Genomic DNA, 71,871 nt, shown 5'->3' on the forward strand with positions numbered 1-71,871 from the left:
CGGCAGAGGAAATCTCCCTCCTTGGGTGATTTATGATCACTTGCTTTTTGGAGCTTTGACTAACTCATCTTAGATAACAACCCAAAGCTGCTGTGCCAAGCAGAAGTGCTTCCACACATCTTCACCCAGCACTGGCATGGCAGGGTCAATTGGAAAGATGTACACAAGTGTGTCAATCATGTGTAGAAAGAGGTCATCATAATGTTTTATTTAACCTTTAACTAGGCAAGTCAGTTAAGAACAAATTCTTATTTACAATGACGGCCAAACTCTAACCCGGAAGATGCTGGACCAATTGTGTGCCACCCTATGGGACTCCCAATCACAGCCAGTTGTGATAGCCTGAAATTTAACCAGGGTCTGTAGTGATGCCTCTAGCACTGACATGCAGTGCCTTAGACCGCTGCTCCACATTATGGTCCAGTAGTTGTTCCAGTTTTGTGCTCATCTTCTCTGCAGTGCTCTCCACAGTCACCAGGTCTCACAGGGTATCTTCCAGAGTAACCACTGGGATGGCGCTTCATCGTGGCTCTCACAATCAGACAGGTGATATCTCTTTCAACTTCTGGTTTCAAGTATAAGTTGACCTCTTTTCCACTGGCCACTGACATTCCAAGGATGTCAGACAGGTGCTTCTCCAGATCATCCAGTAAGGGCCAGTCCCTCAGGACGAGTGTGGAATCCTCTGGTGCACCACATTAGATTAGGTTCAGAAGTTTGGTCACAATGGTGTATATGGTTGGAAAACCAATCCCAAGAAGTTCTCCATGGACAAGAGGGGACTCCGATAAAGCAGAAGTTTATACCGGAGGAGGGTCCAGTCTTGCAGTCAAATGTGATCGGCTGACGGACACTTCGAGTGACCACTGTCATGACAGTCCCAGAAGCCTCACCATATCCAGCAGCCAGGGCAGCCATACTCAGCAGGTCATCAAGTATGGAGTGCACATTCCTGACCCCACAGGCCTGAAGAATACGACCTGCATCTGCTTTGTATAATTTAAAACATCTGTGAAGTGCAGAGTACCCAGCCTGGGTTGGGTTTCCCAAAAGCATCTTAGCACTAAGATCATCTTATATCCATTTAATTGGAATTAAGATGACCTTAATGCTATGATGCTTTTGGGAAACCCAGCCCTGGTCTCATAGACTATGCATAACATAGTAAACATACATCTGGGACACTTAAATTAGTATGATATGTTAAGTTTGGTATGGTTACATAGAATCCGGGACACTTAAATTAGTGGGCCATAACTAAAGTTGGGTGATTGGTTGGGGTGGGCGTATAACGCAAACATCTAGCAACCCAAAGGTTGCATTTTAGCTAATTAGTAACTTTGCTACTACTTACTACTTTTTAGCTACTTTTCATGTCAACTAACTCTAACCTTAACCCTTCTACCTAACTCATAACCCTAACCCCTAGCCTAGCTAATGTTAGCCACCTAGCTAACATTAGCATTAGCCACCTAACTAATGTTAGCCACAATATCATATCATTTTTCAAATTCGTAACATATTGTATGATTTGCAGTTAGTAACATATCTTACAAATTGGAATTTGTAACATACAAAATGGATGATGGACATCCACAAAATAAATACATAGCATATGAAACTTAACATATACTAATTTGGGTATACCGGATTTACATTTACTATGTTTCGTCTACCCCTGAGTCCAGGTTGGAGTACCATCAAGGTCCTGCAGAACAGATATCGCCACCCACATCATCAGGTCGACAAGTGCCATCAATGCTGGTGATCCCTCTCCCTCAGGGGGGTCTGCAGGGTTGGCTCCAACGCTGAGAATCACTGGTGACAATTTCCACCACCTTCCAAGATGCACTCTGTAGATGGGAGGCTGGGAAGTAGGTCAAGTCACTGTTGTTGTCCTCAGTGGCCTTGGAAGAAGCTTCTGGATGAAAAACCAATTGGTTCGCTTTGAGTCACAGTCTGCTCTCTGCTTGTAGTATTTATGCTACAGCAAGACAGAAAATAAAGGCCACAAGTTCAGAGACCATGATACTACAGGAAATAATGGAACTGATAGCCAATAAACATCTGTATCAAGTGAAGTGACATACTCACAGGTTAAGAGAGGAAAGGGAGAAACACTGACCCTTCAAGGCTATTAGACTGGGAGTTCCTCAGTGAGTAGGCCCGAAGAGAGAGATCCAGATAGGATGAGTTTTAGATTTCTTGTGCTTATTGCTATGATTACCAACTGTACTGCACTGATTGGGTGTAAGAGATTTTAGTGCAGAAGATCTACAGGGAGTTTTGAGAGGAGTGGTTCCATCCTTCCAGGCCTGGAGTAGGATATTTTTTGGGGGGGTGTACTGAATATGTGTAGCACAGGCAGCCGATGGTACCTTAATTGGGGAGGATGGGCTCTTAGTAATGGCTGGAACGGAATTACTGAAATAGTATTGAACACAAACACATGGTTTCCATGTGTTTGATACCATTCCATTTACTCCATGCCAGACATTATTATGAGCCATCCTCCACTCAGCAGCCTGCTGTGATGTGTAGGGGTTTCTTTTCTTCTCCTTTTCCATTTTGTTTTGTGACAAAAATGTTCAATTCACACTCCGACCTGTAAAAGGCAGCAATACGTAAGTAAGTCTGCGTCGGGGAAGAGATTGCTGAGGGTGTGAATGAGAGTGCGAGTCATGAACCAGAGGCGGAAGAATGGGAAGAAAAGCTCCAGGCTCAAACCTGTCTTCTGAATAAATACCTAATGGTGTTAAAGAGTACAAAACAACTACTGAGTGTGAGTTCCTGTCTCCTGTTACAGGTGACCATGGAGGGAGTGACATCCCACTGGGCACACACTGTTTGAATCAACGTTGTTTCCACATAATTTTAATGAAATTACATTGAACCAATGTGGAATAGACTCTGAATTGACATCTATGCCCAGTGGGTTGGAGTTTTGAAGTTTTGAAGTGAGCTTGACCAGGGTGAAGTAGAGACTTCCAATATTTTCCCTGAGTTGAGTTTGAGTTTATTTTTTATTTTTACAGGGACAGTGCACATTAATCAACGTTTCAGTAAAAGTGCCGGTTTTAGCCAGCCGGCTAATTTTCAACCGCAGTCCCTGGGCAGGTTATTAAAAACAATTACAATATAGACAATAGCAGCATAGAACAAGCAAGACATAGCAACATAGGACAAGCAAGACATAGCATACAGACAGAGCAACATAAAACAAAAAGCAGCAAGACAAAATTCATAAAAGCAACAAAGTGTTTCCACACCTCACAAGCTACAGACAACAGACAACATGGAAAGTGGCAACACACAGCTAGGGACCATGTTCACAAATCTGATTGACCTTTAGCCATGTCTTCAAGCATTTTGTGAAAGTGTGATATGTGGTGCAGTTATGTGTGTCTGATGGCAGTGTATTCCAGACATGGGAAGCTCTCACAGAGAATGCAGATTTACTAAAGGTGCTTTTCCTTAGGGGAACTATACAGTCACCTCTCATGGCAGACCTTGTGGATCTGCTGCCATATGTCTGGGTTTTCTGTTTAACAAAAATATTGAGTGAGGAGCCTGAGATGATTTTGGACTGGTAGGAGTGAATTTTTTTTTTTTAATGTGGATTCCTGCTTTTTGGCCGACCCATACATTGTTTAAAACTGGGTAAAGGACAAACTGGGAACGGTTACATCTGTGAAAGTTTTTGTATAAATGTTTTTTGCATCCTCCGCCCAGAGGGAGCAGGGCACCGCTCAAAGGAGTGATCAGTGGGGTGGCATTGAGTGTAAAGGTGGTTAAGATGAGAAATAATATTCCTGGTGTTTGTGATGCCTGCCGTTTAGTGAGACACAGACCCGGTGAAAATAGTGAGACAGAGAATACGCTGTCTGTCTTTTTAAGCTTTGATATGGACTTTCTATCTGATAAGGTCAGGCTAGGGTATATTAGCTATTCGGTGATGGTGTTTATTCCGAACCCACTACGATGCTCTGGATTTGGACATGTGGCAGCAGTATGTAGAAGGGAGATTCCACAATGTGGAAAGTGTGCAGGAGGGCATAGTCAGAGGGAGTGTGAAGTATAGGTCTTCTCGGGTCAAAACAATTGGACCCGGACCCGAGGACAATCAGACCAGAACTCAATATTTTTTTTAAAAGGGGGACCCAGACTCGAACGGACCAGAGAACATTCAGACCCAAACCCTAATGGACCCGACGACAACCAGACCTAGGCCAAAACCGTACCCTAACGGGTCTAGACAAGAACCGAGTGACAAAAAAACGATGTCTATCATCCTAGTTGCTCTTCTGGTTAACTAATGTCTTTATTTGTTGGTTAGTTCTTCTATAAGTCAATAAATTCACCTTATTCACATAAAATAAATATGCTATAGACTATGCAGAGCTGTGGTCGGGTCCATTTGTGTCCACTCAGGACTATCAGCTAGTTTACATAGACCCGAGACCTGATGACAATCAAACAGGACCCGACCCGGACCCAAGGAAAAGGTTAGAGTTTTCGGGTCTCGGCATTCGGGTTTGGGTTGACCTTTAGTGTGAAGTTGGGGTTGAGAAATCAATGTGTGTAAACTGTGGGGGTGCCCATACAACTGAGGATCCGAAGTGCCCTGTATGAGAGAGACACATTGAGATTGCCAGAGTTTGAGTGGGGAAGAATATTTCATATGCTGAGGCAGTAAGGAGAGTAGAGGATAGCCCAAGGATGAGGGAGCCCAAGGATGAGGGATTCCCCCCCCCCCCCCCCAACCTTATTAAGGTTGGATTTCTTGTGTTTATAGCCATGGTGATCAACTGCACTGCACTGATGGAGCGGAAATTGATGTGGTAGTTGCAGCAGCATAAAAATATTGGTGTGTGAGAGATTTTAGTGCACAATATCTACATGGAGTTTTGAAAGAAGGGGTTCCAACCTGCAAAAGGCAGCAGCACTCAACACAGTGTCTAGTCGGCCTGAAATTCACACGAAGAAGAAGAAAGTCTGCGTCTCGTCATCCGGAAAGCCACACAAAAAAGGAAAACTTTGTTGGTCAATCAAACATGGACGTTGGTGGTAATGGTGGTGGATTGATTGTTAACAATAAACAGAGGGCTATGTTACCCAACAAAAGTAGGGGTGAATTTGTCCGTAATCAAAGAAAAGACTCGGAGGTAAGGACAAAAAATACTGGTTTACTGTATTACGTTCTGCATCATAAATGCATGTTTTGTGCTAGCAACAAGCCGGACAGTAGCTAGCAACTAGCGCGTTAGCCGATACATGATAACTAGATATTTATTTATCCCGTGGTCCGTTTTCACCCATTACAATTGTTCTGATGGCCAACAGTAAGCTAGTCAAGAATTGTGGCTCGCTTTCAGAATTGTTAACCCTGAACACGGAACTGCCACTTGTCCAACGCTACCTGTTAGCTAGCTAGGTAACGTTTGCTACAGTAGTTTGCTACTTGCTATAGCTATCCAGCTTCTGTTTAAATATAGCTCAAGCCTTCTGCTATTCAGAACTCGTTACTATAGTAGATATATTACACTATTATATATTACAATATTAGGGCACTTCGGATCCCCCCCCCCCCTTTTGATCCTACAGCCTACTATGGGTTCACTGTATTGAATACTGTCAAATCCAAATGCAATGGACTTGCTCCATCTGGCTGCAAACTTAAAACAATATTTCCCTAAATAAAAAGACTACGGACATTGGAATGTGCCCACATTTTCGTCTCTTTGTGGTCCGAAATAGCAATACAGTAGTGTATTTTTGTCTGTGTTCCGACATAGGGCTTCTCTGAGTCTCCAGACCTCGAGTTTGAGTATGCAGATACAGACAAGTGGTCTGCGGAACTGTCAGGTGAGGTATTTCTGGACAACCTCCTTTATTATTTTTTAAATAGTGACCTCTATGACATATTCTCTTGTGAATTTGGTACCAACTTTGCCTACTTATCTTCTCCAGAGCTATACAGTTACACTGAAGGACCAGAATTTCTTCTCAACAGAAAATGCTTTGAGGAGGAATTCCGAATTCATGGTACATACCTTATCGACTTGAATGCGTTGTCTTCCTCCAGTGTGCTTATATAATACCTCTGACTGAGTGTGTTTTGTTACTGCCCTATCTCAGTGTCTGATGATAAATGGACTGAGCTGGACGTGTCTCAACACAGAGCTTACGCCATGCGTCTACTGGACGGCCTGGAGGTGATCACCAGGGAGAAGAGGCTGAAGGTGGCCAGGGCCATCCTTTACATGGCTCAGGGTAGGTCATCAGCTCTCAAGGCTTTAGCAGCATAAGTTGACTAAGGAAGCCTGTGAAGAGGTAGCTGTTGCCATATGTTTTTATAGTGAGGCAGCCAGCAAACAATGTTTCAGCACTTAAGTCATGTTTCCTATCTGTGGCTCTACAGGGACATTTGCAGAGTGCAGCTCTGAGGCAGAAGTGCAGCACTGGATGAGGTACAACATCTTCCTGCTGCTGGATGTTGGCACCTTCACTGCTCTGGTGGAGCTGCTCAACATGGAGGTTGAGTAAGTTGGAACTACAAATCAGTGAGATGTCATTGTTTTTGGGATGAAATTCTTTGCTATACAAAATGTTGTCAAAATCAGGTAGCTGATTCTTCTTTCTCTCCTCTTCTCCCCTCTCTCTCCTCTGCTTCTTCGCTCTCAGTAACAGTGCTGCCTGTAGCAGTGCAGTCAGAAAGCCAGCAATCTCCTTGGCTGACAGCACAGACCTCAGGTAAGATTACACATGGACTTTCCTGCAGCTCTATATAGTTATACACAAGTGTATTGGAGTCCTCTGATGCTAGTGTTCCTCAGGGTGCTGCTCAACATCATGTATCTGATGGTGGAGACCATCCAGCAGGAGGACCCAGCTGACTCACCTGAGTGGAGGGCCACCAGGGAGACCTTTAAAACAGAGCTGGGTAAGAGTGTGTTTTTATTAGATAGAAGGGTTTTGTAGAGGAGTCATTTTGGACTATAGTCTTTGCTCTTTCCCCCTCTCTCTCCCAGGCTCTCCTCTGTACAACAACGAGCCCATCTCTGTCATGCTTTTTGGCATGGTGACCAAGTTCTGCAGTGGCCACGCACCCCACTTCCCCATGAAGAAGGTTCTTCTGCTGCTGTGGAAGAGCATACTGGTGAGAGAGGGATTTTATCTTATTTAGCTGATTTTGGCTATTGTGTTAGCCAGGTACTTTTGGCTGGTATATATATTAGCCTCTTACAACATGTCTTCTCATCTTCTCCAGTTCACCCTCGGGGGGTTTGAACAGCTCCAGAACATTAAGGTGCGTAAGCGAGAGCAGCTGCGCTTGCCCCCCCTCCCAGAGGACAGCATCCGGGTCATCAGGAGCATGAGGGCAGCATCGCCTCCAGCTTCTGCTTCTGACCTCATTGAACAGCAACAGAAACGGGCACGTCGTGAACACAAGGTAACCTCTACCGTGCCTGAATGAAATCTCAATGCAAGGCAACAAAGTGAAGGCAGCCCCCTGTTTGACACCTGCTCAATGTAACATTGTCAGGCTCATTTGAAAAGTACCCTTTCCTCTCCATTAGTCCCTGACAAAACAGGACAACCTGGATGCCTTCAATGAGAAGGACCCCTACAAGTCAGATGACCCTCGTGAAGATGAGGATGACAACGATGACAATGACAACTCCATGGAGGTGGAGCCTTTTCCCATGGAGCGGGATGAGGTCATGCCCCCGCCCATCCCACACCCCCCCTCAGAGAGGGTGAACTTCCCCAAGGGTCTGCCCTGGGCACCCAAAGTCAGGTACGGTGCGGGGCTGAGGGAGACCTCGAGAAGACCATTTGCTACAGATTAATGCTGTGTCTTTAGATGTACTTTGTGGTTTTATGTGTCTTGTATAATGTGCCTAATAGTGTATGACTATTTTTTTTGTTTTGTTTGCTTTTACAGGGAAAAGGACATAGAACATTTCCTGGAATCAAGTAGAAGCAAATTTATTGGCTATACACTTGGAAAGTAAGTTCAATTGGTGTTTTTTTTTTCTTCATTTAAAGATGCACTATGCAGAAATCGCTCCGCCATTTCCAGATTGCTAAAATTCTAATGGTTAACCTAATTTTTTTGTGACAAAACAAGCAAGTACAGTGTAGAATATTATTGTTCCCTCTAAAGCGCTGTGAAATATCTTTTCCAAAACCAAAAATATATTATTTTCAGCTGTTTGAAGCTGGTGTACAAAACCCAAAGTAAAAGATGCAAAACAAAACTTGAGAACGGGAAGTATAGAAATAGCTCACATAGAACAGATCTACAGCTTCTTAGACTTGCTTTCAATGCGAATAACATATCTATAACACACTTTTCTATGTGAATTTGGTTGGGTTGCCCAAGAGGATACTACGGGATTTTGGTAACGAGGCCCTTTATCTACTTACCCACGGTCAGATGAACTTGTGCATACCATTTTTATGTTTCTGTGTTTGAAGGAAGTTGCTAACTGGCGCTAGCGCAAACCATAGTCTTCCAGTCATTGCACTAATGCTAGTTAGCATTGGCTCGTGAAACTACCTCTTAACTTCCTACATACTGGACGCAGATAAATAAAAATGATATCCACAAGCTCATTGCCCAAATCTTGAAGTATCCCTTTAACAGAGATTTACTATTCGTCTTGAAAAGTAGTTTCCTGTCGAGGATCATTGACCTAGATTTCGTGGTTATTTGTATTGCAGTGACACAGATACAGTTGTCGGCCTACCCAGACCCATCCATGAAAGCATCAGAACATTGAAGCAGGTATTATGCAGTTCTCAATATGTCTCAAGCATTGTTAAACATGGATTGATGTTCTAGTTCTTGCTTAATAATCCTGCATTGTGCCTGAAAGAGAGCGGCTCAAGTTGGGCTGGTCTGTGACTCACTGACACGTTATTATTCAGAAGAATGGTGCAACCTCAGAGTGTCACACAATTGAGAACTTAATTTCCAGAGGATATGAGTTGGATGTGGTTCTGTACAAAGAGATGATATGAATGAATATATACAGATAGCAATACAATGAGTGGGTAATTGGATACAGTAGCACAAGCAATATAATTGTTATCCCGCTAAAGTCTATGCATTTGGTTGAGGGGGGTTATACTAAGCTAATGTGAAATTGTTTTAATATGTCGTACCAAGGATAATTTTGATATTTGATTTGATATAACGTTGAGTTTTGCCTCACTCCGTTTAGCCCATAAAAACACGTTGAATAACATTCATACATGGAAAAACTGTCAAAAAAGGAAGTATATTGTAAAGTGGGACCCATATTTAGTCCCTTTTCCTTGCTCAACACTACTTCCATACTTCCATTCATTAAAAAAAATTATAATAATAACAGTTCCGGGTTACGTTTTGATGAGTCTTGTGAAGCTTTTGGGCGTCGTAGAACAAATCAACATGTTGGTGAGAATCTAGGCTTGAGATGATGGCGTCATTAGTTTGTAGCTCAAAACGTTTGGATTCTACAGACAGAAGTTGGCACATTGGTGGGACCAACTTCAGATGAGTCCCGTGACACTTGTGGGAAGTTGAAAGAAACATTGATTTTGGGAGAGTCTCAGCTTTCCATAGTGGGGTCATATAGTGCCTTCAGAAGGTATTCACACACTCCATATTTTGTTGTTACAACCTTGATTTAAAATATATTAAATAGAGATTTTTTATCACTGGCCTACACACAATACCCTATCATTTCAAAGTGGCATTATGTTTTTTCTAAATTGTCTTGGGGGGGGGGAAAAAATCTCTTGAATCAATAAGTATTCAGCCTCTGTTGGCAAGCCTAAATAACTTCAGGAGTAAATATTTGCTTAACTCACAAGTTGCATGGACTCAATCTGTGTACAATAATGGTGTTTAACATGATTGTTGATTGACTACCTTATCTCTGTACCCCACACACACAATTATCTGTAAGGTCCCTTAGTCGATAAATGAATTTCAAACACAGGTTCAACCACAAAGATCAGGGCGGTTTTCCAGTGCCTAGCAAAGAAGGGCACCTATTGGTAGATGGGTAAAAAAGCAGACATTGAATATCCCTTTGATCATGGTGAAGTTATTAGTTACACGTTGTATGGTCTATCAATACACCCAGTCACTGGGTGTATTGATACAGGTGTCTTTCCTAACTCAGTTACCGGAGGAAGGAAACTGCTCTGGGATTTCACCATGAGGCCAATAGTAACTTTAAAACAGAGTTTAATGGCTGTGAAAGGAGAACCGTGGCTGGATCAACAACATTTGAGTTACTCCACAATACTAACCTAAATGACAGAGTGAAAAGGAAGCCTGTAGAGAATAGACATATTCCAAAACATGCATCCTATTTGCAATAAGGCACTAAAGTAATACAAAAAAAATGTGGCAAAGCAATTCACTTTTGGTCCTGAATACAAAGTGTTATGTTTGGGGCAAATCCAATACAACACACTACTGAGTCCCACTCTCCATATTTTCAGGCATAGAAGTGGCTGCATCATGTAATGGGTATGCTTGTAATCGTTAAGGACAGGGGAGTTTTTCAGATTTAAAAAAATAAATGGAGCTAAGCACAGGCAAAATCCTTGAGGAAAACCTGGTTGTCTGCTTTCCACCAGACACTGGGAGATTAATTCACCTTTCAGCGGGACAGTAACCTTAAACACAAGGCCGAGTCTTCACTGGAATTGCTTGCTAAGAAGATGGTGAATGTTCATGAGTGGCAGAGTTACAGTTTTGACCTAAATCTACTTTAAAATCTATGGCAAAACCTGAAAAAATTTTTTCTAGCAATGGTCAACAACAATTTGACAGAGCTTGGAGAATTTAGAAAATAATTATGGGCAAATGTTGCACAATCCAGGTGTGGATAGCTCTTAGAGACTTACCTAGAAAGACTCACAGCTGTAATCGCTGCCAAAGGTGATTCTAACATATTGACTCGGGTGTGAATACCAATGGCTGTGCACCTGCCCAGTCATGTGAATTGGAAATAAGATGCTAATATATTTCATTTTCAATAAATTTGCAAAAATGTCTAAACATTTTTTCACATTGTCATTATCGGGTAGATTGGTGAGAGAAAAATATATATTTAACCCATTTTGAATTCAGGCTGTAATGCAACAAAATGTGGTAAAGTCTACACTTGTTGTATTCGGCACATGTGGCAAATAAAGTTTGAGGGGCATGAATCATTTCTGAAGGCACTGTCTTACACTGAACAAAAATATAAACGCAACATGCAACAATTTCAAAGATTTGACTGAGTTACAGTTCATATAAGGAAATCAGTCAATTGAAATAAATTCATTAGGCCCTAATCTATGGATTTCAGTTAACTGGGCAGGTGAGCAGCCATTGGTGGGACTGGGGGGGGCATAGGCCCACCCACTTGAGAGCCAGGCCCACCCACTGGAGAGCCTGGGCCAGCCAAACAAAATGTTTTTCCCCACAAAAGGGCTTTATTACAGACCAAAATACTCCTCAGTATAATCATCTGTCTGGATGGTTGGTCTCAGATGATCGCGCAGGTGAAGAAGACATGTGAAGGTCCTGGGCTGGCGAGGTTACACATGGTTTGAGGCGGCTCATGGTACAGAATTAAACATTAAATTCTCTGGCAACAGCTCTGGTGGACATTGCTGCAGCCAGCATGCCAATTGCCCACTCTCTCAACTTGATGTAACCTTTATTTAACTGGGCAAGTCATTTATTTTTGATACATCTGTGGCGTTGTGTGACCCAACTCCACATTTTAGTGGCTTTTATTGTCCCCAGCACAAGGTGCACCTGTGTAATGATCATGCTGTTTAATCAGCTTCTTGAAATTCATCCACCTGACAGGTGTGACATAATCTTGGCAAATGAGAAATGCTCACTAATAGGGATGTGAACCAAATTTGAGAAGGTTTTTGTGTGTATGGAGCATTTCTGGAATCTTTTATTTCAGTTCAAGAAACATGGGTCCAACACTTTACATGTTGCTTTTGTATTTTTGTTCAGTATAGTTAGTAGCCCAAACCGTTCGGATGCTACAGACGTTTTTGTCCTGGTCTGAGAAACACCACTGTTGCTCTGCCACCTTCCACAGCAGATGCGGAAGGCCTACATTGGCGGATTGAGATGCAGCCCATGCAGAAAACCATATCTATAACTTAAATAGACAGCTTTTTATGGAAGATTTTTTTATTTTTATTATGGTCATTCGATTTCTGGGTGGACATCGATTCTAGGGGGATAGGGATGTACGAAAAGGACTGTATAACACCTAGCACAACTACTATGAACAACTAACAATACAGATTGGAACCGTAAACAGCGAACACAAGTTACAATAGTTACACCAACTCAACTTTGTCCACTCACTCCATTACACATGTCCACTTGGAGAGAAACTGAGGATTCTCTGACCTTTGAAGGGCTGTCAGGTTTCTGGCCCTCTAGCAACCTGACCCTAGCACCCTATCAATGGCCTGGTCACTGGGATTGAGGGGCAGGTTTATCATCCCCCAGTCTCTCTGGCACTGTTGCGGGATGGGTGGCGTGAGGTGATGAGAGAGGGACCTCACCACTGGTAGTGGGAAGACCGTGACAGTGTTCTCCATTTCCTTGCAGCATAAGTACATCTCTATAGCTGAGATTCAGATTGCCAAGGAGGATGAGTTTCAGAAAACTCCATTGTCAGGGGTGAGTGCCAATGCATATCACTGACCTATCACTGCAGGAATATTACTGTGCAAGAGAAAGGGCAACAAGTGTTTATTTAAAAAAAAATGTATTGTGTTTGTTTATAGGGGGAAGAGGATGTGGAGATGTGCTCCACTGAGCTGCTATACCAGGGCATTCTTCCCAGCTTGCCTCAGTACATGGTGAGTGTTCTGCTCCCCTTGTATGCTGATGAACATAGATCTCCAGTCCATTTCTATCACCTCTAAGCCCTTGGCAAAATTAACCTGTGACTCTTCTCCCTATCAGATTGCCCTGCTGAAGATCCTGCTGGCGGCAGCCCCCACCTCCAAGGCCAAGACAGACTCCATCAACATCCTGGCAGATGTGCTGCCTGAGGAGATGCCGTGAGTCAACTGTTCGTTTTGAAAGGGAGCTGTATTCAGTTGAGCTCCAATTGAAAGGGTTTGATTTGATACTGTATCTGCAGGACCACGGTGCTCCAGAGCATGAAGCTTGGTGTAGATGTTAACCGCCACAAGGAGATCATTGTTAAGGCCATCTCTGCCATCCTGCTGCTGCTTCTCAAACACTTCAAACTCAATCACATCTACCAGGTACTGGCAACCCACACTCAACCACTGTCACCAAATACAGTCAAACTCTGACTTAGCCTCATCTACCAAGTATTGACAACCACTTAATAGGAGTGGTAATTTCTCACAAGCACCTCAAACTTGTGAATGGTCTTACCTTGCCTTACCCTTCAGTTTCTTGTGGGATTTTTTTCAACAGTTTGAGTACATGGCTCAGCACCTGGTGTTTGCCAACTGTATTCCTCTCATTCTCAAGTTCTTCAACCAGAACATCATGTCTTACATCACAGCCAAGAACAGGTACGTTGGTTGATTTGAGCCATTTCAAGACTCAGATGATCAAGAAGTTCTGTGACCTTTTTTTAGTAATCATCTCTCTCACCACCTTTCTCATTCTATCTCCTGCAGTATTTCTGTGCTGGACTTCCCTTACTGTGTGGTGCATGACCTTCCGGAACTTACTGCAGAGAGTTTGGTAAGTTGCACACTCCATCCCTCACATAATTGAAATACTTATTGTAATATGAGCTGCTGAACTTAAACAAACACCTAGGAAATGTTGTTGTAGAAGAGGTGAGGAAAACACCAGGGTACCTAATGGAAGTGTTACAGTAGTCAAACATTGGAGGTGAGGTGTTGGTACCAATTGGTTGGTTTGTCTGTGTTCTTCAGGAGGCTGGAGACATTAACCAGTTCTGCTGGAGGAACCTGTTCTCCTGTATCAACCTGTTGAGGATTCTGAACAAGCTGACCAAGTGGAAGCACTCCAGAACCATGGTGAGGGAGAGACCCACCCACCCAAAACAATGCAGAGTTATTCTTATTCACTAGGAGAGACATCAGTCTGCGATTCTTTTAGATCAGAATTTCATACCTTGCACCTCTCTCTGTCAGATGCTGGTGGTGTTCAAGTCTGCACCTATCCTGAAGAGGGCGCTGAAGGTCAAACAGGCCATGATGCAGCTGTATGTCCTCAAGCTGCTCAAAGTGCAAACCAAGTACTTGGGCCGCCAGTGGAGGAAGAGCAACATGAAGACCATGTCTGCCATCTACCAGAAGGTCCGCCATCGCCTCAATGACGATTGGGCCTACGGTAACGGTGAGTTGCTGTCAACACAAATCGACCCAGAAAAAGTCCATTGAGTTTTTCAGTCAGTGATTGACATGATATGATTGGGAGCCTCATAGCTGCTATCATAGACGTAACCGTGAAACATTTCCCCACAATGACTGTGAACTGCTAAATGTAAGCACCCCTACGTTTATCAAGTTACCCCATTACCCTAAGTAATGAGCTTCCATGTTTCTTTGACAGCAGACCTGGATGCGCGGCCCTGGGATTTCCAGGCAGAGGAGTGTGCTCTGCGCGCCAACATTGAGCGCTTCAACAGCCGCCGCTACGACAACAACCAGAGCAACCCTGACTTCCTGCCCGTGGACAACTGCCTGCAGAGCGTTCTGGGACAGCGTGTCGACCTGCCGGAGGACTTCCAGATGAACTATGACCTCTGGCTGGAGCGAGAGGTCTTCTCCAAGCCAATATCCTGGGAAGAGCTACTGCAATGAGACAGGGCTGGGGTTGGGTGGTGGTGCTATAAGGAGGTTTTCATTACACCTCCCCAAGGTGGTAACAATGGTCTATATCCCCACCTCTTTAAGTGTACCTCCTATAAGTGCAAATGTTGCTGAACAAGCATATCTGTTACTTAAAGACAGCATTCATAGAGCACTGCATTTGTTTGTGAAAACGATGCAGACATGAGTCCCAATAACAAACCTTATCCTTGCATTGTTGTCACCTCATGCAGAGAGGAGTAACAAGTCAGTAAGTTATATTTAGGAGATAAAGGGTCAACAGCAAAGCCACCTAATTGTGGACCTTCTGCATTTCCCCTGCACAGTTGGACCAATCATTTATAATCCCTGAATCCAGGCACTAGACCAGGGTTTCCCAAACTTGGTCCTGGGGCCCCCCCTGGGTACATGTTTTGGTTTTTGCCCTAGCACTACACAGCTGATTCAAATAATCAAAGCTTGATGATGAGTTGTGTAGTAATAGGGCAATAACCAAAACGTCCAGAATCAAGTTTGGGGAAACCTTGGGGTAGATTTATCCCATGTAGAACCCTTTTTCGTTTTGAACTGGACCTTTTTACAGAGTGCTATAGGTCTTATCAGCCTTGTCAAACCTCCCAGGGTGGGGATGTTAACCCTTTGTATTCCGGACTTCTTACACACTTAACCCCACTTCTGGGTGGCGGCCCAGTACTTTGCCCTTCAAGCACTACAGTATAGTATGATAACCCTTAGGAACAAGTTCAAAATAAAAAGTGTTCTGTTTGTAAGGGAGGAGTTGCTTGAGTGTGTACAGTATGTGTCTGACTTATGGTTACTGCTTTAACCTCCTGTTGATCAGGCTTTTGAGTCCTTTTTTGATGTTCCACTGTTACTCTACGCACTGAGTGTCCATTGGCTTGTATGAATCACATACCTGTATGCAACCCAGGCGGAGACCATTTGGTTTGGTATTAAGACATTTTAATTAAATTTACAGACTAACGTTTTAACCTAAAGCAACAGAAAAACGTGCTGGCGCACTCCACAACCTGGTTGAATAAGAACTTGGAAAATGTACTTTATTGTGTGTGTGTATACAGTATTTTTGAGAGAGTGAAGAAAGAAACAAAATGAGCCCTATGTTATTATTTGTGGTTCTCACTTAAGCTAACAGGTGTTTGTTTTTTTTACTCAAGGGAACAATTTTGCCCACCTGATAACTCCTCAGATTTAAGAATTTTATAGTTGCATTGTGCTTATACCTATTTGCTGCTTCAATTTTTTTTTTTGGTCTTATGGTTATTAAATCTAAGATGGAGAAATGAAAACAGATGTTGGGGAAAAAAACTTATTTATCATGGCTTTTGTCAATCTGTTTTACATTGTATGACTAAAAATACTGGATAAAAAGAATGCTCCCTCTTGCTCTGTCATTCTTGTTTTTGCTTTATTTATATAATGGAATAAGACATATTTCTGTCAAACATCTTGATTTTTTTTCCCCTTTTAAACTCAGCAAACAAAGAAATGTCCCTTTTCCAGGATCCTGTCTTTCAAAGGTAATTTGTAAAAATCCAAATAACTTCACAGATCTTCTTTGTAAATGGTTTAAACACTGTTTCCCATGCTTGTTCAATGAACCATAAATAATTAATGAACGTGAACCTGTGGAACGGTCCCTAAGACACTAACAGCTTACTGACGGGAGGCAATAAGGTCACAGTTATGAAAACTTAGGACACTAAAGAGGCCTTTCTACTGACTGAAAAACACCAAAAGAAAGATCCCCAGGGTCCCTGCTCATCTGTGTGAACGAGCCTTAGGCATGCTGCAAGGAGGCATGAGGACTGCAGATGTGGCCATGGCAATAAATTGCAATGTCTACTGTGAGACGCCTAAGACAGCGCTACAGGGAGACAGGACAGACAGCTGATCGTCCTCGCAGTGGTAACAACACCGGCACAGGATCGGTACATCCAAACATCACACCTGCAGGACAGGTACAGGATGGCAACAACTGCCCAAGTTACACCAGGAACGCACAATCCCTCATCAGTGCTCAAGACTATTCGCAATAGGCTCAGAGACGCTGGACTGAGGGCTTGTAGGCCTGTTGTGAGGCAGGTCTTCACCAGACATCACCGGCAACAATGTCACCTATGGGCACAAACCCACCGTCGCTGGACCAGACAGGACTGGCAAAAAGTGCTCTTCACTGATGAGTTGCGGTTTTGTCTCACCAGAGGTGATGGTCGAATTTGCGCTTATCATCGAAGGAATGAGCGTTACACCGAGGCCTGTACTCTATAGCGGGATCGATTTGGAGGTGGAGGGTCCGTCATTGTCTGGGGCGGTGTGTCACAGCATCATCGGACTGAGCTTGTTGTCATTGCAGGCAATCTCAACGCTGTGCGTTACAGGGAAGACATCCTCCCTCGTGGTACCCTTCCTGCAAGCTCATCCTGACATGACTCTCCAACATGACAATGCCACCAGCCATACTGCTCGTTCCGTGCGTGATTTCCTGCAAGACAGGAATGTCAGTGTTCTGCCATGGCCAGCGAAGAGCCCGGATCTCAATCCCATTGAGCACGTCTGGGACCTGTTGGATCGGAGAGTGAGGGCTAGGGCCATCCCCCCCCAGAAATGTCCGGGAACTTGCAGGTGCCTTGGTGGAAGAGTGTGGTGACATCTCACAGCAAGAACTGGCAAATCTGGTGCAGTCCATGAGGAGGAGATGCACTGCAGCACCTAATGCAGCTGGTGGCCACACCAGATACTGACTGTTACTTTTGATTTTGAACCACCCCCCTCCCCCCCTTTGTTCAGGGACACATTATTCAATTTATGTTAGTCACGTGTCTGAGGAACTTGTTCAGTTTATGTCTCAGTTGTTGAATCTTGTTATGTTCATACAAATATTTACACATGTAAAGTTTGCTGGAAAATAAACGCAGTTGACAGTGAGAGATCGTTTCTTTTTTTTTACTGAGTTTAGTGAACTTTTGCTAACAACTACTGCTTTCACAGACTATCCACATTGACTCAATGCTCATCCATAGGTCTCTAACCACTCAACCTATGCTACTGCTAAAATTATTATTGATTTGATTTATTACTCCGTTATGCTGCTATCCATTGATTATTGATTGCCATTAGTATTTATCTACTTATCCTACTACTGGTCACTATTACTCCTGTTTACATGTATATATTACCATAAGTATCTACATATTCCTACTACCAGTCACTTTTCAGCTCTGTTTACATGTACATTACCATTCAAAAGTTTGGACACACCTACTCATTCCAGGGTTTTTCTTTTTTTTACTATTTTCTACATTGTAGAATAATTGTGAAGACATCAAAACTATGAAAGAACAATCATGTAGTAACCAAAAAATGTGAAACAAATCAAAATATATTTTAAATTATTTGAAGTAGCCAGCCTTTACCTTGAATACAGCTTTGCACACTCTTGGCATTCTCTCAACCAGCTTCATGAGGTAGTCACCTGGAATGCATTTCAATTAACAGCCGTGCCTTGTTAAAAGTACATTTGTGGGATTTCTTACCTTTATGCTTTTGAGCCAATCACTTGTGTTGTGACAAGGTAGGGGTGGTATACAGAAGATAGCCCTATTTGGTAAAAGACCAAGTCCATATTATGGCAAGAACAGCTCAAATAAGCAAAGAGAAATGACAGTCCATCATTACTTGTAAGACATGAAGGTCAGTCAATCTGGAAAATTTCAAGAACTTTTAAGTTTCTTCAAGTGCAGTGGCAAAAACCATCAAGCGCTATGATGAAACTGGCTCTCATGAGGACCGCCACAGGAAAGGAAGACCCAGAGTTAACTCTGCTGCAGAGGATTAGTTCATTAGAGTTAACTGCACCTCAGATTGCAGCCCAAATAAATGCTTCACAGAGTTCAAGTAACAGACACATCTCAACATCAAGTGTTCAGAGGAGACTGTGTGAATCAGGCCTTTTTTAGCTTAACATCTCCACCTGCCCTGAATGATGGGTCGCCACTCGTGCACATGTAACCTATAGCCTGTTTGAGAGAAATGTAATTATTAAATATTGTAAGAGCTTTCATTGGCTGCTTATGCCCCCTTTATGTATCCTATGGTTCTGACTTGGTGTACAGGGAGAATACTGTAAGAACGGCCCATGTTCTGAATTCTGTCACTGTGCATTTCAAAAGTGCTGAACAAATAGTCATATTCACTACGTCCGTCCTAGCTCGCTCATTAATGTCTTTATCGAAATTACAGATTGCCTCTTATCCGCTTGTCATCCCGTTATGCCATAGTTTGTACATCTGAATTATCAGTAGAAACCATATTTGTTTAAGCAAGTCAGACATATCAGATATGTATTTTTAAAAGGCAGTAAATTTGTCTGAATGAACTGTTTCGCTGCCAAGGATTCATGGCGCTGAAAAGAAAGCTCTGATGTTGGGACAGCTTTATGTAGGCCCCAGTGGTGTGAAGTACTTAAGTAAAATACTTTAAAGTCCTACTTAAGTAGTTTTGGGGGGGTATTTGTACATTACTTTACCATTTATATTTTTGACAAACGTTTTTTTTTCTTCTCTACATTCCTAAAGAAAATGATGTACTTTTTACTCCATACATTTTCCCTGACACCCAAAAGTACTTGTTACATTTTGAATAGAGAAATTGTCTAATTCACCAATTATCAAGAGAACATCCCTAGTCATCTCTACTTCCACTGATCTGACAGACTCACTAAACACAAATGCTTTATTTCTGAATGATGTCTGAGTGTTGGTGTGCCCCTAGCTGTCCGTAAATTTATTTAAAAAAACAGATTGTGCCATCTGGTTTGTTTAATATAAGGAATTTGAAATGATTTATACTTTTACTTTTGATACTTACGTAAGTGCATTTTAACAATTACATTTACTTTTGATACTTAAGTATATTTAAAGCAAATACTTTAAGATTTTTACTCAAGTAGTATTTTACTGGGTGACTTTCACTTTTACTGGAGTCATTTCCTTTTAAGATATCTTTACTTTCACTCAAGTATGACAGTTGGGTGCTTTTCCAACCAGGCCATAACAGTTTGTGGACACCGTTTGTCACCGTTATAGTGCAATTAATTCATTGTTAAGTGTTGTGTAGGGGCTTTGCTGGCATGCATATAACATTTTGGGGGGGAGTTTGCCCCACAAAGATTTACATGCTATAATCGCCACAACTGGAGAGACCAGACAATAAATGTGTAGCGACGCTCCCCATCCAACCTGACAGAGCTTGAGAGGATCTGCAGAGAAGAATGGGAGAAACTCCCCAAATACAGATGTGCCAAGCTTGTGGCATCATAACCAAGAAGACTCCAGGCTGTAATCGCTGCCAAAGGTGCTTCCACAAAGTACTGAGTAAAAGGTCTGAATACTTATGTAATGCACTGTACTTGCATACTCGTGTTTCTTTAACTCAATTCGTAGTTATGTGTTTTTTTGTATATTGTTTTTATTATACTATATATATTATTAGCACTGCATTGTTGGGAATGAGCTGTCAAGTAAAGAACAAGAAGGCCGAAATATACACATTTCACCTGACATGACCATTACGCACATTACACATGATGGGTGTGGAAACAATTAAATTCACTTTGGTACACAATCTATCATAATTAATCAGAGGTACATATGGTCACAAAGGATTATACACATACAAATGGGTTCAAGTTAAAACCTAGGCAACAGTAAAAATATTATGTTGGAAACTGTTGGAATAACCGCCCATGTGAACATTACACCCAGGATGCGTGGTGGCCGTAAATATAATTCCAGTGGCCTATTTAAAAAACAACCTGTGTATCTCTAATAATTTGATATCAATGAGATCGGAACATGTAGTAGTTACATAATCTGATATATATGTAGAAAATGACCAAGTAGGAGACCTGGAAGGCAAGACCATTAAAGTGACATTCATGTATGAAATGGTCTGATATCAAACTCCTGGATCAGACCTTTTGGAGACATGGTGCACAAAAAAATTGTATCCAATACAATTCTCTTCTCAGTAATAGATTATCAGTATCTTCCCCCTCCTATGAGTCTTAACATGTTCGATGCCAATGTATCTCAAAGAGCTGTTGTGACGAGCCTCTATGAAATGCGCAGCCACAGGGTTTATCTGGTCAATAGTCTTGATATTTCACCTGTGTTCCGCTATCCCTGTTTTCAGAGCTCGTTTCGTTGGTCCAACATAGCCTATCATAGACCACAAATACATTTGATCAGATACATCATTTTTTTGTGGAATACGTAATGATGCCCTTAATCTTGATGACCTTGCCCATAACAGGCTGATTGAACATTTGTCCGTAAAGTTACACTGGGTACATCGGCCACCTCTGTAATTAACGTCTGGCACAATTTCATGGCACCGGTGGAAGTTCAGCGTTTGACTGATGTTGGAGGCGTGTCTTAAGACCACCCGCAGTGTTTATTTAAATATTGTTTTTATTCTATTAATTATATTATTATTATTATTATTATCACTGCATTGTTAGGAAAGAGCTCTCAATGTCAGAACTATTTTCTACATGTTGTATCCCTCAGCATCTCTCTGATTCAACCACTTCCCCTCAGCTCTCACGAACATACCAAGAAATGACAAGGAGTGCCACCTCACTTTACAGAATCGAAACTCTTGTCTTTCTGGCGGAAATGAAACTTGTTCCAGTCAGTGGTATCAGTTTGTTCTCAGATATGGCAGTGTCTGGTGTATCAGTCAGGATGGACCACCTCAGCTGTCCACTCTGTCAGGAGGTGCTCAGGACTCCTGCTGCTATTCCATGTGGGCACACCTTCTGCAGTCTCTGCATCCAGGACTTCTGGGACAATGAAGAAAAGCATGGTCGTTTCTGCAGCTGCCCTGAATGCCAATATACCTTTCACCCGAGGCCTAACCTGATCAAGAACATTGCTCTGGCTGAAATGGTGGAAGCCATGGAGAAGTCCAGGCGTAGAAATAATGTGGGTTCCGTAGGTAAGCACAGACCTGCTGCAGCCTGCCATCAGGCAGGGCCATCGTCCAGTCAGACTCAGGAAAAGGCCAGACCCATGAAGAGTCCCCAAACCCCTACAGTCTCAGAGGCACTGAAGAGCAGAGTATGTCCCACACATGACAGACTGCTGGAGGTTTACTGCTGTGATGATGATCAATGCATCTGCCTTCTGTGCGCCCTGGTTGAGCACAAAGCACACTCCACTTTGTTCGTGAATGAGGGATGGAGCAGGAAACAGGTACTGACCTATAAACTTAAATCTGTTGCTGCAAGTATCCCAAGGATTATGTGTAGAATGCACATTTGATCACTTATTGCTTCAATTCAAATAAGTAAGTAAATTGAACTTATTTCCCTTGTGCGTTCCAGGATTTATGAGATCATTTTTGGTTTAACCTTTTAAATATTTAATCTGTAGATGTATTTTCCTTCCACAGAAACAGCTCCAGGACCTTAAGAAGGAATCAAAAAGAAGGATCAAAAAGAGAGAAAAGGAGCAGAAGGACCTGACAGAGAGCATACAGAGGATTAAGGTGGGTATATAGTAGGTCAGAGAAGGAAGTGAAAATAGTTATTTACGGTGCTCTCAGGACTAAACCAACTAATGGCAATGTCTATGTCTCCTTCCTACCTTATGGGTGTACATTGCCCCAGCTGCCCAGGGGGCCCCCACTGAAATGTGTTAAAATCAGCTTTATATGGCCTATATCTTTAAAAATGAAAAAGTCAAAGGTTCTGAAAAAAAAATTAAAAAATTGCCTCTAACTGTATGTGTAACAGGAAGGTAGTAGGGCTGCTGAAGAGCACTGCGAGGGCGTCCTCGCTGGGCTGATTGACTCCCTCCAGAGGCACTACTCCACCACAGTCAGAGAGCTGATCAGGGCCCAGGAGACAGCTGTAGTGGCTCAGGCTGAGAGCTCCCTGTGCAACCTGGAGACAGACATTGCTGAGCTGAAGAAGAAAGACACTGAGCTGGAGGAGCTGTCACAGACAGATGATGATATCCACTTCCTCCAGGTATGGTTAGTGTCATCACAGGCTGTACCCACTGGGCACACACTGGTTGAATCAATGTTTCCACTTAATTTCAATGAAATTATATTAAACCAACGTGGAATTGACATTGAATTGACGTCACCACATCATTTCAACATGGACATTTGGGTAATATTTGGTTGAGACATTGATCAATGAGATTTCAACCTTTGTTCACCCAATCAAAAAGACAGCGAGAAGTTTGTTAAATTACCAATGTGTTATCACTATGCTTTCAACCATCTAAAAGCACAATCAAATTCCAATGGAAAAAACATTTCTGATTTATGGTTTAGTTGCCATCTAAATGTGTTATCACTGCGCTTTCAACCATTTAAAGCACAACAAAATTCAAATGGGATACAATGTCAGATATTTTGTATTTACACAACAACTTAATGTGTCATCACTCTGCATAATCAAATATCACAACCAAATTACCTGGATTGCAGTTGAGATTGCATTAAAAGTACATAGTTCAAGTGTCCAATGGTGTTCGAGATTCTGCACAGATTATTCTAGCATGCTTTCTATGATTACGTAGGAAAATATTGATAGTTACAGTACCCTAACCTCAAAATGTGGCCATGGATGTGTTACTCATTTTAAGGTTAAATAAATCCTGTTACAGTAGTTTGTAAGATAGCCTTAACATTAGGCTATTTACTGTATTAAAAAAGTCATATTGAATTGTGTTTGGTTGACAACAACCAAATATCAACATTTAAAGGATATCTAATGCTTGGACAGTTTCATCTTAGCCACTGGCTTAATTCTTTTAGATTTGATATTATTTCACCTTTATTTAACCAGGTAGGCTAGTTGAGAACAAGTTCTCATTTACAACTGCGACCTGGACAAGATAAAGCAAAGCAGTGCGTCACAAACAACAACACAGAGTTACACATGGAATAAACAAACATACAGTCAATAATACAATAGAAAAAGTCTATATACCCAAATGAGGTAAGATTAGGGAGGTAAGGCAATAAATAGACCATAGTGGCAAAATGATTACAATATAACAATTAAACACTGGAGTGATAGATATGCAGAAGACACATGTGTAAGTAGAGATACTGGGGTGCAAAGGAGAAAAATAAATAACAGTATGGGGATGAGGTAGTTGGATGGGCTATTTAAGGATGGGCTATGTACAGGTGAAGTGATCTGTGAGCTGCTCTGACAGCTGGTGCTTAAAGTTAGTGAGGGAGATATGAGTCTCCAGCTTCAGTGATATTTCTGCAGTTCGTTTCAGTCATTGGCAGCAGAAAACTGTAAGGAAAGGCGGCCAAAGTAGGAATTGGCTTTGGGGGTGACCAGTGAAATATGATTAGGCACATATACATGTATGATTATGATAGAGGAACCCAAGTCTAGATTTAACCTTAGCCTGCAGCTTTGATATGTGCTGAGAGAAGGACAGTGTACTGTCTATCCATACTCTCAAATACTTATATGAGGTGACTACCTCAAGCTCTAAACCCTCAGCGGTAGTAATCACACCGGTGGGGAGAGGGCATTCTTCTTACCAAACCACATGACCTTTGTTTTGGAGGTGTTCAGAACAAGGTTAAGGGCAGAGAAAGCTTGTTGGACACTAAGAAAGCTTTGTTGTAGAGCGTTTAACACAAAATCCGGGAGGGGCCAGTTGAGTTTTTTGACCGTATCATCTGCATATAAATGGATGAGAGAGCTTCCTACTGCCTAAGCTATGTTGTAGATGTAAATTGAGAAGAGTGTGGGGCCTAGGATCGAGCCTTGGGGTACTCCCTTGGTGACAGGCAGTGGCTGAGACAGCAAATGTTCTGACTTTATACACTGCAATCTTTGAGAGAGGTAGTTAGCAAACCAGGCTAAAGACCCCTCAGAGACACCAATACTCATTAGCCGGCCCACAAGAATGGAATGGTCTACCATATCCAAGGCTTTGGCCAAGTCAATAAAAATAGCAGCACAACATTCCTTAGAATCAAGGGCAATGGTGACATAATTTAGCACCTTTAAGTTTGCGGTGACACATCCTTAACCTGAGCAGAAACCAGATTGCATACCAGAGAGAATACTATAGACATCAAGAAAGCCAGTCAGTTGATTATTGACAAGTTTTTCCAACACTTTTGATAAACAGGGCAAAATAGAAATTGGCCTATAACAGTTAGGATCAGCTTGATCTTCCCCTTTAAATAAAGGACACGAAGAGCCTGCCTTCCAAGCAATGAGAACCTCCCCAGAGAGGTCAGACAGGTTAAAAGGGTCAGAGACAGGCTTGGCGATGATCGGCCTGCAACCTTAAAGAAGAAAGGATCTAAACCATCTGACCCAGATGTTTATTGGGGTCAAGTTTAAGGAGCTCCTTTAGCACCTCAGACTCAGTGACTGCCTGCAGGGAGTAACTTTGTAGCGGGGCAGGGGACAAAGAGGGAGGAGCATCAATGCTAGTCGCATTAGAAGGGGTGGGAAATGAGGAAATGTTGGATGGGCAAGAAGGCATGGCTGAGTCAAATACGAATCCTGACTTAATGAAGTGGTGATTAAAGAGCTCAGCCATGTGCTCCTTGTCAGTAACAACCACATCATCAACATTAAGGGACATGGACAGCTGTGAGGAGGAGGGTTTATTCTCCAGGTATTTAAATGTTTTCCAGAACTTCTTGGGGTTAGACCCACAGATAGAGAACTGCTCCTTAACTCCTTAAAGTAACTAACTTTGTATTTCTCATTTGCCTGAACGAGAACCAGTCAGCCTGAGTATGCGTGTGCCGAGTGCGTGTGCCAATATGTTGGATTCACATCTCCATCTCAACCAAGAATCAAAGTCAAAGAATAGAACTGAATCAAATAAACTTTATTTACAGAGCATTTAAAGTTGGATTAGATTAGATTTATTCCTATTCTTTAAATTACATTTTTGGTTGAGATGGAGATTTGAATGCGACATCAATTATTTGTAGATCAACTGGAATAAATGCCAGACTAAGTCAGTGGCACAGATGTGTAACGGTTCTCTTGTTGTGAAGTAGAGGCGGACCAAAATGCAGCGTGGTGGTTATTCATGTTTTTAATAAAGACGACTATACATGAACAGACTAAACAAAACAAGAAAAGTGAAAAACCTAAACAGTCCTATCTGGTGCAAACACAGAGACAGGAACAATCACCCACAAACACACAGTGAAACCCAGGCTACCTAAATATGGTTCCCAATCAGAGACAATGACTAACACCTGCCTCTGATTGAGAACCATATCAGGCCAGACATAGAAATAGTCAAACAAGACATAGAATGCCCACTCAGATCACATCCTGACCAACCAAAACATAGAAACATACAAAGCAAACTATGGTCAGGGTGTGACAGTACCCCCCCCCCCCCCCCCCCCCCACTTCACCATTGTCTTAGTCCCCCACCTTGTCCGCTTCCGTGGCCTCCTAGCCACGGCGACCCTACTTAATGACCCCACTGGACAGAGGCGCCTCTGGGCTGAGGGGCTCCGGCGCCTCTGGGCTGAAACATAGAAACATACAAAGCAAACTATGGTCAGGGTGTGACAAGATGGAACACATCTCCTTCAAATGTTGATATTTGTTTGTGTTGACAATATCCAGTTTGTCTACAAATTAATAATTGACTAAATCTAATCTAATCAAACTTTAAATGTACTTGAAATCAAATTTGATTTAGTTCTATTCTTTAAAATAGATTTTAGGTTGAGATGGAGACGTGAATCCAACATATTAATGATTAACTTGAAGACTACATTTCAAATCAACCAAAGCTTGAAGCCCTGGGCCTATATGTATTGTCTATTTTTAGTTGAATCCTGGGTTGAATTGAAACAATAGTTGTTGATGCTTTATAGGCCTAAACCAGTGGATGCTGCTAAGGGGAGGACTGCTCATAATAATTGCTTGAACAGCGCTAATGGAATGTCATCAAACACATTGAAACCATGTGTTTGATGCCACTCCACTGATTCCGCTCCAGCCATTAACACGAGCCTGTCCTCCCCAATTAAGCTGCCACCAACCTCGGGGGCCTAAATAGCATCAGTGATGATACATGATTGATAAAGTATGGTTACTTTTCATTTGCATTGTTGAACCTACCCTTTGGAATAACTTCACTGGCAACAGTGAATATATTTAGTTATAAACAGATATATCAATAATCATTCTTATGATAGCACATTGGTAGTAGTCAGTTACACAGCTAAGCAGGACTGGGCTTGTTTAAAACCCTGGATGGGAGACCAAATTAATAGCTGTAAATACAACACATTCAGAAAGTATTCAGACCCCTTGACTGTTTCCAAATTTTGTTATGTTAAAACCTTATTTTAAAATGGATTAAATTGTTTTTTCCCCTCATCAATCTACAGACAATAATCCATAATGAAAATGCAAAAACAGGTTTTTAAAGTAATACAACTAAAATATAACATTCTCATAAGTATTCAGACACTTTACTCAGTACTTTGCTGAAGCACCTTGGGCAGCAATTACAGCCTTGAGTCTTCTTGGTAATGACGCTACAAGCTTGGCACACCTGTATTTGGGGAGTTTATCCCATCCTTCTCTGTAGATCCTCTCATGATCTGTCAGGTTGGATGGGGAGTGTCGCTGCACAGCTATATTCAGGTCTTTCCAGAGATGTTCGATCGGGTTCAAGTCCGGGCTCTGGCTGGGCCACTCAAGGACATTCAGAGACTTGTCCCAAAACCACTCCTGTGTTGTCTTGGCTGTGTGCTTTGGGTTATTGTCCTGTTGGAAGGTGAACCTTCATTCCAGTCTGAGGTCCTGAGTGCTCTGGAGCAGGTTTTCATCAAGGATATCTCTGTACTTTGCTCAATTCATCTTTCCCTCAATCCTGACTATTCTCCCAGTCCCTGCCACTTAAAAACATCCCCACAGCATGATGCTGCCACCATCATGCTTCATCATAGGTATGGTGCCAAGTTTCCTCCAGATGTGACGCTTGACACGCTTGGTATTCAGGCCAAAGAGTTGAATCTTGGTTTCATCAGACCACCAGACTACGTTTCTCATGGTCTGAGAGTCCTTTAGCTGCCTTTTGGCAAACTCCAAGTGGGCTGTCATGTGCCTTTTACTGAGGAGTGGCTTCCGTCTGGCCACGCTACCATAAAGGCCTGAATGGTGGAGTGCTGCAGAGATGGTTGTCCTACTGGAAGGTTCTCCCATCTCCACATAGGAGAGCTCTGTCTTAGTGACCATCAGGTTCTTGGTCATCTCCCTGCCCAAGGCCCTTCTCCCCCGATTGCTCTGTTTTGCCAATCGGCCAGCTCGAGGAAGAGTCTTGGTGGTTCCAAACTCGAGTCTCATAGCAAAGGGTCTGAATACCTATGTAAATAAGGTATTTCTGTTATATCTTTAATACATTTGCAAAATTTTCTAAAAACCTGAAAACAAAATTCCACAAAATTCCACAAAATGTGGAAAAGGGGAAGAGGTCTGAATACTTTCCATTAGGATGTGCTGCCCAGCCTTTCGTTTTTTTTCTGTATGTGGATATAAAGTTGAAGATCTGACTTTGTTTCAAGGTACAAATTCATCACATCTTATACAAGGTTTGTCTATGTTGAAAATTGCTTAAAAACATATCAAATCGAATGTATTTTCCACATACATTCCATGTCACAATAAGTTGACATTGAAATTATGTTGATTCAACCAGTTTGTGCCCAGTGGGTAGTAGATAGATGTAGGGTCTGGTTCTGAAGGTTTGCAACTGTGTGCATGATGATATGGTGAATTGTCACGATTAATAACAATAACTCTTTCAGTTTCATGTCTCTCTATCTCCCTCTCTCTTATTACCAAAGAGTTGGCCCTCTCTGTCAACCCTCTCAGAGCCCCAAAACTTGTCCAGTGTCTCGACAGATCCACACCTCCCCTTTGAGGCCATAAGAACTGCCGTTTCAGAGTTTGGGGATCGGCTGGAGTCATTCTGTGAGGAAGAAATCAATACAGTGTCTCAAATTGGTCAGTTGAAGAGAGGAATGCAGACAGACAGACAGACAGACAGACAGACAGACAGACAGACAGACAGACAGACAGACAGACAGACAGACAGACAGACAGACAGACAGACAGACAGACAGACAGACAGACAGACAGACAGACAGACAGACAGACAGACAGACAGAGACAAATATACAATACATTTATAAAGGATTTTATGATCTGTCTCAACAGTGGCTGGTAATGGAAGTTCCCAATCTCCAGTCAGCCCTGAGCAGCTTCCAGGTGACTGTTATCCTGAGTGTTTTAGAATATCAGTCACAGTTTACTTGACCTTAAGTAATGAGAGTTAGTTAGTAACTACAACCTTAACCACAACTGAGCATGATCAATGACATATTACGCCTTTTCTGCTTTTCTCCTGACCGACAGTTATCAGCGCTGCACAGACCCTAGAGCCTACGACCAGATCTGAGTTTCTACAGTGTGAGTCCTAAGTCCTTTAGTCACACACACAGACATGCAGCACATCTAAAATCCCCTCAACCTGTACAACACCAACTGTAAAGAAACATAATAATTAAGAGATTTTAGTTTTAAATGGGTCTGAACCAACCTCATGAGAATGCTGTTTGAACATGACTATGAACATCCTTTTACGATCCTCTGATCCTTCAGATGCCTGTGAACTCACTCTGGACCCCAACACTGCCCACAAGGACCTCTCCATCTCAATGGAGGACAGAATGGTGAGGTGGGACCCTAAAAAGCAGAAGGTCCCAGTCCAACCTCACCCTGAGAGGTTTACAAACCGTCACCAGGTGATGTGCAGGGAGGGGCTTGAGGCTGAGCGCTGCTACTGGGAGGTGGAGATGGTGGGGAACAAGGCTGAGATTGCCCTGGTCTACTGGGGCATAAACAGAAAATCACGCTCTAAGACATCCGCTTTTGGGGGCAGTGACCAATCCTGGAGCCTCGACTGTTCAAAAGGATATTCTGTGTCCCACAACAATAAAAGTATTCTACTCAGTGCAACCCCCAGCCAGCACAAAATAGGGGTTTACCTGAAATTCAAGGAGGGCACCATAGCATTTTATGAAGTCTCAGATAGGATGACGTTTCTCTACAGAACACAGAAATACACATTCACTGAACCCCTCTACCCAGGGTTCTGGCTTGGGGACGAGAGTCCCATCACACTATGTAATCTGAGGCATAAGAGATTCTAACCATGAGATAGAGAACAAAACACCCAGGAAGAGTAGGCTGTGGATAGAAGTTTAAAATAAAGCTATGCATTCGGAAAATGAATGCATGAAAATTCAAAACTGTTTTTGTTTTGTCATTATGTGGTATTGCGTGTAGATTGATGAGGAAAAAAACCATTTCATCCACTTTAGAATAAGCGTAGACAAAACGTGGAAATAGTGAAGGGGTCTGAATACATCCCGATGCACTGTACATCCCGATGCACTGTACATCCCCAATGCACTGTACATCCCCAATGCACTGTACATCCCCAATGCACTGTACATCCCCAATGCACTGTACATCCCCAATGCACTGTACATCCCCAATGCACTGTACATCCCCAATGCACTGTACATCCCCAATGCACTGTACATCCCCAATGCACTGTACATCCCGATGCACTGTACATCCCGATGCACTGTACATCCCCAATGCACTGTACATCCCCAATGCACTGTACATCCCCAATGCACTGTACATCCCCAATGCACTGTACATCCCCAATGCACTGTACATCCCCAATGCACTGTACATCCCCAATGCACTGTACATCCCCAATGCACTGTACATCCCCAATGCACTGTACATCCCCAATGCACTGTACATCCCGATGCACTGTACATCCCGATGCACTGTACATCCCCAATGCACTGTACATCCCCAATGCACTGTACATCCCCAATGCACTGTACATCCCCAATGCACTGTACATCCCGATGCACTGTACATCCCGATGCACTGTACATCCCCAATGCACTGTACATCCCCAATGCACTGTACATCCCCAATGCACTGTACATCCCCAATGCACTGTACATCCCCAATGCACTGTACATCCCCAATGCACTGTACATCCCGATGCACTGTACATCCCCAATGCACTGTACATCCCCAATGCACTGTACATCCCCAATGCACTGTACATCCCCAATGCACTGTACATCCCCAATGCACTGTACATCCCGATGCACTGTACATCCCGATGCACTGTACATCCCCAATGCACTGTACATCCCCAATGCACTGTACATCCCCAATGCACTGTACATCCCCAATGCACTGTACATCCCCAATGCACTGTACATCCCGATGCACTGTACATCCCCAATGCACTGTACATCCCGATGCACTGTACATCCCCAATGCACTGTACATCCCCAATGCACTGTACATCCCCAATGCACTGTACATCCCGATGCACTGTACATCCCCAATGCACTGTACATCCCCAATGCACTGTACATCCCGATGCACTGTACATCCCCAATGCACTGTACATCCCCAATGCACTGTACATCCCAATGCACTGTACATCCCGATGCACTGTACATCCCGATGCACTGTACATCCCCAATGCACTGTACATCCCCAATGCACTGTACATCCCCAATGCACTGTACATCCCAATGCACTGTACATCCCGATGCACTGTACATCCCCAATGCACTGTACATCCCCAATGCACTGTACATCCCCAATGCACTGTACATCCCCAATGCACTGTACATCCCCAATGCACTGTACATCCCCAATGCACTGTACATCCCCAATGCACTGTACATCCCCAATGCACTGTACATCCCGATGCACTGTACATCCCCAATGCACTGTACATCCCCAATGCACTGTACATCCCCAATGCACTGTACATCCCCAATGCACTGTACATCCCCAATGCACTGTACATCCCCAATGCACTGTACATCCCCAATGCACTGTACATCCCCAATGCACTGTACATCCCGATGCACTGTACATCCCGATGCACTGTACATCCCGGAGAACATTTGAAAGGTTTTAGATTGCTGTTAGGTTTTGGGGAATCTTATTGTCTAAATAGATTGTAAACCTCTAAATGTTTTCATGGTTACCCTCCTTACATTTGTAATATCTTTTTTTTTTATAAACAGTTTTATAAATATACATATAAAAGCAGCGAATAAAGAGCAAAAGTGTTGGTTATTATACAGCTTTTATGTCATTCTTTCTCTGACTATTTCTCTTGGAAACACACTAGAGGGCAGTGTCATGTCCCTTATACAGCAGGAGGACACGAGACGAGGTCATTAGCCCAATAGATACTGCTTTACGCTTTTAGTCAATGTTGAGGCTGTGAAAGAATGTGAAGAGTTTGTGAACCATTTGCACTTCAATGAATGACTTATTGGTTCATCCTTATAGTAAAGGTGACAGTGACAGCAGTTGTTCACTGATGGAGAAACTGTCTTAAAACTGTCTCACGTATTGTGAGGTTGCTCTTTTCCAGAGATTTATGTTTGCATGTTTTACCCATTTTGACATCTATTGATGTAAACTTTAAGATGTAAAGAAATGAAGCCGTACCCATAACCAGCCTGGTCTTATAGACTAGACATAACATACTAAATGTAAATCCGATGCACTCAAGATAGTATGATATGTTACGTTCGGTATGGCTACATAAGACAAATGGTTACTTAAAGCAAAAACAAAAGTAGGGTGGTTGGTCAGGGTGGGGGTATAACACGAACGTCTAGCAACTCAAAGGTTGTGAGTTCAAATCTCATAACGGATATATTCTCCTGACCATAACCCTAGCCAGCTAGTTAACTCTAGCCACCTAGTTGGAATTCGCAACATATCATACGTTTTGCAAATTCGGGAACATATTGTACGTTTTACCAATTCGTAACATAATACACCTTTTTCATTTGTAATACATCATATGAAATGGGTGTTGGACATCCACAAATGAATACATACCATACAAAATGTAACATAACATACTAAATGGAGTATCTCAGATTTACTTAAGGAATAATACGAAATGCTTAGAGACCAGGTTTCCCTAACTGACAGAAGTGGACAAAAACTTTGGAATGCAGAAAGGGGGCTGCCTACAGGGGCGGGACTACACTGTAATAGGCTCTGAAGAAATAAATAGGAAGGAAAGATCATTATTTCTTCCCAAACTTAACTACCAAAGGAGAGAGATGATAGCCTGCCGTAATGCTGTTTTTCTTTACCCCTGGGCCTGAGAAACCTTTTAAATCTCTTCAAAAATGTTGGCGAGGACCGTAGGCTAAACAACATTCCTGGACGTGCAATTCTCTCCCCTCCAGGTCATGATCAGCTCAATGTATGTGTCCTCTCAGGGCCATACTTCAGCCCATGGCCTCGACAGGACTTCATTGAAAACATATCTAAGGGAAGACTGGGACACAAAAGGGGATGTCATGAAAAAGGTTGTGATCAACGTTGGTGGCATGCGTCATGAAACTTACATGAGCACTCTCAAGAGCTTGCCTGGTACCCGATTGGCTAAACTGATGGATCATGACCCAAGTGGTGACCTTGAATTCTTCTTCGACAGACATCCAGGTGTTTTCTCCAATGTTCTGAATTATTACAGAACCGGTAAGCTTCACTGTCCAAAAGATGTCTGTGGTCCCCTTTTTGAAGAGGAGTTGGCTTTTTGGGAGGTCGACAAGGCGGACGTGGAACCTTGTTGCTGGATAACATTCTGCCAACATAGGGATGCCGAAGTGGCCCTTGCAGCGTTCGGGCCATCAGACTCAAAAGAGCACCACAATGAAGAGTTTCCAGAGTCATTCGATGTGGAGGACCACCCAGCTAATTCTCAGAGCTGCTGCAAAAGGTGGAAAGCAAAAATATGGGCTTTATTTGACGACCCGTTCTCGTCTAAGGCTGCCAAGGTCTGTATTCTTTATTCTCTCCCAATTAAAATAAAATGTAGTTTTGATAGGGACTGAATCAGGCTAGTCAGTGTGAGGCTGGGTAATTCCCTCTGGACATTCCTACCAAGCTGTGGAGAAGGTGGTGTGGTAGCAGGCAGGCTCTGTTTACTGCAGTTATAAACCATATGGCTTTTCCATAAACCAAACAGCTCTAATGACTGTGCAGAGCAGGCAGCAGGCATAGATACGGATCACAGCAGTGAAACAGAGTCACTCATTTTGAAGAACAATAAACACTTGCACTGGCTTGGAGATGCACGTGGAAGCAGCTCTGAAAGCCTGAAGCACATCTGATGAACCACACCTCTTTAAAGGCTGTGATTATGAATACTGAGTTTGTGCCCCTGCTCTGCCCCTCTGGAAACCTAATTCTCAAACCTATACATCCAGATTACCTTCTGTGCATGTGTTAATTTGCGTACCCATTTTTTCCTTTGTTAATGTAGTCTATATCACTACCTCATATTCTGAGCAGCTGAAATAAGAATCCTGCAGTGATTTGAACAAACATTCAAGGCCTTTATGAAGGCTACAACCTTCTCTGTCTGCTGTAATGGATATTGCAGTTGCACAAGCAGGACACAGTCCATACATGTTGCATTGGAGTAAAAACAATATGTGTTTTGTGGGATGCTGTAGGCCCATCTTCGTAGTTGCTGCCATTTCGTTGCCACTTGCCAGAGTTGCTGAAATAGAACATTACTACTTTGGCTGCCTGTCCGCCTCCTGTTTAGCCAATGTTTACAACTATGATTTTAAAAAATAACACTAAATTGCTAATTAGACTATATGTCTGTGTCCTGCTTGTGTTTGATATGCTGCCTAAATAGCTGCATGTAACTCCCCACTTGAGTTATGCCTTGGGGCAAAAAACTGCAAGTTTGTATGAACATGTTGATCATCTTTTGTGTACAACATGTAAATAGCTGCATGTAGCCTAATTCCCCCCCTGAAAAAAATTACATGAAATTGTGCATATGCTTAATAGCCTACTGAGGCATGGAATCCAATAAAAAGTTGGAACATGTCAACCATGCCCTTTGTGTACAACATAAGATTTGTGGGCTACACCTGGGGTGTAATCATTTGCCAAACAAGAGTTTTTATTGAACAAATTCAGGGAGATCACGCCCCGTTTTGTTTGCTTCCGTTTAGGAAAAGTTTTGCTTCACAAATACAATTTAAAACAAAAAATAATTAGATATAAATAAAAGTAGTCACAGACAAAAAGGGCAAAAAAACAACTACTACAAAAGGTAGTAGCATAAATCAAATGTAAAAAATAAGTAAAGGCACACCTGGGGTGTGCAAAAATAAAACAAAAAATCCACTGTTTCTACTACACTCAGATTCTCTTGTCGGCTGTTCCATAGGCTAGGACTGTAATAATAAAAGCAGCTTCACCAGAATTGAAGCTTCAGGGTGAATCTCAATTCTATGTTCTTCTTACATATGTTTTCCTTTCCTCCTTCTTAAAACAGAGAATATTAGTGTGCAGGAACTTCAGATCTTCTGCTCCAATGTGCTTTGAGAAGGAGATGGGGAGAGAAGATGTGAGGAATTAAAAAATGCAATTGAGATTCACCCTCAGAGTCCCTTGAATGGTTCAGTAATGTAACTCTCATTAGCTCATGTCACTCAAATGAAGGTACTGTGGCTCCATATGAAACAGCAACCATGGGATTGAGTCAGGTCAGGAGACAACAGCCTCATCTCACCAACCAATCAAACCTAGAAGACAAATAAATCAGTGTGTTGTTTGTGTCTTTAATCATTATGAGATGATCCACTCAGAGTCATATGATAACCCTTCTTGTCATTTGCAGGTCATTGCGTTTGTTTCCCTCTTCTTCGTCCTCCTTTCCATCACAGCTTTCTGTCTGGAGACACATGAGAGCTTCCACACGTTAGAGCAACGCACAGAGCTGGTCAATAATGGGAACCACACAGAAGAGGTGACGTACTATGAGATAGTGACCGAACCTACTCTGACTGTGGTGGAGGGCGTCTGTGTGGTGTGGTTCATATTTGAGTTCCTGGTCCGTTTTACCTGCTGCTCCAACATACTGGTGTTTGTGAAGAACATACTAAACATCATTGACTTTGTGGCCATCCTGCCCTTCTTCCTGGATGTGGGGCTGGGTGGGAATGCCCTGGGCTTCCTGCGTGTGCTGAACTTTGTTAGGATCCTGAGGATCTTTAAGCTGATGCGCCACATGGTGGGAGTACGTGTGTTAGTCTACACACTAAAGGCCAGCGTTCAAGAGTTCTGCCTCCTTGCTGTCTTCTTTGGAATTGGAATGCTAATTTTCAGCACCCTGGAATTCTACGCAGAGCGAGTACATGGTGACCCTGAAGACCCAACTTTGTCTGCGCACACCAATTTTAAGAACATCCCCATAGGCTTCTGGTGGGCGGTGGTTACCATGACAACCCTGGGCTATGGGGACATGTACCCGGAGACCTGTTCCGGCATGGTAATTGGAGCCCTGTGTGCTCTGGCAGGTATTCTGACCATCGCCATGCCTGTCCCAGTCATAGTCAATAACTTCCGCCTGTACTACTCCCTGGCCATGGCCCAACAAAAGCTCCCAAAGAAGAAGAAGAGGCAACACCTGCCCCTGTCTGGAACGCTTAGCCAGCCATCCCCAAGTGGGGAGCAGGTAGAATGATGCCTGTTATCAGGGGAGCACTCTTGTTCAGGTATTTTATAATATTTGTATATTCATATTTGATTATATTAATATCCCAATTTTTGTTGCTCAGAAAACAAGATCAACTTTTCTCTCTCTTTCCCTCTTAGAGTGAATCCCGGCGTTAGTCTGGCTATGAGACCCTGGATGTAGAGACTGGATCCTGATTGTACCATTACACCGGATTGGGACATTATAGCTATGTTATACCATCAATAACATTATAACATTTTACATTGTAATATCTTTATAGACCATTGCATGGGTAAAGGACAAACAATATTTGTTTGTGTGCGTTCAAGGTAGTATGTATTATTGGTTTATTCGGATCACCATTAGCTTTTGCAGAAGCAGCAGCTATTTTTCCTGGGGTCCAGACAAAAACATAAAACACAGCAAGTAACAAAACACTGATGTACTGGTAGACAAGAACAGTCACACAAATGTAAAATTATGCAATATACAGTTAGTATTCCAAACATCAAGAACACCTTCCTAACATTGAGTTGCACCCCCTTTTGCCCTCAGAACAGCCTCAATTCGTCGGGGCGTGGACTTTGTCGGGGAAAGGTGTCGGAAGTGTTCCACTGGGAAGCTGGCCCATGTTAACTTCAATGCTTCCCACAGTTGTGTCAAGTTGGCTGGATGGCCATTGGGTGGTGGATCATTCTTGATACACACGGGAAACTGTTAATTCACAGTTGAGAAACTGAGTGTAAAAAACCCAGCGTTGCAGTTCTTGACACAAACCGCTGCCCCTGGCACCTACTACCATACCCATTCAAAGACACTTAATTTTTTTGTCTTGCCCATTCACCCTCTGAATGGCACACATACACAATCCGTGTCTCAATTATCTCAAGGCTTAAAAATCCTTCTCTAACCTTATATACACTGCTTAAAGTGGATTTAACAAATTACATCAATAAGTGATCATAGCTATCACCTGTATTCACCTGGTCATGGAAAGACCAGGGGTTCTTAATGTTCTCTACACTCATTGTACAAACAACACAACTAAAGAATAATGTGTGTATAGATTGTTTGTGTTAGAGTGTGATAGAGTGTGTGGGGAGTGTGTGGGCATGTGTTTGTTTGTATGTGTGTCATTTCACAGTCCCTATTGTGCCATGAGATGTTGTTTTATCCATTTGTTTTATGTAATTTTGCTGTTTGCTTGAGTAATTGGAGATGGACGGGAGTTCCATGCGATCATAGCTCTGTATAATACTGTGCATTTCCGTGAATTGTTTTGGACATGGGGACTGTGAAGAGACCCCTGGTGGCATGGCTTGTGGGGTATGTATGGGTGTCTGAGCTGTATCTTATCTGATTATGCAACTTTTATACCAGACATAACCCTCCCCATCTTCACAACTTTGTCAAAATGACTTGACCATGATAATTGACCATTGAATGTTACCTAGGAGTTCAGCTTCCTCAACTTGCTCAATGGTCACACCCTTTATGCACAACTCCATTTGAGGTTTAGGTCTTAGAGAATGTTTTGAACCAAATACAATACTTTTGCTGACATGTAGAGTTTTTAATCATATTCAAGTTTCAGTCAAGTAATTTACACTGAACAAAAATATAAACACAACATATGAAGTGTTGGTCCCATGTTTCATGAGCTGAAATGAAAGAGCCCAGACATTTTCCATGAGCACAAAAAGCTTCTTCCTCTCAAATTCTGTAAACAAATTTGTTCACAGTTCGTCCGTGTAGTGAACATTTCTCCTTTGCCAAGATAATCCATTCACCTGACAGGTGTGGCATATCAAGAAACTGATTAAACAGCATGATCATTACATGAGTTAGAGACAATAATTGGGCACTCTAAAATGTGCAGTTTTGTCACACAACACAATGCCACAGATGTTTTGAGGGAGCATTAAATTGGCATGCTGACTGCCGGAATGTCCACTGCAGGAATAACCACGCCAGCCCAGGACCTCAACATTGGCTTCTTCACCTGCGGGATCGTCTGAGACGATATTCTGAGACTAAACAATATTCTGATTGGCTGGACCTGGTTACCAAATGGGTGGGCCTATGCCCTCCCAGGCCCACCCATGGCTTTGCCCCTGCCCAGTCATGTGAAATCCATAGATTAGGGCCTAATGTATTTATTTCAAGTGACTGATTTACTGTAAGAGTAAAATCGTTGAAATTGTTGCATGTGTTGATATTTTGGTTTAGTATAGCTATACTAATTCATTTTACATTAATTGAGCATTGATTTAGACATGTACTTTTCTATATGTGAAACAATGAGTTGAAACAATGCTATTTCTGTCATTTGATCAATACTTGCCTGGTTAATTCTTATTCATGATTTGTTTAGGTGAGAGTGTGAAATCACATTGATATTTGAAACAAAATGGATAATTTATCAGGGGAAATTGAAACACAGATGAAATGCATTATCTTTGATATAAAAACATTACAACCTCTAACAATATTAACACTACAAATTAAAACATTGCAATTATAGTTACTGTATATTCTATAGTTTCTACGTTTCTGTTAAGTAATTTTGTAATATGTCACAGTTGGGTGAGAGCGTAACATCACCACAATGTCTGTCTGTAATAATCATCCGAAATAAAAATGTCTACTGCCTGTGTTCTGATGGGTTAAGCCTGTGTTCTGATGGGTTAAGCCTGTGTTCACAGCTGTGTCCTCTTGTTGAAGGGTTGTACATTGGCTTCTGAGAAGCCCTTTAGTTCTCTGCCAAAACATCCATTATGAGGGAGGACAGCACCATTTCCTCTTCCAGAATAACAGCTGTGTACAGATATTTGTCATCTGTTGGCCTCCAAGGGATTGCTTCACAAATATGTACAAAGGGCGTATTTACATTGCATTGAAATGTAAATTAATTATGATCCTTGTGAACCATGACAATACTTTCCTCTGTGTACAGTATATATTACTTAATGAGAGTGAGGACGTGTGATTGTGTTCTGCTGGGAACATGGTTATGTCCCAATATGGGATATGTTGAGTGCCAAATGATTAAGTTTGCACAATGCTAGGGGACCTTATGTTCCAATTGTAAAGAGAACGGCAGTGGTTCAGGCCATCCAAACTACAAGTATCTTATCTACACATCTAGCTTGTCCTAAAAGTTCAATACAAATCACTTGACATGTTCTTTATGGTTTATTGATATTTTTGTTGATATCCCAAAAAACAATGTTACTCTTGTCACGTGTAGTTTCAATAACGTACAATCGTCATGAAGGAAGAGAGAGTTGGTTTTGGTTGGGCCTCCGATTCAATGTTCAACTTGTGCTTGGTAAGTCCCTGCACCCACTTATAAGAAGGAAACTCACTAACACACATTCATAGACACAAATACACATACCCACACTCACATTATGTTGAGAGTCACTAACACTTTAGCTACAAAGGGGCAGTTCCTAACAAGTCATTTTCCCTACAGAGGTTTTAGCCTCCAATCCCGTTGCTGTTACTGCAGCAGATATAATAAATAGTACAATGCTTTAACAAAGACTGTACCCACGCTAGGGCAAACACTGAGCATACCATCATGCAGAAAACAAAAACATAACACTACTCTTGAGATTCAAGTGAAAAAGTGCATTCATATTCACCACATCCAATAGTCATTTCCTCCACATTAACTCTCATCGAAACAGTTCAGTGTTAAGACATTTATATACTTCACAAGTTTTGCTCTATCTTTCGAATAATTGGATTATTATCGGGTGTAGAATCTTACAGACGTAAGAATATTTACAGACGTTTAAAGTGAGGGATTTTGACTCAAATAAAGCTTGACTAGAACTTCAAGCAAAGACTGGTTGTATATTAACCTACTGCATAGATATGCTTATCCATGTGTTCTTGTCTGGAGGGCCACGCCTCTCTACAAGCAGCTGAGAGAGGAACACATGAGAACCAGAGTGCTGCACATGTAGCTCCTCAGAGTTCGACAATACACGTTCTCAAAACGAGGCTACATTAGGATCACACAAGGTTAACATACTGTACCCACCCCCTCGTCGCACTCCTTTTACACTCCCATAGTCATAGATAAGGTATACCAACTACAAAATAGAGAAACTTCAAATATACACAGGATGAAAAAGTACACCCGGTCACGTTTGCAGGTAAAATCTTAATTAGTATTAAACATTATGCGCACCAACATACACAGATAGAATATTATGCAGTAATATAAATGTAGTCAATTTAATCATCAACACCATGGCTTTGAACATTGTGACAAAAATACAAATAAAGCAATCCTCTTCATAAAAGAAAGCTCTCTAAAATGGAATCATTGACTTCACAGCTATTTGTAATTCAAACGACGATAAGAGTGACAGGCCAAGTAGGCATTTTACTTTATGAAAGTGGGTCACATTTTTTTTTGGGGGGGGGGGGGGGGGGGGGGGGCATTTCCTTCCTTCCCTGCCATTTCAGATTGTCAAATGTACTTTTTTTTTGTTTGTTATGGCAAGAACGAATGGTAAAAGCTTTGCAATCTGTGTGATGAAACTGTGTAAATACTTGTGGGAAAAGGTCTTGGCAGATATTAAACTAACACTGTGTGCTTTTGTGAGTTCTCTATCTGGTTTTAATACTTCACTTCTGTAAGAGGGTTGAAATTGTCCAACGGAGAACTGTGCTCTTGGTTTAAATTAAGACACACTTACATACTAAGCATGAAGCACTGCCATTCTGCTCATGAGTATCAGTAAACAGAGATTTGAGGATCAACCATTGGAAGGTTTATATTCCTCAGTAAAATGGAGATTGCTTTACAGTCAGACTTCGATCAGATTTGGTCAAAGCTCCTTAATCATCACATCTGCTGTAATACATTCCAATTTGTGCCTATAAATACTAGTCTTTCTTGGATGCACCAGAGCTCAATTTTGAGTCTCATAGCAAAGGGTCTGTTTTTTGTATTTTTAATACCATTTCCAGACATTTATAAAAAACAGTTTTTCGCTTTGTCATTATGGGGTATTGTGCATAGAGTGATGAGGACCTTTGAATAAGGCTGTAACTTAAAATGTGGAAAAAGTCTGAATTCTTTCCGAATGCACTGTATAGATACTCACATTCAGTTTCACTTAATGCCAACGTAAATATGATTTTCTCTACATTCCCCTAAACTGTGTCTGCAATAAGCAGAGCAGAGCAGAATAAGAATACTGTTGCCTGGCCTCTAGACCAGAACAGACTGCGTGTCCAGCACTGAATACACTCCATTAGGGATAGATACACACCTGTAATATCTCAGACACCTGACCATGTGGTTCCTTGTCAAAGCAGCCCCTGCTGCGGTAAACTCTAACATCTGGGTCTGTTGGAGAGGGGGAGAGGGGTGTCTTGTGACTAGGGTCACTCATAGCGTGAGGGTGGAGGTGTTTTGGGCAGCGCTGCAGGTCCCTCTGGTGGTGAGACTCTGTAGGGTTAAATGTGAGTTGGCCTGTAGGAGGGTGATCGTTAGGGGTTTAGGGGCAGGAACATGAAGAGGAGTGATCATGAGTCGGACTCAGGGACAGTGGGGGTGACGGGGGTGGTGGGGGTTATGGGGCCGATGTTGTTCTGGTAGCCCGTCCGGTAGCAGCTGTTGGCGGACGAGGAGTTGGAGTTCTCCAGGGGTTTGGTGCCTGGGGGGACTAGGTTGGCTTGGGACGGGGGCTTGGGCAAAGGTGTCTCTCTTGGGTTCTTGCCCAGGATGAAGTGCATCTCGTCCACCTTCTCCAGGTTGGAGATGTCCTTCATCATGCCCTTGCGGTAGGAGACGGACAACTTGTTGGAGCCATCAGACATCAGGTTGAAGTGGCGGGCGATGAAGACGATGGGGAGAGGAAGCATGGCCATCACGATGAGGGAGAAGCACATGGCCAATGCCCAGGGAGGGTAGCTCTGGAAACGCTCCTGAGCCTATAGAGAGAGAAACAAGGGAAATAAGGAGAAAAATGAAATACTCCTGGTGCTGACTTCAAACTCTGTAACAAGGCTAGTACACAAAATGTCAAGTGTCTATATGAAACTCTTCACTGTTTTCCAACAGGTTGACTGACCAGTTCCTCCACCCATGCATTGTACCCTGGCGGGCTGATGGCCATCTCAATGACAGTAGCCATAATGAGAACGATGAGACAACGGGAGACGTACTTCCACATGTAGAAATAGAAGGCATGGGGCCGGAAACCCAACATATCCTCAAGGTCCTGCATAAACCTTACACACATACAGGTGGGTTTAAAATAGGTCCAGACAAATCCTTCAGTTTACAGTATTCACATGTTCCTTGACTCTTTCTCTTCACCCTCTTATCAAACAAACCTCTTATCAAACTTTCCTCTTATATCATATGAAAACACACATTGCAATATCAGTGAGTTCACTTTTAAAAGCTACCTCACACTATGCGGCTCTCTGGGGAGACGCCATCCGGTACCTCTTGGTGCCGTAGATCCAGGCCACTGACACATTCTCTAGGATGACCGCGACAGTGAGTGGCAGACCAGCAGAATAGTTATCAAACATGATGACAAAGTAGTTCCCAGAGCGCTGGACGAAGAGCAGGCCACAGATAAAGGCTATGATTACAGCAGCACACTGAAAACAGATAAAACTACACTTTATGGAACAACGCAGACTATGAAAGGACACACACAGATGCATACACACACACACGCTAACATGCACTCTACACACACGTACATTGTAATATTGTTGTATTGTGGTATTATACAGTGGTATAAAGTACTTACTGGAAGTAAAAATACATTAAAGTACCACTTAAGTCGTTTTTTGGGGGTATCTGTACTTTACTATTAATACTTATTTTACTTCACTACACTCCTACAGAAAATAATATTATTTTTTTACTCCATACATTTTCCCTGACACCCAAAAGTACTCGTTACCTTTTGAATGCTTATCAAGAGAACATCCCTGGTCATCCCTACTGTGATAAAGTGCGTCTCGGTGAGAGGTGTAGGAGTCAGGCCTAGGAGAGCTGGGATTTTTTGAGAAGCGTGTTTAATGTAGAGATCTGTACACATAGTTCACCAATACAAATTTGGCCCAGATGAATGTCCAAACAACGCTCTCGAAGGAATGCAAACTCGTGTCAGTACACGGAGGAACAACCACAGTTCCGACACTAGCATAGAATACTGAACGCTAATACTCACAAGCTTAATCCTGCACGAATTACAGCAGGTAACAAGTGCCCTATATACCCACAGAAATCAAAGCAATTGAAACCAGGTGTGTAAAGGAACACAGACAAAACAACCAGAAAAAGAAAAAGGGATCGTAGCGGCTAGTAAACCGGCGACGCCGAGTGCCGCCCGAACAGGGAGAGGAGTTACCTTCGGTAGAAGTCGTGACAATTATTTTTCAGTGTGGCCCTGGCTATCCGTAACTTTAAAAAACAAGAAAAAGGTGCCGTCTGGCTTGCTTAATATAAGGAATTTGAAATGATTTATACTTTTGATACTTAAGTATATTTGAGCAATTACATGTACTTTTGATACTTAAGAATATTTAAAACCAAATACTTTTAGACTTTTACTCAAGTAGTATGCACTTTTACTTGAGTCATTTTCTATTAATTAAAGTATCTTTACTTTTACTCAAGTATGACAATTGGTTACTTTTTCCACCACTGATGATACATTTTGTATTGTAGATATGTAGTGGTCGTGTAGTGTTGTAATAATTTGTTGTATGATGTACTGTTTTATCATTTAATTGTTTTGGGTAACTGCCTTAATCTTGTTTGGATCCAGGGTAGCTGCTGCCTTGGCAGGAACTAATGGGGATCCTTAATAAATACAAATACAGAGAAATAGACAGAGGGAATTGGAGCAAGATGAGGTAGCTAAAAGCATTAGTCTGAAAGTGTGCAGTGTCTGCAGCTTTTAAATAGCGTCTTCCTCACAGGTGAATTGGTAGTGGAGTTGAATAACCTTCACATTATGTAAAACCTTTTGTCTCCTTGGATGACAAAGTCTTGACTGTATGTATGTAACATTGCTGTTATTGCTATTACTTTGTAATCAGCCCTGAAAGGACTACAACAATAGAACAAAAAATGAGTCATCCTTAATAATCTCAGAATTTGTGAGTCTTACCTAGTTCCCCACTCTGTCTTGGTGAAAAGTGCTGAATTTGTGTATGAAACTATGATAGAGGAGAATGGGAGAGCCATAGTTGGTTTTAGGGCTGACCTGTGAAGAGCTCCTTCTGGATCTTGTAGGTGTCGAGGACGGGCGTGGTGATGCCTGTCATGGTGCCGATCATACTGCCCAGGCCCAGGTTGATGAGCATGAAGAAGAACATGACGGACCAGAAGGGAGAGGCCGGGAAGTGAGTCATGGCCTCTGTGAAGGCAATGAAGGCCAAGCCTGTACCCTGCACTGACTGCAGAGAGAGGGATGGATATAGAGAGAAAGAAAAGAGTGGAGCAGAGAGGGAGCAAAAGAGGACCAAGAGATTGTGATAGAGAGAGTTAGAGGGGACAGAAGAGACAAAAAGGAGTTTAATAAATACAGCATAAGGATGACGAGAAAAAGTCTAGTTGGTATGGTGTTGTGAAGATCATATTCAGACCCAGTTGATGATGGATGATGTAGAGCTCACAGCCCAGACAAACAGACCCACTGCACCTTGTTGAGCTCATCCTCCAGAACACAAGGGTCCAGGCCCAGTTTAGCGAAGCTGCCCTCCTTCACCGTCTTGATGACACCGTACATCTCAGTGTACTCTACGGTGGACAGCTGGGAGAAGTTCACGTGTGGCGGAATGAGGTAATGACTCAGCACGTTAGAGTTCAGGCAGCCAATGATCTTCTCTGCATTTCTGAAGGGACCACCGCGAATCATGTTAGTGCACAAGATGAAACGTACTGCAAAAGTCCTGACTCTGATCACAGAGAGGGCACAATAATAAATGTATGGTGTGAGCAAAGAGTGGTTTCATTCTGGATTAGACATCATACATTTCCTCCACTATGACTAGTGGAGAGTAGGGTAAGTTGAGCCATTTTTTACATTCAGCATCAGTCCGTCAAGGGAAATATAGTTTTCTTTCTAACAAAGATACCTATATATATTTTAGAATGTTGTGTATATTGTTTGGATGTGCCAATTCGTAGGTAAGTTCTGTGCATTTCAGGCTACTAAGCCCATGAAACTGGTCTGCGAGATTCTTGATATGTTTAGCAAGCTCAGACTCCATGTCATCAGATAAGACCTTGTGTGCCTCTGCTACTCTGTCACAGCCTCTCTTTTGCACAGGTATACTTTTTTGTTGTTGTCAATGTACCTCTTCAATGTCATTCAGTCAATTTTTTCATCCCTTGCCTCCTGCTCGAATGGACTTCTTCCTTTCTCTCACTTCCTTGGCTGCTCTCTCAAGAACCTCGGGGGGGGGGGGGGGGGGGGGGGGGGCGATACCCCTACCCTTTTTATGTCTGTATGCACAGGATATGATGTCTTCTCTGTAACAATAAAATGCACTTGAGTTCATATGCATGACACATTGCAAATACTATCAGTTTTAGGCATACAACTGACCAAATGTAATCATCGTTTGTATGGGGTATGGAGGCCATTGGCTCAACTTACCCCATGGCCATTGGCTCAACTTACCCCAAGGCAAACATTTTGACTATATTAACCCACACAGCTACAGGGATAAACTTTCATGCTAGGTTTAGGACCTCATATGGTAGCTTATAAAGACCCCAACTGATGTATAAAACAATCTTAAAAATATATACTTTGATTTAGATACAAGCATCATGACACAATAACTTAACACAATACACTCATTTGACTTTGTGAAAACCAGTTTTCAGTTTTTTGGACCTAACTTGCATACCACTTTTTCGATGTGGTTTCTTCATTCATACTCTATGAAATTATGACCTAGTCCTAAATATTTGGCCACATGATTCATTTTGTGTATGGTTTCCTAGAAACAACGGTGGCTCAACTTATCCCTTTGACTCAACTTACCCATCGACCGATAGGGCAGTTGATTTGAACTCACACTATGACACACTTCTCACTCATAAGGTTTGCCTTGAAGCCCAGCACGGCGAACACCACCAGAGTAGCCAGGATGGAGGTGACAAAGTTTATAAAGGAGACGAGCATGGCGTCAAAGTGGCAGTTGTTGTCTATCTTGTTGTAGCTGGAGAAGGTGATGACTCCACCGAAGCAGGCCAAGGGCAAAAAACACCTGTGTGGCTGCCTCCCTCCACACCTGGGGCTCCAGCATCTTCGCCAGCTTGAACACATTATAACACACTGATGGACTGGTTAGGGCCTGTAAGTAAGCATTTCACTGTAAGGTTGTATTCAGCGCACATGACAAATAAACTTAGATTTGATTTGGTTTTAATTATTAGAAATGTTTATAAATTATATAGGGGTAGTGTTAGATAATTTCCAGTCATCTGGTGATTTTCAGTACCTGTACTGTTCTCTTTGAAGTGGAAATCGATATAAGGTTAAATATTAGACATGTGTAAGCAGAATGAAGGCTGAGCCTATAGAATGTACAAAGCTGGATCAACATCAAGTTAACCATTAGACATGTAAAAAACAGAACGTAAGCAGAGTAGATGAGGCAAGGTAGACCAACACAAGACGTGACTGGTCTGGGCCATATCTGATCTTGTGCATGTCCAGTAGCCTTCACATGGGTTAATCATACACAGACAACATCGGCCTGAAGTTGTGAAGATCTTTGGACAGGAACAATAGATAATCAGTTATAGGCACCATTAGACCTGCATTAGGAGTGTGCATGTCTGTGTGTTACGCCACCAATAGAATCTATGCCCCAATGTCTGAGCCAATAAGAGAATGGAAACTAAGCAAGACAACAAGATTAATAAAGTGGAGTGACAATGTTATGTAAGGGTAAGACAGTATAAAATCAGAGTACTAAGAATGGAGAGTCAGTTCTTCCATGGAATTGCTCGGCTTTGTTACTTTTTGTAATAAAGTCCATTTGAATTCACAAGCTCCGGTATCTAAGAAATATTTGATTCAATATTTCCACAACAGTAGTAGCTGTCATACCACTGGCTTTTCCCATAAATGACAGCATGCAACTGCAATGGAAGCTTCTCTGAGTATGGGTGTAGGGGCCTTCTCTAAATCTCACCTTGGGAGTGAACATGTGTGCAATGCCATCGACGTCACCCTTAAACAGTAAACCTCTCACCAGGAAACAGAAGAGCACCACGTAGGGGAACAGAGAGCTGAAATACATCACCTGTCAGACCACAGGAAACATTCAGTCACACGTTCTGTATTATAACTACACCATCCATGCCAGAGGAAGGCAGGACACCAGTTCATTAGGACTCCAGTTCGATAGGACTCCAGTTCACTAGGACTCCAGTTCACTAGGACTCCAGTTCACTAGGACTCCAGTTCACTAGGACTCCAGTTTAGTAGGCTAATATTCCAGAGCAATTTTTTGTCATGTCATGTTCTTTAAAAGTATGACCTGTCATATATCTTCCCTACACTCTTTTGACTCTCCACAATGCCCCCAGCCCCTCTCCCCACGCACCCTGCCCCTCTCCCCATTGTCCCCTGCCACTCTTCCCGACGCCCCCTGCCACTCTTCCCACACCCAGTGCCCTTCTCCCCCACACCCCCTGCCCCTCTCCCCCATCCCACCTGCCCCTCTCCCCCACAAACCCTCCACTTCTCCTCACAGCGCTTCCTACCTTTCCGGAGGATGCGATACCTCTGATGACAGCCAGACAGACGATGATCCAGGCCACCAGCAGAGACAGGGTCATCTTGACGTTCAGGCCGCCGCTGTCTGCGATGGTGCTGGTAGTGTTCAGGGTCTGGCGGTACCAGAAGTAGGTGGTGGCCGAGCTTTTCTCACACTCAGGATCCACGACTGCAGAGGGGTGAGGGGGAGGGTCAGTGAGGGGGATGGAGAGAGAGGGGGGGGGGGTGAGAAGAGTGTTGGCGAAAAGGGAGGGAGGTCAGAGAGGATGAAAGAGGGAGAGAGGGGGAGTAGAAGGGTGAAGGATAGAGAGCAGAGAGAAATATAATAAGGGAGAGAATATTTACACAGGGACCAAATCCCCTCTGCCCTCTGGATTGGCTCTCCCAGACTGACATTAGTAAGGTAAACCAACCTGGAGTCAGGGGTAGACGTAACAGGGGTAGAAGTAAATGAAAATGACGGGACACTGAAATTAGTATGATATGTTACGTTTGGTATGGTATGTATTCAATTGTGGATGTCCATCATCCATTTCGTGTGATATGTTACAAAGTACAGTTAGTATGATATGTTCCGAATTTGCCATACGTATGGTATGTTATGAATTTCAATTTGTTGTGAGTAACGTTAGCTAGATGGCTAGGTGCTAATGCTAATGTTAGCTAGGTGGCTAACATTAGCTAGGCTAGGGGTTAAGGTTAGGGTTAAGGCTAAGAGTTAGGTTAAAGGGTTAGGGTTAGCTAACATAATAAGCAGTTGCAAAGTAGCTAAAAAGTAGTTAGTAATAGTCATTTCATTTTCGCCTTAAGTAACCTTCTGTCTTGTTTGGGTTTCCATTTACTATGTTTAGTCTATGAGACCAGCCTGGGTAAACAAGGTCATTCTTTTACTTGGTATGCACAGTGTGAGCACTCATTCAGGACTCTTTAAATGTATCTGTGCTCATATTTTCACCTTTTATAGTTAAACCATGGGGAAATGATACATGGATTTAAGTCTGGAAAAAGCAGTCTTGCAGATGTACTGCACAAATACACACACATGGACACACATGCATGCACGCACAGAAATGGCCTGCTCAACTAAGTGTACCAGTCTCTATTTATGTCAGGTAGATGGCAATGTTCTGCAGAGGAAATAAAGATAGCCTCCTCCATAATTATATTTTTATCCTCTCTTACTTCCTCTCTCTATGAATGATGGCATTCAATGTTATATTCAGTAACTCTGTCGATCTGCGCCCCTCTCTCTCTCTCCCTCCCTTATCTCGTGCATCTCCCTCCTTTCCTACATGTCGCTCCAGAAGCACCAAACTGTATTAATAGTGAAAGCTACAGTAGGTCTGAATGACCTTGGTCTGTGTTCTTTAGGTGATTTGACCCTGTCGGTGCCAATGTGAACCACAGTCTATCTGATGTGGTTAGTGCAGACATGTAACCCCGGGGCCAGCCCCAAAAGTTATTGGGGGGGCACACGGGGAGTGTGGCGAAGGCAGGTAGGAGACCTGCGCCAACTTCCCGTGCTTACTGGAGAGAGAGAGAGGGACCGGGCAGGCACCGTGTTATGCTGTGAGGCACCGTGTTATGCTGTGTGTCCCCGGTGCGTGTGCATAGCCCGGTGCGGTACATCCCAGCTCCTCGCTGCCAGAGTCTCCCGTCTGTCCTGAGCTGCCAAAGTCTCCCGTCTGTCCTGAGCTGCCAGAGTCTCCCGTCTGTTGGAACTGAGGGGCTCCTCACCACCAGTCCATCTCACTGCTAGTTGACGCCACACTTTCAGTGAAATGGCATAGTGTGTGTGAATGTTAATACATACAGTATACAGTACTAAGAGGCAATTTCAATATATTTTTCATTCAGATGGTCTATATAGGCAGGAGGAGTATGTTATTGTCTCATGTTCCTGACAATCTTCTGAGCCTCCATGTCAATGAGGACAGGCAGAAGCTAAATAAAACAAGGTCAGGAAATAAATTATTAAAGTGCACTCTTTCATACATTTTCACTGTGATCTCTTAAGAGGTAAAAGAGCCATCCCTTACCTCTCCCACGGCACTCTCAGCCACATGGAACTCCAACGGGGGGCTGTCTCCCCCCAACACACAGTCTCCGCCTCTCTTTCACGATCTAGTACATTATCCAGTTTACTCATCTTTATAGTCCTATTTTTTTTATCTGTTACTTACTCATACAAATGTTTGTCACATTCTATGGAATGAAAAATGTGAGATTGTGAGAAATGTGAGCTTTCTCCATCATGGTAACACAGAGAATCAGAATACTTGTTTTAAGTTGTGTGAGGTGATGCAGACAAGGGGAACAATGTTTAGACAGGCTTTGCTCAATTACAATTCAAGGCATATCTATTGTGTCCCCTGAAAGAGAGTTTGCCTCATTAGCAATTGCAAAATCCAGATCAACAGATTCACACAAAGTTTGTTTCCATTCCATAAAGCAACTGAGGAAAAACACAATTTCTACGGTGTGTACCACTTCAATGAAGAAGAAAAACACAATTTCTACGGTGTGTACCACTTCAATGAAGAAGAAAAACACAATTTCTACTGTGTGTACCACTTCAATGAAGAAGAAAAACACCATTTCTACTGTGTGTACCACTTCAATGAAGAAGAAAAATGCCATTTTTGACAACTCAGTAAAGCATCAACTCCGTCATTTTCTGTTAACGTCAACTCTGTCAGAGAGCTGAAAGTTGTAATAGAATGGTTGTTTTACTTGGCGTTTTCAAATTAATAATTTTACAGAGTTTAGAATTGTTTATATTGAACTTTTATTTTTAGGGGGGAAAATATGTTTGTTTTGAGAATACAGTGCATTCGAAAGTATTCAGACCCCTTGTGTTACCTATAAGCCTTATTCTAAAATTGATTAAATTGTTTTATTTAACCTTTGTTTAACTGGGAAAGTCAGTTAAGAACAAATTCTTATTTACAATGACGGCCTACCCCGGCCAAACCCGGATGACGTTGGGCCAATTGTGCACTGCCCTATGGGACTCCCAATCACGGCCGGATGTGATACAGCCTGGATTCAAACCAGGGACTGTAGTGATGCCTTAGACCGCTGTGCCACTCGGGAGTCTCTCCTACGCAATACCCCACGATGACAAAGCAAAAACAGGGTTTTAGAAATGTAGATATCACATGTACATACTTTTTTGGACCATTTACTCAATACTTTGTTGATTACAGCCTCAAGTCTTCTTGGGTATGATGCTACAAGCTTGGCATACCTGTATTTGGGGAGTTTCTACCATTCTTCTCTGCAGATCTTCTCAACCTCTGTCGGGTTTGATGGGGAGCATCGCTGCACAGCTATTTTCAGGTCTCTCCATAGATGTTTTATCGGGTTCAAGTCCGGGCTCTGGCTGGGCCACTCAAGAACATTCAGAGACTTGTCCCAAAACTACTCCTGCGTTGTCTTGGCTGTGTGCTTAGGGTCGTTGTCCTGTTGGAAGTTGAACCTTCGCAACAGTCAGAGGTCCTGAGCACTCTGGAGCAGGTTTTCATCAAGGATCTCTGTACATTGCTCCTTTCATCTTTCCCTCGATCCTGACTAGTCTCCCAGTCCCTGCCACTGAAAAACATCCCCAACGCCATACCACCACCATGCTTCACCTTAGGGATGGTGCCAGGTTCCCTCTAGACGTGATGCTTGGCTTTCAGGTCAACAAGTTCAATCTTTGTTTCATCAGATCAGAGAATTTAGTTTCTCATGGTCTGAGATTCCTTTAGGGGCCTGTTGGCCAACTTCAAGCAGAATGTAATGTGCCTTTTACTGAAGAGAGGTTTCCGTCTGGCCACTCTACCATAAAGGCTGATTGATGGAGTGCTGCAGAGACGGTTGTCCTTCTGGAAGGTTCTCCTATCTCCACAGGGGAACTCTGGAGCTCTGATCATCAGGTTCTTGGTCACCTCCCTGCCCAAGGCCCTTCTCTCCCGATTGCTCAGTTTGGTCGGGCGGCCAGCCCTAGGAAGAGTCTTGGTGGTTCCAAACTTCTTCCATTTAAGAATGATGGAGTCCATTGTGTTCTTGGGGACCTTCAATGCTGCAGACATTTTTTGGTTCCCTTCCCCAGATCTGTGCCTCGACACAATCCTGTCTTGGAGCTCTACGGATAATTCCTTCGACCTCATGGCTTGGCTTTTTCTCTGACATGCACTGTCAACTGTGGGACCTTATATAGACAGGTGTGTGCCTTTCCAAATCATGTCCAATCACTTGAATTTGCCACAGGTGTACTCCAGTCAAGTTGCAGAAATATCTCAAGGATGATCAATGGAAACAGAATGAACCTGAGCTCAATTTCGAGTCTCATAGCAAAGGGTCTAAATACTTAAGTATTTTTTTTACATTTTTTAAATTTGCAAACATTTCTAAAAACCTGTTTTCACTTTGTCATTATGGAGGATTGTGTGTAGATTAATGAGGAAAAACATTTATTTAATCCATTTTAGAATAAGGCTTTAACGTAACAAAATGTGGAAAAAGTCAAGGGGTCTGAATAGTTTCCAAAAGTTGTCAAATCTGTCAGTGGCTTGTCAACTCCGTCACTGATGGCTAACCCCCTTAAGATCAATTTTCTTGTCAATATTCTGAAAAAATGATTGAACTACTGTTCTGCAACATATGCGTAAACTATTGAAGGATTGTCTGTGCTCAGCTTGAGGGATAATGTTTGCTTTAAATAAAGAAATAAATGTTGTTTTATGTTTTAAATCTAGAAAAACATGCCAGAATGCTAACATAATTAGCCATGGAGCATTTAATAGTGCTATTAAAGAAAACACAAAAGTTTGGACGTGTGTTACATATTGAATAATCTAATGTTAGAATTAAACAATCAAGGCCTTTAAACACTTGTTGGACAATAATTATAAAAAATAAATGCTTTTTATGGTGTCTGACGGAGTTGACATAAGTCCATTTTAAGGTATTGTTTTTTCTCTTTATTCAACCCACCCGCCCTTCATCCACACAATATTTAATGACCCTAAACCCATCCGCGGACTGCAGGTTATGAGTCAACCTCACTAGCATGTAATTCAAACTTGTAGTGTATTTGAGGTTTAAAAAGGCTTCTAAAGTTTGTAATTTCCACTTTAAAATGTCAAACTTGATTTGCCCTAATGAAAAATGTATCAACCCCTACAAATGTATTCAATTATAATCCACATAATAATTCACATTTGTTGCTGCAGTATTATTTTCCTGCTGTAGCAAACTGCTCAAATGAAGACCCTACATCTGTAGAAACATACGTGTTTCACTGCACCTGTGAAAACATCTGTAAGTATGTTTACCGGACCAATAAACGTTGATTTGATCAAAATATGTATTTCAAATATTGTTCACATTAAGGAAAATATTTCTGAAAAAAAAGTTGAGATTGTCCAGTCTTTCAAGATTCTCCGAGCTGATGATTGGAAGGGGATCACTTAACAAACTGATTTCCAGCCTCCACATCAACCAAGAGATGATATAATAGGCAACCTAACGAAAGACACCCTTCTCACTGTCACTCACCATTAGACTGGACACCCCTATCCCGCCCAGGCGGGGGCACACATGCTCCCACGTCGGATCTTCTGGCCCACAGCCAGCTCCAGGAAGAAGAGCGGGATGCCGATGAGGATGAGGAGGATGAAGTATGGGACGAGGTAGGCACCTGAAAGAAAGTGGTCAAAGTGTTCCTGATATATTCCTTACAATCGACTATTAGGTACATGAGAGTATTACAGTAATAAGAATTGTGGAAAATGTGGAAAACCTTCCCTTCCCAAGTTTTGACTGGCTCCCCTGTTGAATCAATGAGAGACTTAATATTTACTGTTCTCTGAGCTGTTTCTAGAACACTAATTGCACTTAATTGTGTCTCATTACAAAGCCTGTGGGGAAGGGGAGAGGTAGACAGACTGGGTGACAGACAGACAAACCCAATAGTTGGTGGTCATGAAATATCAGGCCCACTCAGTGAGTCAGGGAGAGGCCAGAGTTCTGAGCCTCAGGAAACTATGGTGTCTGTCTGTTTGTACTTGACAGTTCTGCATCACTCCAATATGCAATAGCTTTTTGTTTGCCGACACCTTCGAAAATGTTATATATTACTCTCTCACCCTGGGGGGGGGGGGGTCTAAATTTGGTTCTTCCCAGCTTAATCCAGGAGAGGCTTAATCAGGATGCTACTGTGTTTGATGTGCAGTGGGTGAGTCATCAACAGCAAGAGATGCTAAGGCTTACGCTGGAGCACTATCACTAATACTCATCCTTCAGGAATGCCAGTTACATAGCCCAGATCTCATAATGGATTGAATATTACAGCACACAAAAAACAAGGTCCTAGAATGAAGGAAGACAGAAAGAAGTACAATCAATCATGTACATAGAATGTAGTTCAGGAAAGGAAATGTAAATCCTGCATGCTGCTCTTGGCCCCGAGCAAAAGTGTCCTCAGATCAGTTGACACACACTGTCCTCATTTAGCCAGATCCAATCAATCACAGCCTATCTGAACTTGGGTCAACTCACAGCCCTGATATACTGTATAGCATGCTCACTGAGGTAAAGATGTGTGCAATCCGAGAGAGAGGTAGAGGGAAATAAGGAGAGAGAGGAAAAGGGCAGGAGGCCCAGGCGTTAACCACTCAACACCATTTAATGTGGCTGTAAATGGCTGTCAGGAGGCAAATTAGGGGTTGAAAGATGGCTGTCCTTCTGGGCACACAACCAGGCTGCTTGGTTATAGGAGTCTTTAAATCCTGCCTATTAGCAATATATCCGGAAGAGAGGGCATGTGAAAGACAACCCAGTGAGCACTATCCATGCCAATGTCAATGGATGTTTTCTTTTGGACCAGACTAGATTTAGCCCAGACATAGACGTCTATGATGGTTCAGATTTGGTCCGGACCGGAAGTGATTTGGCTGAACATAGAAGTCTTCCACTGGGCACAGGCATCAGTTCAACATTTAGTTTTGATTTACATTTGGTTGAGTTGTCAGCCTCCCATGAATTCAACATGAAATCAACAAAACATTCCCCCATTGATTACTTTTTGCAAATTCAATCAGTTTTTCAAGTTGACTCAACATCACTCACATAGATTTTTATTGTTAAAATCACATGGAAACAACGTTGACTCAATTTTTACCCAGTAGGCTATGATATTCTATGATTGAACCAATGTTTCACAAGTTTGGACAGTACAGTACAGTTCAGTACAGTAAAGTAGAGTATAGTTCAGTACAGTAGAGTACAGTGAAGTATAGTACAGTAAAGTAGAGTATAGTTCAGTACAGTAGAGTACAGTGAAGTATAGTACAGTAAAGTATATTTCAGTACAATACAGTAGAGTACAGTGCAGCAGAGTATAGTACAGTAGAGCACAGAAGAGTACAGTACAGTTGTAGAGTAATGTAAAGTAGAGTATAGTATAATTCAGTACAGTACAATACAGTACAGTGGGGCACAGAAGAGTAAAGAACCGTAAAATGTACTATATTGTACTGTACCCTACTGGACTTTACTCTTATCTATTGTCCTGTACTGTACTGTAGTCTACTGTACTAAACTCTACTGTGCTTTAATGTACTGTGCTGTACTGTGCTGCCCAAACTTGGGAGACATTGACTTCCGGTTTGGACCGACCAAATTTGGTATTGTTTGGTGGCGGAGCTCATTAGAGTAATACCCAGGATGCTTCGCAAGTGTTCCTTTTTACATTTACATTTTAGGGTTTTAGCAGACATTCTTATCCAGAGAAATTTACATTCAGTGCATTCAACTAAGGTAGATAAACCACATTTAAAAATATATTATTTAACCTATATTTAACCTATATTTGACTAGGCAAGTCAGTTAAGAACAAATTCGTATTGACAACGACGGCCTACCAAAAGGCAAAAGACGTCCTGCGGGGACGAGGGCTGGGATTAAAAATACATTTAATAAAAATATAGGACAAAACACACATCACGACAAGACAGACAACACAACACTACGTAAAGAGAGAACTAAGACAACAACATAGTATTGCAGCAACACATGACAACACACCATGGTAGCAACACAACACGGCAGCAGCACAACGTGGTAGCAGCACAAAACAGGGCACAAATATTATTGGGCACAAACAGCACAAAGCTCAAAGAAGGTAGAAACAACAATACATCACACATTAGCAGCCACAACTGTCAGTAAAAGTGTCCATGATTAAGTCTTTGAATGAAGAAATTGAGTTAAAACTGTCCAGTTTGAGTGTTTGTTGCAGCTCGTTCCAGTCGCTAACTGCAACAAACTGAAAAGAGGAGCGACCCAGGGATGTGTGTGCTTTGGGGACCTTTAACAGAATGTGACTGGCAGAACGGGTGTAACATGTGGAGGATGAGGGCTGCAGTTGATATCTCAGATAGGGCGGAGTGAGGCCTAAGAGGGTTTTATAAATAAGCATCAACCAGTGGGTCTTGCGACGGGTGTACAGAGATAACCAGTTTACAGAAGAATATAGAGTGCAGTGATGTGTCTTATAAGAAGAAACTTTGTGACGGGGCAGGGGAAACAACTCACGGTTGGGATGGTGTTCTTCGGCTTGCAAGCCTCCCCTTTTTTTCTCCAAACATAACGATGGTCATTATGGTCAAACAATTCTATTTTTGTTTCCTCAGACGAGAGGACATTGCTCCAAAAAGTACAATCTTTGTCCCCATGTGCAGTTGCAAACCGTAGTATGGCTTTTTTATGACGGATTTGGAGTAGTGACTTCTTCCTCGCTGTGCGGCCTTTCAGGTTATGTTGATATAGGACTCGTTTTACTGTGGCTATAGATACTTTTGTACTTGTTTCCTCCAGCATCTTCATAAGGAAGCTGTTGTTCTGGGATTGATTTGCACTTTTCGCACCAAAGTACATTCATCTCCAGGAGATGTTTGTACAGATGAACATAGTTCCTTCAGACATTTGGAAATTGCTCCCAAGGATGAACCAGACTTGTGGGGGTCTACCATTTTTCCTGAGGTCTTGGCTGATTTTTTTTGATTTTCCCATGATGTCAAGCAAAGAAGCACTGAGTTTGAAGGTAGGCCTTAAAATACACCCACAGGTACATCTCCAATTGACTCAAATTATGTCAATTAGCCTATCAGAAGCTTCTAAAACCATGACATCATTATCTGGAATTTTCCAAGCAGTTTTAAAGGCACAGACAACTAAGTGTATGCAAACTTCTGACCCACTCGAATTGTGATTCAGTGAAATAATAATAAATAATCTGTTTGTAAACAATTGTTAGAAAAAGTACCTTTGTCATGCACACAGTAGATGTCCTAACCGACTTGTCAAAACTATAGTTCATTAACAAGACATTTGTGGACCAGTTGCAAAACGAGTTTTAATGACTCCAACCTACCGTAATTTCCGGACTATAAGCCGCTACTTTTTTCCCACGCGTTGAACCTCGCGGTTTAAACAATGACGCGGCTAATTTATGGATTTTTCCCGCTTTCACAAGATTCATGCGCCAAAAAACTGAGCACCGTCACATAATGTGACGTAAATCGAACACGCTCAAACTTCCCATCGTTCTTATAACGGTAGTCATTTTGTCAACCTCATCATGACAAAGACACGAAGGAATGCATATGATGCAGCTTTCAAGTTGAAGGCGATCGATGTGGCTGTTGGAAAGGGAAATAGAGCTGCTGACAGCGTGGAGCATTGTCAAAAAATCAACTATCATCAACGGGTTTCGAAAGGCTGGACTGCTGCGTGTTGAAGACGGCAGCGATCCAACATCGGATGAAGGAATTCTGAAGCTATTCAACTCCGACACCGAAGGAGATGACTTCAGTGGTTTCAGTGCACAGGAGGAGGGAGATAGGGACCAATGACTTTCTTGGTAGGCTACTGTTTAAAGGCTGTGTAAAGTTAATTTGTTTCGATGTACCGGTAGGCACCTGCGGCTTACATGTGCGGCTTATTTATGTACAAAATACATATTTTTTAATAATTCAGTGTGTGCGGTTTATATTCAGGTGCGCTTAATAGTCCAGCAATTACGGTAAGTGTCTGAATATTTATGAAAATGTGATATTTCATTTTTTTTATTTTAAAAACCCGCTATTGCTTTGTCATTAGGGGGTATTGTGTGTATATTGAGGAGAAAAAAACATAATTGAATCAATTTTAGAATAAGGCTGTAACGTAACAAAATGTGTAAAAAGTCAAGGGGTCTGAATACTTTCTGAATGCACTGTATATTTAGAGTGGTGTTTGTGGAGCTGTGCTCCCCTCTTGGCAGCCCAGTCTGACTTTGATGGCTGGCCAGTGTAGCTGTCATGTTGTTCTTTCAGTCTGGGTCACTGAGTAGCCAGGTGAGTAAACACTGAGCACAGGTAAAATCCTAGAGGAAAACTTGGCTCAGTCTGATTTCCACCAGACACTGGGAGATGATTTCACCTTTCAGCAGGCCAATAACCGAAAATATGATTTATATTTGTTCTTCTACAGTTCTACTTAGAAGCACTTCATGTACTTGTACAGCGTAGAGCCCTGAACTATAATAACAAGTAAGCCATATCACTCAGCATTTTGTGGCAGGGCACGCACTTTGTTGATTCTTGATGTTCAGTTGTAGAACTGTTAATCTGTTTTTACTATTGGATATACATAGTTTTGTCATGACTTTGCCCTGTTGGGTGAAGTTCATAAAAAAAACCTTTCCCTCTTTCCCCCCACAGGTTTATGATGCCCCCCCCCCCCCCATAAATACCTTTCCCCTTTCTCTCTCCACTCTACAAAAATGGACTTATGAAAATCTATTGTTACCAGAGAGAGAGACTTTGCAATACAGCAACATCAAAAGGTTGGGTATGGAACAATATTTCTGTAATCCAACCAGTTGAAAGTATCCGTTGGTACTTAAAACATGAATATTAAAGAATATTTGTCACGTTCTGACCTTTATTTCCTTTGTTTTGTCTTTATTTAGTATGGTCAGGGCGTGAGTTGGGGTGGGCACTCTATGTTCGTGTTTCTATGTTTTTTCTATTTCTGTGTTTGGCCTGATATGGTTCTCAATCAGAGGCAGCTGTTTATCGTTGTCCCTGATTGAGAACCATATTTAGGTAGCCTGGGTTTCACTGTTGGTTTGTGGGTGTTTGTTTCCTGTGTCAGTGCCACACCGTTCCGTTCCGTTCCGTTCCGTTCCGTTCCGTTCCGTTCCGTTCCGTTCCGTTCCGTTCCGTTCCGTTCCGTTCCGTTCCGTTCCGTTCCGTTCCGGTGATCGTTTATTGTTTTGTATTTCATAGTGTTCAGGCTTTTCTTATTAAAATCGTCATGGACACTTACCACGCTGCGTATTGGTCCGATCCTTGCTACACCTCTTCAGGCAAGGAGGAGGAAATCTGCCGTTACAATATTAACTAAGACAAAATAATTTAGAACTGAATTTTTCCAGTATAATATAGGTTCAGCAAATCCCCTTCATGTTTGGGATACCTTTAAATGTATCTTCAGGGGTCATTCAATTCAATATTCATAAATAATTTTAAAAAAGCAGTTTCTGGCTAAAGAAACAAGGGAAATCCATGAACTAAAAGTACAGGTAGCTAGCAATAAAAACGATACTCCAAAATAAGTTAGAGGAAAAACAACAAACTTGAGGAACTTATTCAAGAACGATCTAATGTAATCTACTACAAAAATCAAGCAAACTGGATGGAATATGGAGAAAAATGCACAAAATTCTTCCTGAATCGTCAATACAAGAACGTAAACAAAAATAATTTGCAGAAACTTGTTACTGAAGACTGAGTCATCTATGATTCTCTGAATGATATTTTAAAAGAGGAAGCTAATTATTTTAGGCAGATGTTCTCTTTTTCGTCTCATCCTCTTCCACTGAATGAAGATTACAGTAAGGAATTCTTTCCAAATAATATAAGAAATGGAAAATTAGGAAGATCAGTACGAAGGCCAAATTAGAGGGAGAACTTTTGAGGCTATTAAATCCTTTCAGTCTGGAAAAACCCCAGGGCTTGATGGCATACCGTTAGAGGTATATTATATTATATAATTTTTTTATATACTAAAAGCTCCATTGTTAGATTGTTTTAACTACTCCTATAGAAATGGTAGTCTGTCAGGAATTCAGCAGGAAGGTCTGATTTCTCTATTATTAAAACAAGACCCAGATGGCAAATATAAAGACCCGGTCTATCTAAAAAAAACTGGAGACTCCTTACACTTCAATGTTGTGATGCAAAAATACTAGCGAAATGCATAGCACTCAGAATTAAAAGGGTTTCACCAGGTATTGTTCATCCTGATCAGACAGGTTTTTTACATGGACAATACATTGGAGATAAAATACGACAACTACTAGAAATAAAACATCAAGAAACATATAAAAAGCCAGGAACGGTATTTATAGGGGATTTTGAAAAGGCATTTGATAAAGTAATACATGTAATAGTGCCAGACATGCACACAAACATAAAGGAGGCATTGCTGTTATGATTTCAGTTGTCCTTGATGTCCTTTGTTTTAAATGTATTCTTTTGTAGTATTGTTTTTTCATTGTTGTTTGCTGTTTTCTTCTGTCTTTTCCTTTTTTCTCTGTAGTTCATTCTCTTGGTTATTGGTGTGTTGGGGGTTCTTGGGGGTGGGGAATGGAATTAATTGTATTTTTTATTTATTTTTCTTCGGGGGGGGGGACTGTGGGAGGGCTCTCGAATGGTTGAGGGGCAGCTATTGGGGAACTGTGGGGGGGATCTTGGAGGGTTCGGGTTTCACAAGATTGTGATCATGAAAAAGGAAACTATGACATATATTTTATGTCACTATCATGCACACGCACCCTCACACATAAGGATGGCTCTGTTGTGGAAAGACTGATACATGTTTGATAGTGTCTTGATGCTGTATTGTTTGCCCTTCATGTTCTAATACTTTAATGTTACCCCTTCCTTGTGTTTTTGAAATAAATAATTACAAAAAATAAAAAATTCTATATATTTTTTAAAGAATATGATGTCAGATCAGTTGACTCAGACATTATTACTGATGACAGGACAACATAAATTGTATCTTGGAAAGTCTACACATTCTAGTTATCAGATTCACATGGAATTGTTGTGCAATTTAAATGTTTAAATATGAAACTATTTGTGAAAAATTTCAATTTAATTTTAGCCTTCTAAATGAGAGAATTATTTGCATAAGTAAACTATGCTCACTCAGTGGCCACGCCCAAGTGAACAGACAGACATTGGTTGGAGAGGGATGAAACAAGCCCTTTTCTTCTCCAGTATTGTAACGATTGTCTTCCTCTTCTGATGAGGAATACGATGGACCGGACCAATGCACAGCGTGGTAAATGTTCATGTTAATTTATTAGAACAAAAAGAAAATAACAAAGAGAGTGAAACGAAAACGAAACAGGTGTAGCAACACAAAACAGGAAACAACTACCTACAACCCATAGTGGGAAAACAGGCTGCCTAAGTACAGTGGGGCAAAAAAGTATTTAGTCAGCCACCAATTGTGCAAGTTCTCCCACTTAAAAAGATGAGAGAGGCCTGTAATGTTCATCATAGGTACACTTCAACTATGGCAGACAAAATGAGAAAAAAAATCCAGAAAATCACATTGTAGGATTTTTAATTAATTTATTTGCAAATTATGGTGGAAATAAGTATTTGGTCACCTACAAACAAGCAAGATTTCTGGCTCTCACAGACCTGTAACTTCTTCTTTAAGAGGCTCCTCTGTCCTCCACTCGTTACCTGTATTAATGGCACCTGTTTGAACTTGTCATCAGTATAAAAGACACCTGTCCACAACCTCAAACAGTCACACTCCAAACTCCACTATGGCCAAGACCAAAGAGCTGTCAAAGGACACCAGAAACAAAATTGTAGACCTGCACCAGGCTGGGAAGACTGAATCTGCAATAGGTAAGCAGCTTGGTTTGAAGAAATCAACTGTGGGAGCAATTATTAGGAAATGGAAGACATACAAGACCACTGATAATCTCCCTCTATCTCGGGCTCCACTCAAGATCTCACCCCGTGGGGTCAAAATGATCACAAGAATGGTGAGCAAAAATCCCAGAACCACACGGGGGGACCTAGTGAATGACCTGCAGAGAGCTGGGACCAAAGTAACAAAGCCTACCATCAGTAACACACTACGCCGCCAGGGACTCAAATACTGCAGTGCCAGACGTGTCCCCCTGCTTAAGCCAGTACATGTCCAGGCCCATCTGAAGTTTGCTAGAGAGCATTTGGATGATCCAGAAGAAGATTGGGAGAATGTCATATGGTCAGATGAAACCAAAATATAACTGTTTGGTAAACACTCAACTCGTCGTGTTTGGTGGACAAAGAATGCTGAGTTGCGTCCAAAGAACACCATACCTACTGTGAAGCATGGCGGTGGAAACATCATGCTTTGGGGCTGTTTTTCTGCAAAGGGACCAGGACGACTGATCCGTGTAAAGGAAAGAATGAATGGGGCCATGTATCGTGATATTTTGAGTGAAAACCTCCTTCCATCAGGAAGGGCATTGAAGATTAAATGTGGCTGGGTCTTTCAGCATGACAATGATCCCAAACACATCGCCCGGGCAACGAAGGAGTGGCTTCGTAAGAAGCATTTCAAGGTCCTGGAGTGGCCTAGCCAGTCTCCAGATCTCAACCCCATAGAAAATCTTTGGAGGGAGTTGAAAGTCCGTGTTGCCCAGCAACAGCCCCAAAACATCACTGCTCTAGAGGAGATCTGCATGGAGGAATGGGCCAAAATACCAGCAACAGTGTGTGAAAACCTTGTGAAGACTTACAGAAAACGTTTGACCTCTGTCATTGCCAACAAAGGGTATATAACAAAGTATTGAGATAAACTTTTGTTATTGACCAAATACTTATTTTCCACCATAATTTGGAAATAAATTCATAAAAAATCCTACAATGTGATTTTCTATATATTTTTTTCTAATTTTGTCTGTCATAGTTGAAGTGTACATATGATGAAAATTACAGGCCTCTCTCATCTTTTTAAGTGGGAGAACTTGCACAATTGGTGGCTGACTAAATACTTTTTTACCCCACTGTATGGTTCTCAGTCAGAGACAACGATCGACAGCTGCCTCTGATTGGGAACCATACCAGGCCAAACACAGAAATACAAAACCTAGAATACACAACATAGAATACCCACCCCAACTCACGCCCTGATCAAACTAAAACAGAGACATAAAAAAGGAACTAAGGTCAGGACGTGACAAGTATAAAAGCCCCCGTAACCCAAGTCACGTCAGACTAAGCAAACCCCAGCGTGAGCTGTGGTTGTGAATGGATAAATATCCACTCTACATAACAAGATTTACATAAGACCAGATCACTTGGAGGTGACGATCACCATGCTGGAAGGATGAATTTCTACTAGACCAGCTAGAATAAGGCGCAAGCTGATTATGGCAAATGGTATAAACTTTGAACTCTTATTCACTAAAGAAGAAGTGATACATCCTAGAAGTCGAGTTCTAAGCTATGCTACCATAAGATTTTGTATTTATGGTAGCATAGCTTCTCAAGGTCCGATAGAGACGAAATCCCATTTGTCCCTCAGTCTTCCCGCTCTTTCATTCAAACCCAACCCCCTTCTTTTGTGTAATCAGTTGTCATGTCAGTTTCGTCCGCTAGGGACTTTTTCTTTTATTACATGATTAGTAATCAATGTATGATCCATCCTGTGTATATGTAATTCTGCGTGATTATTTAGATATTTAGTAAATCAATAATTAAGCCAATTTTTGTATTGCTGATTCGACTTGTTATCCAGGGTTCATGAAGATAACCAATAATTTTACGGTGTTCAGATGAGACTGAATAAGGTGACGATTAATAATTGACTACTATTGATATAAAAGATCTTCAGATCTTTAAGCGTTTATTTGGAAAATAGCAGCTCTTCCATGGTGCCCCAGGTTATTAACGAGTTAATTGTTGCATGGCTTAATTTAATCATGTAATCAATCAAGCATTAGGTGATTGGTTTGATAAAATAGCCTGTCATATAATTTAATCAGTCAGAGACACAACATTATTGACGCCACGTACGAGGAATCTAAAATAGAATGACGCTTTCATTTTGATTCAGCCTATATAAAATTGAAAAGCAGATTACATAATACAACCAGTTTATTAAATACATTATTGGAGTGGTAGACAGGAAGTGGTGAGCCGTGTGTGTGTTCTGGAGGCTGCCTCCGTGTTGTTCTCTTTTCAGGTTCTTCCAAGTAAATTAGACATTTTAAACATTCCCATATTAACCTAGATGAACCAACTTCTCAGGTTAATTAAAGTTTAATTCCCAGATAGCCTATCCAGGTATGATTCATCATTATCATTGATTAATCAATTTGCTTTTGCAAAATTCATTCATGTCCAACTCCCACATTACTGATACAGTACTCATAGTTCATTAACGTCTATAAATCAATTAAAATCGTTTTTGCAGCTTCCAACGAATTCCAAAACCAAATATTGAAAAAAATAGGATTTCTTTTTTCTCTACATTTTTCAAATAATGTGCAAGCTATCAGAGGTGGTCACCACTCCTCCTCTAATTAGTGAACCTCCTGTCACGCCCTGACTTTAGTTATCTTTGTTTTCTTTATTATTTTGGTTAGGTCAGGGTGTGACGAGGGTGGTATGTGTGTTTCACCTTGTCTAGGGTTTTCTGTATATCTATGGGGTTTTGGTATTGTCTAGGTAAATGTAGGTCTATGGTGGCCTGAATTGGTTCCCAATCAGAGACAGCTGTTTATCCTTGGGGATCCTATTTAGGTTGTCATTTTCCATTTTGTTTTTGTGGGTTATTGTCTATGTGTAGTTGCATGTCAGCACTCGTTAGTATTAGCGGCACTGTCGTTTTGTTTAGTGTTCTTCGTAATTAAAGAAGAATGTATTCAAATCATGCTGCGCCTTGGTCTCATCGTTACGATGAACGTGACACCTCCACCCATAAAATGATTGATCTCAGCAGCGATACCAAACATGCCATTAGCGGAAAAACTGCAGAAATTGCGAACAATGCACTCCAAAATCAACCATCAAACGCAGGCTTTGTAACGGTTCTCTCTACTTTAGCCCTTATGTATCGCCATCAAAGACTGGCATGGGTCCAATACTGCAGTGCACAGCTGAAGCACGTGTAAGACATGGCTGACATGAGGGGATAGGTGGAGAGAACCGAGCAACTATTGACAAAAGCAGGAAATGAAAACACTCTGCTAGCCGAGGAACTGCGTTTGAAATCTGACCAATTAAAAGTAATTGCAAATAATTATGATGATGAACGAGCACAAACTCTTCAACAAAATAGTTGTCTCCAGGAACAAATCGATTTAGCCAAAACGAAATAGGATGTAGTCCACTTCAAACTAGATAAATCTGTTGAGTTATCTACAAACAGGAGCGCGCAATTTGATAACATGCAGGCAGTTTTGTTGAACATTACTCAAAGAAACAATGTTCTACTCTAAATACTGCAGACCAAAGACGACCAGTTAATGAACACAATGACTAAGTTGGATGACAAATCAGTAGAAGACATTGACGTCTCTGACCAAATGAATGATGAGAGAACTCAGGTGATGAAGATGGAAATATTGATTTCTAAGCAAACGGTGAATCACTGAATCTCTCGCTCTGTACTCAAGACCTCTATTTGCAATGACAGATAATTTTGAGACCGAAAGGAGCAAGTGCGACACTCACGTGTCCAAAATCAGTACTCTAAGCGCTCAAGTGGACTCTGCAATGCAGCAGAATACCACCCTTAGGTACAATATGATGGAATTCCAGAATGGTCACGTGCTACAGCGTGACTACCCAAACAAGCAACCGGAGTCCGGTCCTCAAAGGCGTGAAGACGATAGAAGGTTTCAGACTTCCCTCGTGTCCCTCAGAGTCTTCTCCTTTTGGCCATTCGGCACTGAGTAATATGGCAACTCTTCGCCAACAAAGCCAAAGCTTGACTTCTCCTCTTGGCCTTTCGGCCCCAATATCCCCACAGGATGAAGCCAACCCTCTCTACCCGCTTGGTGCGGAATACCTCTGACAAACCTATCAAGAATGTCCCCACCTTTGACACTGTTCTAGGTCAGCCAAACGATACTGAGACGTTCCTAGCTGACATAGAGGACACATTGGATGGCTACCCGAACTCTAAGGGTTCTGACAGGGTTTACCTGTTGAAGCGAACGTTGAATAGACATATGACGAGGTTCATTTGTCTATAACAGCAACACGTGCTAAACGACTACGCTCAACTAGACACAGCTTTGAAATTAGAATTCAGTGGTTCTGCAACTCGCAAACACGATAGCTCACTGGCTAACACGTCAAACAAGCTCAGAATGAACACCCACATGCTAACTATCATAGGCTTCGTTCAGCTTGCTTTGGCCAACTCACTGAAACAGAAATGGAAGAGCTGTTACCATTCAAAGAAATGTTTCTGTCGAACATGTTTCAAAGTTTTACTGCTAACCTACAAAGCATTACATGGGCTTGCTCCTACCTATCTCTCTGATTTGGTCCTGCCGTACATAGCTACACGTACGCTATGGTCACAAGACGCAGGCCTCCTAATTGTCCCTAGAATTTCTAAGCAAACAGCTGGAGGCAGGGCTTTCTCCTATAGAGCTCCATTTTTATGGAATGGTCTGCCTACCCATGTGAGAGACGCAAACTCGGTCTCAACCTTTAAGTATTTACTGAAGACTCATCTCTTCAGTGGGTCATATGATTGAGTGTAGTCTGGCCCAGGAGTGTAAAGTTGAACTGAAAGGCTCTGGAGCAACGAACCGCCCTTGCTGTCTCTGCCTGGCCGGTTCAATTTTAGAATAAGGCTGTAACACAACAAAATGTTGAAAAAGTGAAGGGGTCTGAATACTTTCTGAGTACACCGTATATGTTGCACATAAACAGTTATAGGAATCTCCTTACAACAACGCCTCGGAATGCCTTGGCTCACTGAGCTTTCTTTGTTGCAAGTGCATGATAACAAACAAATCACATGAGAGAAAAGAGAGACCCACATGCTACTCTTGCTACTGTTCTTGATGAAGACCTTGAGGCTGATACGTAAAACTTAAAAAATGACATTGATAATAGCAAGAGCAGCATGGGGGTTTCTGCCTCGGTATAAAAACACTGGTTACAATTTACAGTGTAGTATATTACTTCATGATCATTTAGTTTCATTTTTAAAAAGGTCCTTAGATGTGTTTCTAAAAATCATCAACAGTGTACCCACTGTCCTTATTTATCCCTGCTAACTGTTTTTTCACAGGCAAATTTAGATTAGAAATATTGCTTATCCGAAAGAAGTTAGAGACTGATTTTAAGTCCCTCTGATGTGAATGTTGCATACCGGTAAGTGAAATGTAAAATTACATTTTACTCAGTCAAGATATCCTCCTTAAAGGCTATATTGTCTAAAAAAAAATGTTAAGATTCAGACAGTGGCTATTTAAAAGCATTTATGAAGAACATTTGGTATTAAACAAATGTTCATGAGATCAAATTATTACTCCATATTATCAGGGGTAACAGGATCCATTCATCTTGAATGTTTAATGATACTCATGGGTAGGGTAGAGTGTTTTCACTGCTTATGAGTGGGGGAGAGACGAGCTCTTGAAAACAATGATTTTCAGCCTTTTATGTCTGCAGCATGAGCTTATAATTCAGTTTAACAGAACTCTGACAGAAATACCAGATAACAGGTGCCTGATGTCCTGGTAGGGTTTCTGATATGCTGCTTGTATAACTGCATAGAATGGCAGGGAAACCCTTAATAATCTCCAAGTTTCATTTGATAGATTTGACACAGATAAAAGAACAGCAGTGGACTCATGTTCCCCCCTTCTGAAGATGAAATGTTGAACAGAGTGTAGCAGAAAGGATAGACATATTAATATGCCAAGCGTATTGATCATCAGTAGTCATGTTATGTTGTCAGATCATGCTTCACTGATAATATTACATGGATTTTGATTAATTACTTATTTCACAGTAGGTAATGTTGACTTTGCATTATGAAGAGGTAAGTAGTGACTTTTTCTTAGCCATCACTAGTCCCAGGTGGCGTTGTGAGCAGTACATGCTGTCGTTTCACCATTCACAAAAAGATTCTAGAATGTTCTAACGCTAAGATTATAACGCTTAGTTATTTTATTTGATACTGAAAGCTTTGGATAATCTATTTTTTTCTTATTATTATTTTACCAGGGAAAATGACTGAGAACACATTCTCATTTACAGCAACGACCTGGGGAATAGTTACAGGAGGATGAATGAGCCTAAAATTGTCACCAGTACTATTTCAGGAGATCGAATGTTTCTATGAAATGTGCATTTGTACTGTGCTGCATGTGTTTGTTGTTTCTCTGGCCAGTCTTGTCTTTGTGTTAAGGAGGTGGCCCGGTCTCGTCAGTCATCAGCTTTTCGATGAATCCTCCAGGAAGCATTTTGCAGCAGGTTGTACTCCATCATGCACTGTAGTAAATGCACATTAACACCCCATACTAGTGTATTATGACCTCCCTTTATGTTCCACATGAAAGGAGTGAACAGGGATTATTCACATGTTTGAGTGTCACAGGGGCTTTGGAAAGAACAACACTTCAAGCTGGAAATGGAGGAAAGAAGGATAGGCTGAAAAAGTGGAAGAGTCAGAACTGTAAAACTGTACAATGTGCAGAGTTTTACCTGAAGATGTTTTATGTCATTAACAAACATCTGGTTGATACCGTATTAAACAAGGAATTCATCTGACAAGGGATAAACACCTTGGTGAGTACATTTTCTAATGCTCTCAGTGGTTACCATTTTTTAAAATCTTTATTGCATTTAGCCAGTCATTATTTACTATGTGAACTAATTGTAATTTGTACATACCATATTAGATTTCAATCATAACAATTGCTATAATGTTATTTTTTAATAAAGAGTTGTATCTAAACATGTCGTTTTTCATGTGTTCTCTTGTATTAATTTGTAGTCTATTTGCAAATGAAGTTGAATGTTGTAGTCATTAGTTTTGCAGGGTTCAAACCAGTGATTTATATACACTTAGATGACTGACAGGGCGCGCTGTTTACAAGCCACCAGACCTCCATCTTGGCACTCAACTACCATTGTTAAAATATATTTTGGAAGTTATAGAAATGCTTTTATTATTAATGTCTACATGCTTCTTCCGAGGAGTGCCAATAGGCAGACAGGTGGCTTCAAAGTCTCACATTGGCCAATACATAGCATCAGCAATTCAGGGTTTATATACATCGGTTCAAACCTGACGGCATTAATTACAATTTTACAAAAATAATAAGACACGTTCATTCAGCAGTAAATTATGTTGTCTGACTTTGTCCTCTAGAGGGCAGAGTTGCCTAAAGAAGTTGGATGATAACGTCATTTAGATCTTTGCAGAGGCATATGCAATATCAGCTAATATGTTATTACTGATGTTATCTTATTTGAAAACACTAATCAAATGGTTATCTAATCAAATTGGTGTAGTGCAAACAATTGAAAAAATTCCCATCAGGCTGAGGTATTTGGAAAGTACTTTCAGACCTTTATTTGCAGTTCTTAGTCACTCTGTCTATATTCCTTGTTTCAAAAGGCCATTAATCTGGGTCTTTGAAGCCACTAATCTAAAAATTAACCAATGGTACAGACTAGGGCTGTTACAGTGACCATATTACCACCACACCGCGGGTCACGAGTCATGACGACAGTCAAATTCCATGTGACCGTTTAGTCACGGTAATTAGGCTTCTCCAAGCTCTTATTCTGCTGATGGTCATTAGTAGCCTACCAAACTTGCTAACTGCCTGGTACTCAGCACTCTATTGTCCCTCTAATCACTCTGACATCATTTCAAATATAATCGAAAATCCAATCAAACACTTCATGAGAGCCCATGAGCTCAAGTTGTGCAACATTTCTATAGGCTATGCAATTGCGTGACAAAACAGGGGGATGGCCTTAATTAAAAAGAGGAGGATCCCATCAGCTTTCTATAGGCTAGGCCTTCTATATTTATTTCTCAACTTTCCTAATATTAAGCACATTGCTTATCTTTACAACAGGAGTATAGTCTACCTGCCTGGCATGAAAATTAACCACAGGAAAAGCATCCTCCATTCGCTATTTAAGTGCATTGATTACATGTGCATAGAGTGCATGTATTTTTTCCCCCGTTTCGAGGCCAGTGCATGATAATGGTCCATTCTAAATCAAAACAAATGTCACACATTATTTAGTATACAGTACCAGTCAAAAGTTTACACATCTACTCATTCCAGGGTTTTTCTTTATTTTTACTATTTTCTACATTGTAGAATAATAGTGAAGACATCCAAACTATGAAAAAACACATATGGAATCATGTAGCAACCAAAAAAGTGTTAAACAAATCTAAATACATGTTTTTATGAGATTCTTCAAAGTAGCCACCCTTTGCCTTGATGACAGCTTTGCACACTCTTGGCATTCTCTCAACCAGCTTCATGAGGTAGTCACCCAGATTGCATTTCAATTAACAAGTTATAAATTTGGTGAATTTCTTTCCTTAATTATACAAAAGATAGCCCTATTTTGTAAAAGACCAAGTCCATATTGGCAAGAACAGCTCAAATAAGCAAAGAGAAACGACAGTCCATCATTACTTTAAGACATGAAGGTCAGTCAATCCGGAACATTTCAAGAACTTTGAACGTTTCTTCAAGTGCAGTCGCAAAAATCATCAAACGCTATGATGAAACTGGCTCTCATGAGGACAGCCACAGGAAAGGAAGACCCAGAGTTAACTCTGCTGCAGAGGATAAATTCATTAGAGTTAACTGCACCTCAGATTGCAACCGAAATAAATGCTTCACAGAGTTCAAGGAAAAGACACATCTCAACATCAACTTTTCAGAGGGGACTGTGTGAAATCAGGCCTTCATGGTTGAATTGCTGCAAAGGACTACTAAAGGACACCAATAAGAGACTTGCTTGGGCCAAAAAACACGATCAATGGACATTAGACCGGTGGAAATCAGTCCTTTGGTCTGGTGAGTCCAGATTTGAGATTTTTGGTTCCAACCGCCGTGTCTTTGTGAGACGCAGCGTAGGTGAGCAGATGACCTCCACGTGTGGTTCCCACCGTGAAACATGGAGGTGTTGTCACACCCTGGTCAAAGTATTTTGTGTTTATCTTTATTTATTTGGTCAGGCCAGGGTGTGGCATGGGTTTTTGTATGTGGTGTGTTTGTATGGGGATTGTAGCTAGTGGGGTGTTCTAGCTAAGTCTATGGCTGTCTGAAGTGGTTCTCAATCAGAGGCAGGTGTTTATCGTTGTCTCTGATTGGGAACCATATTTAGGCAGCCATATTCTTTGAGTTTGTGGTGGGTGAT

General features: G+C 41.8%; 3 protein-coding genes and 1 pseudogene across 9 annotated transcripts; 3 read left to right on the forward strand and 1 right to left on the reverse strand.

Moving 5' to 3' along the window:
• Window positions 1–4,767: 4,767 nt before the first annotated feature.
• LOC110528087 (striatin-interacting protein 1 homolog) lies at window positions 4,768–16,280 on the forward strand. Of its 2 annotated transcripts, none has more exons than XM_021609893.3 (21): window positions 4,768–5,165; window positions 5,796–5,865; window positions 5,971–6,045; window positions 6,139–6,273; window positions 6,422–6,542; window positions 6,685–6,753; window positions 6,837–6,943; window positions 7,032–7,159; window positions 7,271–7,453; window positions 7,581–7,801; window positions 7,949–8,014; window positions 8,731–8,794; window positions 12,644–12,715; window positions 12,823–12,897; window positions 13,004–13,101; window positions 13,185–13,311; window positions 13,490–13,590; window positions 13,699–13,765; window positions 13,963–14,067; window positions 14,185–14,389; window positions 14,609–16,280. In XM_021609893.3, the coding sequence occupies exons 1-21, from the start codon at window positions 5,055–5,057 to the stop codon at window positions 14,854–14,856; spliced, it is 2,448 nt and encodes an 815-aa protein (XP_021465568.2). In that variant the 5' UTR covers window positions 4,768–5,054; the 3' UTR covers window positions 14,857–16,280. The 2 variants fall into 2 exon arrangements, with proteins under 2 accessions (XP_021465568.2, XP_021465567.2); XM_021609892.3 differs by having other exon boundaries at window positions 4,848–5,165; window positions 14,606–16,280.
• A 4,993-nt stretch (window positions 16,281–21,273) lies between these two features.
• On the forward strand, window positions 21,274–32,134 carry LOC110528088 (tripartite motif-containing protein 16-like protein). Of its 5 annotated transcripts, none has more exons than XM_090241320.1 (7): window positions 21,578–22,145; window positions 22,345–22,440; window positions 22,688–22,924; window positions 28,786–28,945; window positions 29,159–29,209; window positions 29,357–29,410; window positions 29,603–32,134. In XM_090241320.1, exons 1-7 carry the CDS (start codon window positions 21,609–21,611, stop codon window positions 30,151–30,153), a joined length of 1,686 nt encoding a protein of 561 aa, XP_090097446.1. In that variant the 5' UTR covers window positions 21,578–21,608; the 3' UTR covers window positions 30,154–32,134. The 5 variants fall into 5 exon arrangements, with proteins under 5 accessions (XP_090097443.1, XP_090097446.1, XP_021465569.3 ...); XM_021609894.3 differs by having other exon boundaries at window positions 28,786–28,912; XM_090241317.1 differs by lacking the exon at window positions 28,786–28,945 and having other exon boundaries at window positions 21,274–22,145.
• A 903-nt stretch (window positions 32,135–33,037) lies between these two features.
• Window positions 33,038–39,234, forward strand: LOC110528089 (voltage-gated potassium channel KCNC1). The gene is made up of 3 exons (XM_036983640.2): window positions 33,038–33,870; window positions 35,739–36,615; window positions 36,716–39,234. The coding sequence occupies exons 1-2, from the start codon at window positions 33,280–33,282 to the stop codon at window positions 36,582–36,584; spliced, it is 1,437 nt and encodes a 478-aa protein (XP_036839535.2). The 5' UTR covers window positions 33,038–33,279; the 3' UTR covers window positions 36,585–36,615; window positions 36,716–39,234.
• A 526-nt stretch (window positions 39,235–39,760) lies between these two features.
• On the reverse strand, window positions 39,761–48,636 carry LOC110528983 (sodium-dependent neutral amino acid transporter SLC6A17-like; annotated as a pseudogene). The gene is made up of 8 exons (XR_016497499.1): window positions 48,367–48,636; window positions 47,793–47,903; window positions 46,668–46,907; window positions 45,281–45,473; window positions 44,843–45,035; window positions 43,060–43,220; window positions 42,680–42,839; window positions 39,761–42,539 (listed from the first exon to the last, which is right to left on the reverse strand). The product of XR_016497499.1 is annotated as a sodium-dependent neutral amino acid transporter SLC6A17-like (transcript).
• Between the last annotated feature and the right edge of the window lie 23,235 nt (window positions 48,637–71,871).

This window comes from Oncorhynchus mykiss, chromosome 7, assembly GCF_057628025.1.
Source record: "Oncorhynchus mykiss isolate SJ-2025 chromosome 7, ASM5762802v1, whole genome shotgun sequence".
In the NCBI taxonomy this organism is placed as follows: Eukaryota; Metazoa; Chordata; class Actinopteri; order Salmoniformes; family Salmonidae; genus Oncorhynchus; species Oncorhynchus mykiss.

What these genes read in the sequence shown, in the direction of transcription:
- LOC110528087 (XM_021609892.3), top strand. Translation starts at nt 5,055, where the DNA reads ATGGACGTTGGTGGTAATGGTGGTGGATTGATTGTTAACAATAAACAG. An exon ending in GCTGACAGCACAGACCTCAG is followed by an intron (nt 6,754 to 6,836) that starts GTAAGATTACAC and finishes AGTGTTCCTCAG; the next exon opens with GGTGCTGCTCAACATCATGT. An exon ending in GGAAGCACTCCAGAACCATG is followed by an intron (nt 14,068 to 14,184) that starts GTGAGGGAGAGA and finishes TCTCTCTGTCAG; the next exon opens with ATGCTGGTGGTGTTCAAGTC.
- LOC110528088 (XM_090241320.1), top strand. Translation starts at nt 21,609, where the DNA reads ATGGCAGTGTCTGGTGTATCAGTCAGGATGGACCACCTCAGCTGTCCA. An exon ending in AGAGCATACAGAGGATTAAG is followed by an intron (nt 22,441 to 22,687) that starts GTGGGTATATAG and finishes TATGTGTAACAG; the next exon opens with GAAGGTAGTAGGGCTGCTGA. An exon ending in CAGCCCTGAGCAGCTTCCAG is followed by an intron (nt 29,210 to 29,356) that starts GTGACTGTTATC and finishes CCTGACCGACAG; the next exon opens with TTATCAGCGCTGCACAGACC.
- LOC110528089 (XM_036983640.2), top strand. Translation starts at nt 33,280, where the DNA reads ATGATCAGCTCAATGTATGTGTCCTCTCAGGGCCATACTTCAGCCCAT. An exon ending in TCTCGTCTAAGGCTGCCAAG is followed by an intron (nt 33,871 to 35,738) that starts GTCTGTATTCTT and finishes TGTCATTTGCAG; the next exon opens with GTCATTGCGTTTGTTTCCCT.